At 31.4% G+C, this 72089-nt stretch overlaps 6 protein-coding genes across 8 annotated transcripts in view; 3 read left to right on the top strand and 3 right to left on the bottom strand.

The window, feature by feature from the left end:
* Positions 1-12694: 12694 nt before the first annotated feature.
* Positions 12695-13851, bottom strand: LOC129899648 (putative phytosulfokines 6). The gene is made up of 3 exons (XM_055974660.1): positions 13653-13851; positions 13403-13485; positions 12695-13054 (listed from the first exon to the last, which is right to left on the bottom strand). Exons 1-3 carry the CDS (start codon positions 13759-13761, stop codon positions 12944-12946), a joined length of 303 nt encoding a protein of 100 aa, XP_055830635.1. The 5' UTR covers positions 13762-13851; the 3' UTR covers positions 12695-12943.
* Positions 13852-24307: 10456 nt separating this feature from the next.
* Positions 24308-25846, bottom strand: LOC129900367 (arogenate dehydratase 1). Its single transcript, XM_055975324.1, has one exon. It carries the CDS (start codon positions 25741-25743, stop codon positions 24439-24441), a length of 1305 nt encoding a protein of 434 aa, XP_055831299.1. The 5' UTR covers positions 25744-25846; the 3' UTR covers positions 24308-24438.
* Positions 25847-34721: 8875 nt separating this feature from the next.
* On the top strand, positions 34722-47280 carry LOC129898605 (probable 2-carboxy-D-arabinitol-1-phosphatase). Of its 2 annotated transcripts, none has more exons than XM_055973200.1 (9): positions 34722-35175; positions 43311-43416; positions 43607-43823; positions 43911-44029; positions 44610-44708; positions 45902-45955; positions 46042-46140; positions 46231-46338; positions 46635-47280. In XM_055973200.1, the coding sequence occupies exons 1-9, from the start codon at positions 34784-34786 to the stop codon at positions 47007-47009; spliced, it is 1569 nt and encodes a 522-aa protein (XP_055829175.1). In that variant the 5' UTR covers positions 34722-34783; the 3' UTR covers positions 47010-47280. The 2 variants fall into 2 exon arrangements, with proteins under 2 accessions (XP_055829175.1, XP_055829173.1); XM_055973198.1 differs by having other exon boundaries at positions 43293-43416.
* A 10746-nt stretch (positions 47281-58026) lies between these two features.
* LOC129899651 (uncharacterized) lies at positions 58027-59652 on the top strand. Its single transcript, XM_055974664.1, has one exon. It carries the CDS (start codon positions 58141-58143, stop codon positions 59044-59046), a length of 906 nt encoding a protein of 301 aa, XP_055830639.1. The 5' UTR covers positions 58027-58140; the 3' UTR covers positions 59047-59652.
* A 3428-nt stretch (positions 59653-63080) lies between these two features.
* LOC129901311 (uncharacterized) lies at positions 63081-65692 on the top strand. The gene is made up of 3 exons (XM_055976454.1): positions 63081-63236; positions 65174-65333; positions 65413-65692. The coding sequence occupies exons 2-3, from the start codon at positions 65175-65177 to the stop codon at positions 65458-65460; spliced, it is 207 nt and encodes a 68-aa protein (XP_055832429.1). The 5' UTR covers positions 63081-63236; position 65174; the 3' UTR covers positions 65461-65692.
* Positions 65693-66671: 979 nt separating this feature from the next.
* LOC129900379 (serine/threonine-protein kinase D6PKL1-like) overlaps positions 66672-72089 on the bottom strand; it is an 8321-nt gene continuing 2903 nt past the window's right edge. For both annotated transcript variants that reach the window (XM_055975338.1, XM_055975337.1), the window contains exons 2-3: positions 69232-71138; positions 66672-67671 (exon numbers count right to left, since the gene is read on the bottom strand). In XM_055975338.1, the coding sequence (XP_055831313.1) occupies positions 66813-67671; positions 69232-70934 (2562 nt within the window). In that variant the 5' untranslated portion in view covers positions 70935-71138 and the 3' untranslated portion in view covers positions 66672-66812. The remainder of the gene's footprint in view (positions 67672-69231; positions 71139-72089) is intronic.

Raw genomic sequence — 72089 nt, 5'->3', positions numbered from 1 at the left:
TGGAGTTATCAAGTTTGAAGGTTCTCGTCTGGATCTCTAATTCGGATTTCGGAATTTCGTCTTTAAACTCTCCAAATATCAATGTTGCTGCTTCAATGAGCAAACCCATGAATCCTTGTTCCTCTTTCACTTCCCCCTTTGATTCGCTCCTCTCAGAAACCGCAACCTGCAAAATTTCTACACTTTTACGCGATTTCTCTTCACCCTCATCGTCAGAGCATTTCCCAAAATCAACGCCGCCGCACTCCGCCGCAACGGGACTCTTTTCATCAACCGCCGGTAAATTAAAACCAATGTTCAAGTCAACAGCAAATCCGTTGAGTTTTTGGGAAGGTGGAGTATTATTATTGTGTGGTGGTGGGACAGTGGAGATAATTTTGAGAATCTTTAAGAGACAATTCTGCGCTTTTGAACAATTAATACGTTGCGTTTCGCTACATAAAGAGGAACAATTTTGATCGGAATCCATTGTTTTACCGATCGAAATCAAAAGTTTTAGAGGTACCTTTTCGACCTCTCTAACGAAAAGTCGCAAAAAAATAAAAACAGAGAGAAGTGAGAGTTATAGAAACTGCCGACCCGATTCTTCTGCCTTTTCTTCTTACTCCTATCTTAACCTTTTACTATAATATTGTTCTAAAAATTTATATGGACGCTCACTTTGATTTGTCACTTTCTCTAAAGTTATTTAGTCAATATTTCAGATCTGTTTAATCAAATTAATATAATAAAATGATAATTTACAGTCTTATTTATTTAGTTTTTGATTATTTAAATTTTAAAATATTAATTAATTTAATTTAATATTTTGAAAAACGGAACATGACAAGTAAAAATAAGTGACAGGGAAGGAAATATTGATTTGGGTTAATTAAAAAGAAATGAATGTTAACACAAAAATGAGAAGAAATTAATGTGTGATTGGAAAAACAATATTAACATTAAAATTAAAACTTAAATAAAAATAATTTAATCAAATTATCTTTTTAATTAGTATTTCTTTAATAAGTGAGTTAAAAAAAACATAGAATTGACCGGAGGGATCGTACTTTAAACTTTGAAGAATGTCATGAGATTCTTTATCATAAACTTGTTATTTCCGCAAGTGCATTTCAGAATACTTGTGTTGGATTAAAACTACCTTGCTTATCAAATACTCTCTTTATTTCATTTTGTTGGATGTACTTGTCATTTAGAAGGTCGAGATAATTTTTATTTCCTTAACATATAATATTAATCGATGATTTCTAAGAAAAAATTATGCAATATGTTACAGTAGATAACTTTATAATTTAAAAATAGTTTATTGATTGTTATAATATCGAATAAACATTAATTTATTGTCGTCATTAGTCCAATCGCGTTGGGCGGCTTGGCTCTTTCGAAGAAGAGAATATGTCATGCTAGCTAATTATCATATAGTTATGTGAGTAAATTTTATAGCGTTTGTAGTAAATTTTAAAGTAATAAAACATAAATTTTAATTATATTTAAAATATGAAAAAATATAATTTTATTGATAAATAATATAGATATAATTTTATTTATTCTCTTGATTCTTCTCTTTTGATTATCTTTGTGATTCAAGGGGTGAAATAATGTGTTCATCGATAATAGAACAGTGAACTTTTTTGGGATAAGAATTTTGTGGATCTTCTTAAAATATTTAATTGGGAAGAATTAGAGTCTGATTACATATTCTTGATCTAACTATAAGTATTCCAGAGAGTTATGAGACATTTGAAATAACTCTTCAAGAAAATATGTGTTTCGTTTTTTTTAAGCCTGGAGAAAAATAATATTTAATATCATATTCTTTTTGTAAATATTCAAAAATTTATGAAATATTCAAGATGAAATAACTTGAATTAATGGGATATTCGATATCTTAATCTTGTTATGAATAATCAAAAATTGAACTAGTACAGTAGAATCCACAAAATTTGAATGTAGTGCATACAACTTGACTTTATCAATTTAATTTAAATATTATAGGTTAGGTTCCTTTTTAAAGTTACCATTTCAAGCCTATTATAAATAAAAAGAAAAAAGGAGGTCATTATAAAAGTAAAGTGGGGTGGCATACATTTGCCATGTCATATTAAAATGGACAAATGTGATTGGAACATTCGTGATGTCTCAACACGTAGGCAAAGTTATCGGTGGATAGATACAAAGACTTGGACATGTTAGAATTGTGCGTAAAAGGTTGTGCTTTTCAGTTCAACTCGCTGTATTTTTTTTTGTTCTTCACTTGAAACGACAATTCGGTACATTACAGCTTTTGTTATACATAGAGTTCGAAAAAGATCCCAATCATAAAAACTTATTGTACTCTATTTTATCTATCATTTTTATAAGAGATTATTTTTTAAATTTAAATTAGTGACCTCTTAATTACATTAAATTACCGTATGTCTCAAACCTTTTTCCATTTTCAAATTTTAGGTTTTTGCAATTAAATTTGACCCAAAATTTATTTTTAATCTGATATAAAAATTAAATTCATCACAATTTTTAATTTATTTAATAGTGAATTCTCATATTATAATATTGTTCATGTGTCAGATGTCTCATAAACATATAAAAATGTGTTGAAATCGCAAATGAATGATAGAATGGATAATTGATCTATTTATAAGGTTTTGAATAGTCATCACTTTTCAACTTAATTTTAATCTGGGTTACGTCCAAATTTCATTTATTAGTATCACAATTTTTTTGATAAAACCTACCGTTAAGACACTTGTAGCTAGTCTTATAAGCTAGTCATCCACTTAGCATCATTCTGGTTCACCTTCATTAAGAAACTGTAGAAATAATATATTTTTGATACTGAGCGATGAATATTTAACATTAAAATCACTCTGCAGCTAGTTGTGATACACTACTATTTTTCTGTTTGGTTCAGTGACCATTTTTATATATATTTTAATTGAATTAATGAGACAAAAATAATAATATTTTTTCACGAAAAAATTGGTATGCTTCTCAATATTTTAGCGAAATTTTATCTTTTATCATACATTTTTTAATGAGTTGGTTCAGTAAAAAATGGGTGAAAAATTATATTTTATAATATAAATTTTCATTTATTCGTAATGAAAAAAAATCTCTATTTCTTCTAATGATAAATGTTTGTTACAAATTCCACTTTATTACTTCTTCCATTCATTTTTAGCTGTCATAGTTTTTTTTTCGAGAGTTAAACAATATAAACTTTGACTATCATTTTAAGATATATATTTTCATCATATTGATATGAAATAATTGCAATTTATAATACTTTTCATATAGTTTTTTATTATCTTAATTTTATTTTAAAATATCAAATAATAGAATTTGATTTAACTTTAAAAATTAGTAAAATTGACTTTTGAAAAACGTAACATGACAACGAAAAAGAAATGGAGAGAGTAACTAAGAATGTGATATTAAATGCTTGAAATAGTTCCTCCTAACATGATAATATCGTTAATTACTAATATATCGATATCTTATGCTAATGTTTTCGCTATCAGCACATGATTAATTGCTAGATTACACGTCCAAACTTTAAAGAATAAATTTGTAGCTGATAATTCTTTGTTTCTTAATAAAATATTTAACTTATACATTTTTATTAATTTAAAAAATAGTACCAATCAATTGCCTACAAAAATTAGTACATATAAATCAAATCATTTACTACTAATTAATTATTGACCAAAAAAAAGTTTTAGAGTGTTAGACAGCATTACTGAATGCCACGTGAAGATGGTGGAAAAGTGAGATTTAGGTAGTGGAACAAGGAAGCAAATTAGTGGACAGAGAATTTTTTTGAGCTGTTTTGACCTAAACTGTGCTTCTTATAATTTTATTCTATCATTAAAAAAAAACCAATAATTTTATTAATTATCGAATAAATTTAGCAGTATTTAAGTTGTTGTAGTTACTTTAGAATAAAAGGCAAAGGGCGTCAAAGTTCTTCACCTAGAAGGCTAGAAACTTAATATAATGATCTTGAATTCCGAAGCTGAGTTAGACTTGAAATTTATGAATTTGGTATTATAATTTTTTAAAGTTATTAAATTTTGAATTAATAATTTATATATATTTAATAAATTTTTAAAATACAATTTTGAACAAAGCTAGTGGATTAAGCCATAACTGAAAGGCTAGCTATGCCCTTGATCTTGACCCTCTACCAAAATTGTGTTCTTTTTCAATTTAATTATTTTCTGTTATTATTATATTCACAATTTTTTTAATCTTATGATTTTATTCAAATGTAGTATTATTTTAATATTGATAAGGTCGAAAGTTACTGCCACATTATTAGCCTGATTGGATTGACTTATTTTTAAACAGCTTATAAGTTGAAAACTGCTTATAAGTTAAAAAAAAGAAAGTAGATGCAGGTCAATTTTTTTTTTTTTATTTATAAGCTGTTTTCAACTTATAAACTGCTTAAAATAAGTTCATCCAAATAAACTCAACTATTTATTGAAGCTTATTTTAAGCACAAAATGACTTTAAATTGATCAGTCAAACACTCAAAACAAGTTAAAAACAACTTATAAGTCAATTCAAACTGTCCCTATAACTGTTTACTGTTCAGTAACAATTAAGTGAGCAATCAAGAAGACTCTGTTAAATGTAATCCATAAACAGAAAGAAAAAAGAAAGTAAAGTAAGTAGAGCATTAGCTGGCAAATTATAAGGCATTGTGCATCACGTATATATAAACTATATAACAGTATATAATATACAATTGAAAAATGACAAGGGGTGGGGGACAGTACCTCTCATGCTCACACACGTGGACAAATATATATATATACAGAAACTAAAGTGGGGTTAGTCCATGAAAATGACGGCGCTACATAGAAATGGTCAGTTAAATAACTTTTATCATTGAAAAATTATACTTTGTGCAGAGAAAATTATAAGTCAAAAACTAGTTTCTCTATGTATATATATATATATATTAAATTATAGACACTTTTAACAAAATATTTGATTTTGCCACTCATTAATGAAACAATCTAGACTAGTCCATAAACAAAGAAGAAGAACAAAATTCCAAGAATATTACTATGTGAATAGACTGAATTTGTAATTTTGTTTGCTTACAGCAAATAAGATTTGATGAGACGTTCTTTTCAACTTATGATGATTAAGTTGCCTGAAATGGTAAAATGAAAAATAAAATAGCAACACCTTATGTTAGATTAAATTATATTAATAACGTGTAAGAATTCTTTATATCGATAATATATATAACTTGAATGGTTCATAAATTGCATCAGGCATTGCGCATTATGCTACACCTAGTGGATTTTGAAACTTTGGTTTTTGATTTTCCTTCACTTAAATGAATTAAAATTTCTAAAATAAGAAATTAAATATGTGTACATTTATTTATTTTCAAATATTATTAATGAAATCATACTGAATATATCAGTATCAATTATAGGTAATAATAGGAAATATGATCTATACCATACTTTAGCAGTTGAAAGTAGGGTTGTTCATAATTTTGGTTAAAAAATCAAATTGAACCGCAATTCGAACCAATTCGATTAAAAAAATCGATATTTGGTTTGATTTGATTAGATCTGGTTTTAAATTTTGAAAACTGATATTATTTGATTTGGTTTTGGTTTTACTAAAAGTGAATTGTAAAAATAATCAAATCGAATAGAGAAATTATATATATATAAATTTATAATTATTTATATATTGTTCATAAATAAAATATAAATATTTTGTTAAATTTTAATTAACTTAAATCTTTAACTTTACCATTTTCTCAAGTTTAACACTTAAATTTTGGTAAATAATTTTCTTGTACCCCTCCCCCTGTTAGTTCCTTAATTGTTGAGTTTGAGGTTATTTTTTTGCTATAAAAATTTGATCTTTTGATCTTTGGTGTATAATGAGTTTAGTATTGTTTAACTAAATTATTTTTTTCGCGTAATAATAACTCTAGTATTGTTTAATTGCTTAATTGAATCCACGGTAGCTTCCATATGGATTGTACATGTACTAAGTGTTTGTGTCTATCGAAATGCATATGCCTTTAATAAATTTATTATTTTCAAACCGAAAAAATTAAAAAATTCGAACCAAACTGACGGTTATTTTTTTTATTTGATTTTAAAAATTTAAAAATCGATTAAATTATTTAATTCTGGTTTTAATCAATAATCGTATCCAAACCAAATCACGAACACCCCTAGTTGAAAGGCAATCCAAGTCCATTTTTTGTCCTCATGATGGGTATTATTTAAATTGCCAATATCCACATTAATTTGGTGGCAGATATATATTTTTACAATTTTGTTGGCATTTATAGTTGCTAATTGTTTCCTCCCTTCCTATTTTCTTGCCAGGAAAGTTGTGGGCATCTTGGGTTGGGAATATAATAAATTATGCAAATTCTCTCATTGAATAATTTAAATCCATGATCTAAAACATTATGTCTCCATTGCAATTATATGTCTAATAAAAATAGAGATTAGTTTATTAACGGAAAAAGGATCAAAAATGTCCTTAAATTATTTGAAATAAACAAAAATGTCCTTCATTTATAGTTTGGTTCAAAAATGCTCTTACCATCAATACTTTGGTCCAGAAATGCGCTTGTTGTTGATAGGTTGGTCCAAAAATACCCCTTATTGTTACAAAATGAGTCAAAAATGTCCTTTTCCGAATATATATATATATAAAATCAAACCTTGTTCCTTATAAAAATATTAATTTTAAGGAATTCTATTCTTGTTTTTTTTTAAAACCACTTTTAGTAATAAAAATGTAGAAATTATTTTATTCTAATCTTATTTTATCAATTAAAATAAAATAATTTTATTTACTCTAAGTTTTAACGGATAATATATGTCATATATATAAGATCATAGTAAATTTATTATTAATTTTTATTCAAATAACGATAAAAAATAATTATAATAAAATAAAAAATAATTTTTAATTTTTTTCTAATTGAACTAGAATAAACATTTGCTAATAAAATATATTCAAAATAAAATAAAATAATATATATTTAAAAAAATATATTTTTAATCCATTAAATAATAATAAAAGCGTTTTTGAACTAAAATATTAACAGCAAAAATATTTTTACATCAAACTATATTTTGTTGATATAGCAGGTTGCTTTCATGTTATTTAACATTACAACTCTTAAGGTATTATTCATAGATATCTTTTGAATTGACATGATATCTTTTATCCATTTTTATATGTATTAAAAATTGTATAAATAAAACAATATAGTTTTTGGCAAAGTGGGGACCGTTGCAGGTCTGAAATCTGATCTCTGAATGCACTCATATTTCGCCATCGAGTTAACAGCAAAGACATAAAAATTTCACATGAGATTCTTTTGCGCCTCAAATTTTGTAAGTTGGATTCTTTCCCCCCTCTGCGTATGGTTATATCGGAATCAATTCAAGGTCTCTTCATAAGAAATTAATATATTATTATCTTTATGAAATTTATTGTATAAATAGGTTAAAGGATGTTCTTAATTGGATGTTGAGTTATTTACCTAAATGATTAAGGATTAATTTTTACTTCATGTTTTTATTTTCCTTACACCCATGTTCATGGCGTAGTTAGTAAGGGCTAAGGATTCATGCGAACTCCATTCGGCAAAAAATTATATTATTTATATATGATTAAAATTATTTTTTATGCATATATAGTAGATGTTGAACCCTTTCGATTTTTTACTTTTTCATATTTTGAACTTTCTTAATGAAAAAATTCTGGTTGTGCAGATTCTAGATTCGCCTCTAATAAATAAATAATATAGGAGTATTGTATGTACTCTATCCGTCAATTTTTATTTGTCTAGTACTGTCTTGACACACCTCTTAAGGAGCAATAATTGAATATAATAAATTCAATGTTTTGATAAATGTATTGGAAAATAACTATAACTAATAATAAAGGTAATCTCTCTTGATTTTTCCAATTGAACAATAAAAAATAAATATATTTTTTTAGTATATTGATCAAATAAAAATGAATCTGGGAGAGTATATCAACAAGACAAATATTGGAGTGTTTTTTTTTTTACTTTTTAGAACTAGTCAAAAGTTAATATCAACAAGACGAATTATTTATATATTTTTTAATCTTTTAGTCTCGTGCAAATTAAACAAGTGAAATAAGTTGGTCTTTTAAGGACGATACGACGATATACGAAAGGAATAGAGAAAAACTCGTGATTGATGTGGAGGGATCATTTTTTTTCTTGTAAATGCAATTTTTTCTATTTAGAGTGAGGGGGCTTCAAGTTCTTAGGAAAAACCGAGAATAATGAAACTAAGCATACTTGCTAAGACTTCAACTAACACCATTATTATAAATTATTATTATTATTATAATATGATCAGATTGTGATATGCAAACGTCAAAGTTGGAAAAACATTGATTCTGAAATTAATTAAAGCATTGCTAAAGCTACCCACTGTAAGAGAAATTAAACTACATTAGAGTGCAGATATCAGGAGTTGTTATGATTAACAGTTTCTCTAATCCTTTTTGTTGGTATTTAATTAATGATTGTATGTCTTGATAATTAATTCGAACAAGTGTCACAAAATTTGAATAACAACTTACAAAATTGAAGAAGAGGCTATAGTGAATTCATTGATGTTCAAAGTCTAGTTAAGTGTGGGCCATTCGGGTCGAAGCTTTCACCACGTAAAATCCCAAGGGAAAATTACTTGGGCTCACTACTATTAGGCCAATATTACTAGCCTGTTAATCAGATTCTTTGATTTGAATTTAAAAATTATCGTCCAAAATAATTAAAATTAGATTTTTTCTATTTATGGATTTTATCTTTTGATTTCGAAAGCGTGTAGACAGAAGGCCCTTTTTTTAAGTTAAGTTATATATAAACTCATTAAAAAGAAAAAACATTTATGTTGGCCGAGTTGGTCTAAGGCGCCAGATTAAGGCCCTGGTCCGAAAGGGCGTGGGTTCAAATCCCACTCTCAACAAATGTTTTTTTAATCCAATTTTTGTCGTTATGCAAAAAAAAAACACAACTCCGTATTTATTATCAAACATAACCAACTTTTAAATATCATTTTTCATAATTAAAATAAAAAATATTTTTTTGCAAACTTCACGATGAAACATAGCAATCATCGAGGTGGTGCTTGGTAAACTCACATTGATATGTGGTTGCCAATTAATTTATATACGCTCATTGGTGTCTTATCACAATTTCTATGCATAGTCATGAATGGAAAAGTAAATGTGTGTTTAGATTTAGCCTTGTAAAGGTTCTCTTTACTTATTCATATGAGATTTCACGTATCTCATGTTATTCGAACTAGAGTGTAAGATACTAGTGACCGTATTCATATTACTTCACTTTCATGGTGTAGGCTATTATGAAGACACTCTAATGGGATCTTTATGGACATTGTTTACCAGAAAAATGATACAGTTGAATTTGTAATGAGGTTAAAAACATGATCAGTTTTAATTTAACTTGATAGATTTTTGCATATTAGCAATTAATTATGCTTGTTAGAGGAATAAACAAAAGTAAATGAGCAAGTAAATAAAATCGTATGGAATAATAGATCTTTGTTGATGAGTGTTTGCACTAGATCCGATGATGCTAGAGTGATATTGATCTTAGATTCGAGATCATTTTCCTAAATAGATACCATGAAGTAAAGACTTAGTGAAACATGAAATGTTTGAAACATGAAATGTTTGAAACATGAGAATAATAGTATGTTGCTTTTGTATTGTTTTTTATCCAATGCCTTACAAATGTGTCCAAACTAGTATTTATAAATTACAAAGGCAATATATCAGCTAATAGAAAAGCTACAATCGAGCCTTAAAGTACTATGACCAATAACTGTCAATCAAATTGAAACAACGTTAGCAGTGTCAGTTAATATTTCTTTGTTGCAAACAGAATATTGTATGATCATATCTGATGTATTTGTCCTTTTATCATTTTTTTCACATCATTGGGACACGGGTCTTTCCCTATCTTCGAGCCATGAGTTTTTGCCTTTTTTCGATGACGATTATTATGTGATTTTAGAGGTTAATCAACGTCGATTTTTGTCCGATACAAACATAAGTATATATTGCAATCAGTCTGATAACAACGAATGATGTTTCCTTTTCATCCTGAATAGAAGGAATTCCTTGTATTAAGATATATTAATAATGCAAATGCTAGTAATATTATTTTATTGAAGAATTTATAATTACCCACTAACTCTCATTTTTTCATCGTTCACCTTTTTATTTATTTTTGAGTAGATAAGTGTTGTTGCAATCATGAAATAAAATTCTGTTAATCTCAAAATTTAAAGACATAATTGCTGCCTCTTTTTTTCAGTTAATTAAACAGCAAGTTTAATTTATTGAAGTTAATTAATGCACTTTGCCTACAAAGTGAAAAACAGCATCTGATTCATGTTCCCAGGAGAAAGGATTACAAGATGAATAAAAGTACCCTTATATTCCCCTCTTTGCTTTATTGCACTGACAACAAAAGCATTGGATACTAAGCAGACGTTTGGACGTGATTTAAAATTATGATTTAAACTTAAGTTGAGTTTTAATTTGAAGAGATTGTCTGTATCATTTCAAATCATTATGTTTCTTTAGTATGCTATGTAGTTCTTTTTAATGATCGAGAAGTTCCTGAAAGAACCTCTTAATGGACTATAGTTTTATTGATACTAATATATATGTTTATACTACTTGTACAAAATTCTGATAATACATCGACATTGCTTACATAAAATTCTGCATTAATTCTTTCAAAGTTCTATTACGAACTCAAGAGTGTTGAGCATTTTGTGTCCAGAAATTCAATCATCTGATCTCTTGCTGATGCAAAATAGCTGTACCTAATTTATGGCTTCTACATAAATATGTGATCATCAAATCAAATTCTATGTCACTTCCCAACTGCCTTGAGTAAATTCATATAATAAAGTCATGCATTCTCTATATTAGCTGCTAGCCTCACATAAATTTGGAGCTATAAATGGTTAGGAAGCTTCTCTGTATACTTCCCCATACTTTTATATCTCATCATCATACTAGCTACTTCCTCAAATTATTTATCGTAATTTCTAAAAAAAAAAATAGTTAACCACTTTGTCCTAATTTATATAATATAGTTTTCTTTCTTATTCTGTAAAAAAATCGACATATTTCTATATTTAATAATAATTTAATTTTAAAATATTCATTATCCTTAATGGAGTGATTAATAGTCATGTAAATATTTATAACTTTTTTTAGATCACATATTTTAAAAAATTGTCTATAATTTTTAAATTAAATTTCGTATTAAGTCAAACAACATCACATAAATTGATAGGACATGAGTACTATATAAACAAACGCGGTCAAGTTTAGGTATTCTGCCGAAATTATATGTAAAAATGGTTTCTGAAAATTATAAATATCAAAAAATGACACATGAATAAAATAAATATTCAATAAAAAAATATAATATTTTAAAATAAAAATATTGATTAAATATATTTTAAGAAAAATATAAAAAAATACGATAAATAATTTGAGACCATGGAATACTTATTTTGCATCTCCCCCACACCCAACTTCCCGTTTGTCGACTCTTTCAAGCTACTTACAAACAACCATACCCCATTAATGTTCTTAAACCACCTTCTCATTCTTTCTACTGTCCTCGATTTTAATCTGGTTGCAAGTATTTGTCAGTTTAAGAGATTAAGAAGAGATATTTAATATTTTTGTCTAATTTCAACCTTACTGCTATTCACATATCGTCTTTATTAAAAATAGATATTGGTTAATGTTTATCATTTTATAAAAGTCAATGCAAACTGATACTTTCTCTGTTCATCTTTACTTGTCCGCTATACTAAAAATAAATGTCCAATAATACTTATCTAATTTATGAAATTATAAGATAATTTTAACTTAGTTCCTAATTTACTCTTATCATTACTATTAGTAGTCATTGCCCTATTATATTTTTCAAGACATTGAATTTATTATATTCAAAAGCTGATATGATAAAATTACCCTTCTATTTATAGTTTCTCAAGAATTGTGAAAAGTAAATAATGGACAAGTATTGTTATATGTAGAGAGTATTATTCTTCCTATTTTATGCTTTATCCTTGAGAGTTATTAATATGCATTTGATCAGCATAGAAAAATTAAGTAATTAATTTATTTTTATTAGTCAAATTAAATTAATTCATGTTTATTTATTAAAAAATTAACTTCAAGAGAACACTAAATAAAGGTACAATTATAAATTTATAATTATAATATGTAAATAGAAACGGAGAGAGTATTCAAGGAAGAAATTAATGAGGGTAATTTAATCAACTACCTTGTAATATCAAATAATATTATAAATATTTGTGCAAAACATTAAATGACATGTGAAAAGGACTAAAGCTAGTAAATCTTATTCGTTCACTTTTATTTTTCCTACTGCATTAAAAAATAAATTTTATTCCTCTGTTTTACTTTTAGCATTAACTTTTTAATCTAAGATATTTTTGAAGTCCACTATTAAAGACTAAACACTAATCAACATGAATATTACCATAAAATATGTCCTTCATATATTTGGAAGTGTCTTCCAAAGTTCAAAGTTCAAAGTCCATTATAAACAAGTAAAAGGTAAAAGTGAAGGAGGGAGTAGCTTAGAACACACAAGTTACAAGTTAAGATTTTTTGGGATGAAACAAATAAAAACCACATTTGTATGCCAAACATAGAAGTTAGAAATGAAATGACACCAAAAAGGAAAATGTAGGTAGGACTAAGAGGATTACTTAATGTTGAAAAGAAAAGGTGTTAAAAGCTATCTAGCTAGTCCCTTTAATTTATTGACAACACCAGCTATATATCTTAGAGGATTAATTATACATCAAGGATGATTATGGTCCTGAGTGTAGATGTAATCAAGATGAGCTTCTGCAACTACCCTTCTCTTCATGCATTCTCCATCTTCTTCTTTACATTCCTCCAACCCCATTAGCTTCAACAAATTAAGAAGAAAAAAAAACATAGAGTCAAAGAATTAAAGATTTTATTAATATAATGGAGTACCCTACTAAGTAAAGCCCAATTCTCAACTTTTCCTTACAAGAAACAAGTCCAATTCACTTTAAAAGTTGGTTCGGGTGAGAATTGTCCAATTCCGTAAAAAAAAAATTGATTCAAAATGAATAATATCATATCGTAGTATGATATCAATATATCGTGAATAAAAAATGAATCTTCAACTTAACACAAAGTTGAAAATCATGTAGTAATCAAATAACGTGTTGTGAATCTTTGTTAAGGAACACAAGAAGTCAAAGACAGAATTAATTAGGAAGTTTACATTTAGGCTATCGTTGGTTTCCATGTGGTCAACTGATGAATATAACGAAAGGTTGACTTCTTCATGCTTTACATCCTCTTTCACTGCAAGCAAATCAAAGCTATAGCATATCATCATATACTTAGAAAAAAGAGAGTATTTACTATAAGATTACATATTCATTTCAAACAAGAGGGATTGTTAAAATGTTAAGCAGTCGCTACCTCCAGTCCTAAAGTTATGAATTTCAATCAGCATAAGAATTAATTACCTTCACTTGTAGTTGATAAGAAATAGCGGGAAGATGATGCTGGTGAAAGGAAAACAAAGAGGAAGATGATGAGAAATAAAAGAAAACATGATATGCTTAATTGCTTCATGAGTATGAGTTTGAGTAGTACTACTATAATTTTAGGTTTGACAATTTGAGAGATAGGAAGATATATAGTAGAAGTTGAGGGGTTGTGGAAAGGAAACGTATCTTGTATATATAACATGCAAAATGGTGCACTATTATTTCTTTGTGAGTTTCATGGAATATATTGCAATCACAGAATATATACTTACTTTATACTCCATAAGATAATTAATCTTTGGTCCCACCCACCCATCATCTACCTTTTTTTACATGCCATGCATACCCACCCATCATCTACCTTTTTTACATGCCATGCATTCTCATGTGACCAACACAACTTTAATTTAGTGGTCCAAGTAGTAGAGTAACATTTAAAGACTCAAAATTCAATGTGGTAATAGCAGTTGACAGCATCAAAAGTCAACCTTTTGGACATGGCTCAACACACAATTCACAATTCACAGACAGTGGTACTCTTGTCGTTCCTTTTTTTGTTGTCATAATTATCTTGTTTGTCAATAATTTTTTTTTAAAATCAAACTGTATAAGTTTAATTAATATTTTAAAATGTATTTTTTTAAAATTGTATTGGTATAAAAAGAATTGTAATTTATATTATTTTTTGTATTATTTATTAATATTAAAATTTTTATTTTAAAATATTAAATTAATGTAAACTTATTTTAGTTTAAAAAATAATTAAATTAACTCTCAAAAAATGTAATATGACAACTAAAAATAAACGGATCCAATGTCTTGGGAATAGCTATTTCTTCTTTATTCGAGCTGCGATTTGCAGTTCTCTTAAATATATTTTGTTGACGTAAAGCTGAGACTTTTTTTGTAGGTAAGAAAGTTGTAGAATAAAAAAAATCTTTAGATAAATTAAAAGGTAAAAAGTTATAGGAAATTGCTTCCCTCTAGCCCTTGTCTTGCAAATATACACATTAAAAGTGATGTTTTTTTTTCCTTCTTGGAGTTTTGAGAAATTCACATCCACTATCCTTTGAATCATATGAATTCTTATTCAATAAATTCGCAAATTACATAATAAAATATGTAAATAGCATCAGACAAGACTGATAAGATAAGCTCGACTGAAAAAACATTAGCATAAAATTAATTACTAGCCTTTCATATAGAATATTATCTTGTACACGAACTCAACCACTTTATGATCATAAAAAGTGATATCAAATGCATATATTCGTTACATGATCTTGCGAATATAATGTGATTTGATAAGGTTTTATCTTCTTCCTTTGGGGAATATGTAACATCTTTATCTCAATTCTCATAATTTCATAGGACAAAACTAATTCAATTTTTAAATGTAGGACTTTTCCCTATAATGACGGGACGGATCTAGAGATTTATATATGCGTTTAATGTAATTCAGTTTATAGTTTTTGTTCGTACTTTATATATAGATTAATTAAGAAATTTACGAAATATCGATAAATATTTAATTATGAAATCAATTATATATTCTTATAGTATTAATTTGATGTTGATATTAAAACCAACAAACTTCAAATTCTATATTAAATCCGCATATACGTACATACGTACTGAATATAAAAAATAATTGTAAATACGTACTGAATATAAAAAATAATTGTAACAAACATTCATGTTAGGCTGTTAGTTAGAAGGTAATTATCATTTATTCTCTATAATATAAAATAACAACAATCTCAATGTAATCTCACAAGTGAGATTTGTAAAGATATTATGTACATATACAATATCACTATTTTTAGAGGTAAGAGAGATTGTTTCTGATTAATCTTGAAGAAAAAATTTTGCAAAGCAATTTGTTAAATAGTGTAAGAAAATGAATACTGCAATGCATATAATCTATATAGTTATGTGTTTAGGTAACATATATATTTTACTTGTCTCAATTTATATGACATGCTTTTCTTTTTAATCAGTCCAAAAAAAATAATATATTTTTATATTTAGTAGCAATAATATTAAAATGCTCCTTTTATCTTTAATGAAATGGTTTATAAATATACAAATATTTGTGATATATTTTAGATCACAAATTTTAATAAAAAAAATTACTTAATTTTGTGCCCTACATAATATAAATTAGGATGGAGAAAGTAACTCATAATATAAATTGGGACGGAGTGTGTAACTTTTTCCTCAAATCTCAATATGCTTCTGCTTTTCCTTGCTTTATGCAGTTTCAATAAGACCACCAAATAGAAGAGGAAACATTCTTGACTCCCAAGGAGGAAGCTTCATTATAAAAATGGAAAGGACTTAAAATGTCCTCGAATTATTAGAAATAGTATAAAAATGTTCCTCATGTTCTTTTTCGTTCAAGAAAAAGTTGTTTTTGGACTTAAAGATAGATGTCAAGAGCATTTTATGCCCAATAGATGGATGAAGAACATTTTTATACTATTTCGAATAGTCCGAGAACATTTTAGGCCCTTTTCCGTTATAAAAATACTTTGCCCCTCCAAACAAATCTATCTCCCAAATTATTTTAATGCTTTTATCTTGTCTCTTTTTTTCTTTTTATTATATGGATTAATTAAAGGTGTCTTTGTTTCTTCATATTGTGACTTGTGAGTGCCTTCTAGACATAGTTCCACTAAGGTTTATGTTTCTTAAAGACTAGACATAACAAATTTAAGTCACTTCTATATTTGGAATTTACAACAGAATCCCTCCTTTAGCACTAACTGTATTTTGCTTGTACAAGTGTTATGGATTTGACATCTTTAGCATCAAAGTTAAATCTTCTAAAGATTTCAAATGTTTTGTAAACCCAAGCATCTAGCATCTAATCTATCATATTATTTTTATAACCAATAGATCAAGGTTTATTCTTGCAGATCACACATATCTTGCAATTTTTGTGGCTTTAATTCAGATAATTAGATTAGATGGTATGAAGTTAAATCTGTCATAACTTGCATGCCACCGTTTTGGATTTATTTTCCCCCTCTTCTTAGTTTGTAATTTTGATATTATGAAAATATGATATGATTTGTGAATAATCCAACAAGAGAAGTAGATTAATTATAGCATAAAGTCGTATCGATCTGTCATATGCCACAATTATGAAATATAACTTCTTCTTTTTTCCTATTCACTGTTTGTACCTTTGAAATTATGACGATCTAGTATAATTTGTGAATAATTCAACAAGACAATTAGGTTGTATGTTGTATGAAATCATATCGATTTGTCATCACAGTTTAGTGTGAATTCGTTTGCAATACAAGTTGTTTCCTCAGGCCCATTCCACTATTAATGGACTAGAACTGATTGTACCTAGGGGTGTACATGGACCGGGTTGGTTCGAATTTTTTACAAACCAAACCAAACTATTTGTGTCGGGTTATTAAATCTATAAACCAAACCAAACCAATAAAAGTCGGGTTTTTCGATATCAATTTTTCTCGGGTTTTTTCGGATTTTTCGGGTTTCTCGGGTTTTTTGGGTTTTTTTGGATTTTTTCGGGTTTCTCATAGTATCTAATAAAAAGCACAGAGCAGTGCTTCTTAAAAAGAGTTCTAGTACAAAATATCAACATATAAGATGGAGGCACAACACTGTTTGAAGTTTTAACTTTATAATATAACTTTATAAGATAAGTTTTTTTTGTATATTATTTAGATGGACTACTCAAGTCCAAATCTAAATGTAAGAAAGAAAACAAAAATTATGAAAAAATTTTAAAAAATATTTATAAATTACATTTTAATAAATATTTTTATGTATAACATAATTTAAAAGTTGTATATCTATAATCGGGTCGGTTTGAGTTCGGTTTGACTTTTTTTAGTTAAAACCAAACCAACCCTATAATGGTCGGGTTTTTTTTTCAAACACCAAACCAAGTCAAACCAAACCACTAGTTGGGTTTTTTTTTCCGGTTTGGTTCGGTTTGTCGATTTGGTGCGGTTTATCGATTTGTCCTGTACAGCCCTAATTGTACCTAATGCTACCAACACGTCATGTGGGCTAAAGCCCAATTAAATATTGATCTGATTACTCTGAGGGAGGACTCTTGGGCCTTGAAGGAAAACCACTGTGAATTTTGGCCCAAACAACAGTGTCTTTGATGGTTGGACAGTAGAAAAGACCATAATCTCTATGAGTGCCATTTGTGAAATGTTTTCCCATATTTGGTTGCATAGTAGAAAATAATAATAATAATAATAATAATAATAATAATAATAATAATAATAATAATAATAATAATAATAATATCAATGTAATAATAATCATTAATTTTTTATATTTCATCAATAGTTATTATAATTTTTTTATATTTTACTATTCTGTCTGTTTACTTTTGCTTGTCATGTTTCTTTTCTCGAGAGTCAAATTGAATGAACTCTAACCAATATTTTAAGATTTTTTTTTGAAAAAATAATCATAATAATATAAAAAAGATTGCAATTTATGCTATTTTCTCTTTACTTTTTGGCAGTTTAAAGTATTAAATTAATTTAATTTAATTAAGCTTCAAAGATTAATCAAATTGATTCTCGTGAAGTGAAACATGATAAGTAAAAGTGAATGGAGTAAGTAATAATTATCATTAAAGCTGTTTATTTTTCATAGGCATATAAATTTTATATACTTTGACAAATATCTAAGAGTCTATTTTATAATAGACTCTTAGATATTATAACGCCTTAAGTAAACGTATTAACACGAGTAAGAAATAGTTTCAGCTAATAGATATGGTCTATATAGATCTTTTTCTTTTATTTTGATATACATTTGATGATCAATTTTTACATAATTCAACAACTAAAGAATAAGACACCAACAAGCATGGATTTATTTATCCTAATTAATACTTAACACTATTATTTGGGTTCAATAATAGGTTGACAATTTTTTCAGTATGATTTTATTATTTATATGATTAAAATAAGGTAGACTAATTCAGTATATTACTTAGTTATTTCCTTAAATAATTACTTAGTTTATGGAACTCCATCTCGATTTAAATAAATGATGTAAACCCCCACTAATTAATTAAGTTTTCTAATAAATTTAAGACAAGATGTCTTCTCTCTAACAAAATCCACTATAGGAATTTCTTGTAAAAAACCCAACTAGACTTGGGCAGTTCCTTCCACCAACTTTTTGAACAACAACCAATTTAAGTGACATAGTGAAGATTTATTTTATAATCAACTTAACTCATCATGACTTCCAATTAAAGAATTATATATTATCATTTCAACAAACTTCTCATGGAGGTGACAATTTTTGCAATTACCATTCATATTGCACACTAAACAGGGAAGATGTTAGGTGATGCAATGAAAGATAATATCTCTATCTTCTACTTATAATTTCCTTAAATTGCATAACAAAATATACAACTTTTTAAAAATAATAAAATAAAAAAGTAAAATTGCCTCAAAGGTAATCTTAATATATATATATATATATATATATATATATATATTATTCACCTTTGTAACCAATATTACGAAGAGTTTCTCTAGATCTTTTTAAATTATTATTTATATTTATGAAGGACACGAATTAGTAGGGCTGTACAGGGCAAACCGATAAACCGTACCAAACCGACAAACCGAACCAAACCGGAAAAAAATCCGACTAGTGATTTGGTTTGACTTGGTTTGGTGTTTGAAAAAAAACCCGACCATTATAGGGTTGGTTTGGTTTTAACTAAACAAAGTCAAACCGAACCCAAACCGACCCGATTATAGATATACTATTTTTAAATTATGTTATAAATAAAAATATTTATTAAAATATAATTTATAAATATTTTTTTAAAAGTTTTCATAATTTTTGTTTTCTTTCTTATATTTAGATTCAGACTTGAGAAGTCCATCTAAATAATATACAAAAAAAGTCCATCTTATAAAGTTATATTATAAAGTTAAAACTTCAAACAATGTTCTGCCTCCATCTTATATGTTGATATTTTGTACGAGAACTCTTTTTAATATTAAATACTATGAAAAACCCGAGAAACCCAAAAAAATCCGAAAACCCCAAAAAAATTCAAGAAAAATTGATATCGAAAAATCCGACTTTTATTGGTTTGGTTTGGTTTATAGATTTAATAATCCGACACAAATGATTTGGTTTGATTTGTAAAAAATCTGAACCAACCCGGTCCATGTACACCCATACGAATTAGAGTAGAATATTAGTAGGTAGTTGAGAGTTACCTCTTTTTTGTTCTCTTGGTTTTCAGTATACTGATAGTAGTAACAGTATTCTCCTAGTTTCTTGTTTTTCATCTTCTACTACTATATATTGTTCATTGTACTTCTACAGGCATATTCTTTTATTGTTGTCAGGGGCGGAACCAGAATATTTGATAAGGGGGTTCAAGAAAATTAAAAAATAAGGGACTGAATGAAAAAAGTAAAAATATGTGTCATTATCGAGAATTGAACCCACGACCACAGGCTCAATCACAAACACCTTACCCACTAATCCACAATCTCCATTTGTTAAGGGGATGCAAAAATAATATTTGTACATGAATAAAAAAAATCGCAATATATATAGTGCAATTTTTCGACGAAGGGGGTTCGGTTGCCACCCCTCGCACCCCTGTAGTTCCGCCCCTGATTGTTGTTAGTGTTCTTTATACCTATGTATATACTATTCTTTTCAGACTTCACTTATGGAATCGCACTTGATATATTGATGTTGTTGTTGTTTTCCCTCCAAATACCCTGGAGTGCAAGAAAGGGTAGGTTTAGTATATGAGCCTAGGAAATGGTAGGTAAGGCTAACTTCGAATTAAAATAATTATTAAGGGGTTTTAATGGAAGTTTTCAACAAGATATTTTAAAGGTATCAAGTCTAATTGTGGCATCATATTTGAGTTCACCAACTATTTTTAAAGAACTATATATGCATCACGAAAACTCAGGAATCTAAACCTATTCACACTTTGAGTGGAAATTGACAATATACACACATAGCCGTCCATAAATCTTATAGAAGGTTTTATTTTTATATCTTAATGTATATTTTTCAAAATATTAAATTATTTTGTACTGGTTACAAGTAATTGTCCATCATAAGTATGAACTTATATTTGAAAAATATGATTAACAACATGTTTGGTTGAAACAATTCAAAGATATTTTTAAAATAGTAAGATAATATCCGCTTTGAGTCAAACCAATGTTAATTTTCATTTTGGTTTGATCTATCAACGTAGGACTTTATTTAGACAATCAACAAATTAACTGCACTAGAAGTATACATTTTTACACTTACCAAAGTTAATAATTTACTTTTTAAGAAAAGCATCAAATAGACAAGAATATTTTTTTCTCATTTGAAGTGAAGATTTGGCGCGAATATAAAGGGTTAGTTACATGTTCATGTTATGAATTTAGTAACTTATGTCAATTTATTAAATATTTTATCATAAATTCAATTATTATTATTATTGTAATATTAATTTGAATTGTTATAGAAATCTATGAATTTTAAATTTTGAATTTACCACGTGAAAGGCTCATTTGATGGCCATCAAATTTAAGACTTGGCCATGGTGTCAACCATCATCAACAACTTTTGATTAGAACTATTACCATCTTTTTGGTAGCTTGCTATGTTACTTTTCTTTTTTAATGTTTGTTTTGTTATGATCCAAACCTAACTCATGAGTAGCCACAGCTGAAAATTGAAAATGAAATGAAACTTCTTAGCTTCTTAATATATATATATATATATATATATATATATATTTCTCACAAAGGTGGTTGTGATTATTCAATAAGCAGAAAATAAGCGGCCGACTTAATTTGTGGTTGGAAATTAGCAAATCACTTGAAGACTAATTAGCTATAATCATGGATAAAATCCTGTCATTTTTGTTTAATACTCCTCCACTGATTATTGTCTTTTTAAAGATATTTTTCCCCCATATATTATTTCCATGAATAATTTATCTTCTTTTTTTAATCAAAAGCTAAGAAGATAAACTCTTCTTGCAATTGTTATATATAATACTTATAAAAACAGTTGATCGATTAAGAATTCTTCATCAGATTGAATGTTGTATAAATGTTTGATTAAATTCCACCACGCCCGCATACTTTTTTTTGGATTTGAGAAACAATAAGGGGATAATATAAGGGAAAATTATGCGGATAAATAAATATATACTAGTTAATTAGATAACATATCTACAGTTTAATTAAATTATCATTCGTCACTAACTTACAATCATAATTACGTGGCCCACATGCATAATTTGTATAATTCGACTCCCAATTATATAAATCTAGAATTTGTATAATTCGACTCCCAATTATATAAATCTAGAATTTGTATAATTCAGAATTTTTTTAATTGTATAAATCCAGAATTTGTATATGCTTACCCTAGATTGTATATAATTATCATTTTGATACAAGTTCTGAAAAATTCCTAAATATATAAATACAGAATTTGTATATATATTTATTCTATTTGTATATTGCCAGCGAATTATACAAATAGAAATACCCATAGCAAATGAAACTATAACTATGGAGTATAATTAGACAAATTATAGCTAAGGAGGATAATTAAAATACTTATAATAGCTCTTTGTGAAATTTTCTCATAATATAAATTTTATTGGGAGTGTCATTTCTGAATGAGTCTATAATGCGCGATTTTAATTTAGTCAAAATTCTAATACGAACTTCGGACGCTTGCGGGAAATCAAAACAAATAAACAAATTTGGGACTCTCATTAATTATAAGCAACAAGACTTTTGATAATAATTTTGATAAAGTAGAGTGATGTTAACGTAGTCAACATTTTAAAAGTAAAATAAGGCATGATGTGTGGCGTCATAATGTATTTATTACTATGGGGTTCTTAATAGGCATATATATCTCCACCTACCACACAAATTTGAGGAAAATGATTTACTATCAATTCCCCTTACCAACCCGATAGTGAAATAAGACCAAAATTAAACCAAGTAATTAAAAAGATTTAGATTTATCTTTGTATTTTGCAATAGAGTTTAATTTTGTTCTTGGTATAAATTTATTTTTTTTTATGGTAGAAATTTGGTTTATTCATCGATTGAATTATGGTATAGTAGTGAGATTGTTTTATCCTTAATTAACCAGAAGTCTCGGATTTGAGCTCTGAGAATGAAGAAAATTTTGTTGGGACTTGGGAACGCCACCTCCGAATGAATTCTGTATTGTGTGATCCGTATTTAATTGGGATCTCAATACAAGCTCCAGACATCGGGTGGAAAAACAAAAGAAATTTGATTTATTCATGTCCTAACCATCATTATTTTGATTCAAAAGTGCCCTTAATTACTAATGGATCAGTATAATAAACTCTAACTTTATCCTTTGACAAAATTGATTATACAAAATCATGCATTTTCACCGTACGTATCACCAACTATATTCCATCATCAACCATGGAATTGGGAAAAATTCAATGAAATCGATAATTTCAAACATGTGTATTCCAAAACTATAGCACTGTGAAAACTTAGGATGTACGTACTAGTATATATGAATGAGCATCTACTCCTACTTGCCATTTGGGATATGTCATTTTTCTATTTTTAAAGAAGAAACGGCACGTTTTTCTCAATAAAAAAAGTAGAAAAATGCCTTGTATGACGCAGCCAGCATGAAAGCTGAACAAGTCAAGAAAAGGTAGTTGAGACTTAAAAGAAAGAAGGGAAGGCAGATAGCACAAGCTCATAGCTCAAAGCTAAATCACATTTATCACTCCCACCTAACTTTTCCAAGGCATTTGGCTATGAAATTTTTTCAAAGTTTCACTTAGGAGGGAAATATGTTTAGCCAATAAAAAGATGTTTAATTTTTTAGGTAATGACACCCTAGCTTTTTCCTTGACTTTAAACCTTAATTGGGTGACTTCTCAATCCAGAAATCTGTTAATTCCAAAACAACCACGTATAAAGCAACAATATTGTTCTTAAGGATGAGAAGTGTACAGAGAAAGAGAAGAAGAAGACGGAGGGAGACACAAAATTTTTGGAAGCAAGATTTGAGAGGGAGATATAAAATTTTTGAAATTTGAAATCTATGCTGAAGTGAATCAAAGAGAAAAATTAGTAAAAATATTATGAAGAGAGCGAAAGTTTACTTTATAACCAAAAATATGGTAATATCTTTTGGATATACAAAACCAGAAGTAGCCCCACGTAATATTTTCTAATTATAACTATGTTAAATAATTAAATAATATATATTTGCTCAGTCGCGTCCTTTTTCTTATAAAAAAAATACAAGTTTAATTTTCAAAATCATTTAAACATGTTTTTTAAAAAAAAAAAAAAAAAAAAAAATCACAACGTGACCAACTCTTTTTTTTTTCTAAAGAAGAAAACACTAGACATTCAAAATTCACCAAACATCAAATATATTAGGGACAGAATAAGGCATCAAAGGGACAGAAACATCACTTTTTCGCGTAATTATATTTACAAGGATTAAAAATAGTGAACGTCCATCCCTACATTCACTTATTCGAGAGTGAAATGAAATAATACGTCCCAAAAATTAAATCAATAATATAGAGAGAGAAAATTTGAATGGAATTAAACTTAAATTGCTTGACATTTTTCCTAATTCGGAAAATATAATTACAAATTAAAGAAAATAATTATTTGTTCACATGTCATTTTTTGAGTAGGAAAAAGAATTGTTACTCTTCCCTAGAAGGACACCATGGGGTCATGTCCATAGGATAGCTACCCAATACCCTCAAGAAAGATGTGAACTCCTGAACTTCAGCCAACGCATTCTGTGCCCTCACGTCCGCCATTGACGCTTCAAAATCTACATAGAACATGTATTCAAAATGCTTTGCCGTTCCCACATTCGCATCATCCACCAACCGAATCGGCCTGTTACGATGTGGCCGAGACTCAATCTTCGTCAAGCTGATATTACGAAAAGCGAAAGCTGATAGCACCTTGAACAGCACGCTCGTTCCCTTGTCGTGTGCGAAAACTATGCTCGTCTTGAATGGACGATCAGTTCGTGGAATTATTGGTTCTCTCGCTAACATCACGAATCGAGTTACGTTGCTTGAATCGTCCTGAATACCTTCCGATAGGATCTGTAGACCGTATAATTCTGCAGCGCGTGCGGACGCTATGGCGGCTGTGTCACGGAGGTTGTTGGCGGCGATGTACTCAGCAGCTCCGGCGGTATCGTCGACGGCTTCACGCACTACGTTTAAACCGAGTTTTGTGAGAGTCAGCTCACACTGGGCTAAGGCTTGTGGATGGCTGATGACTCTGGATAGGTATTCTTTACGAACGCCTGGAAGAGCTAAGAGGCAGTGATGAACGGGAAGTTGGACTTCGCCGACTATGTGGAGACGGTGACGGAGGAGGAGATCGTAGTTTCGGTGAATTGAACCTCCAAGAGAATTCTCTACAGGGAGTACTGCACGATCTGCGATCCAGAGTTCCACGGCCTGAAATGCAACCTCAAATTGATCGCAAGGTATGGCTTCACATTTAGGATAAGCCTTTCCGGCAGCAGCTTCACTATACGCGCCAGGTACTCCTTGGTAGGCCACGCGAAGCTGCGAGCCGTGCATCGGCGCAGGAGAGAGGTCAGTAATTGTGAGCGGCTTGGGGAGGTTGCTGTCAATAGGAACGAGATCCAGAGATTTGTGGCCGTTCACGACAGTGATCTCACCGGCTCCGCCTATTTTCTCAGTATCCTGCTGCTGCGAAACAACCTTGCTAGCCAGAATGGCGCAAGAACTCTGCCAGTCAGCTCGAGACGCTCCGACATGGCCGGCGAAGTTATTGCTCGCCGGAGCACCGTTGGTATTCACAATACTAGCATTCGTGTTGGACGAGTCAAATCGGTAACCGCACTGGACAACGAGTCGAACCGGAACGAACCGGTTGATCTGACCCGGCGGCGGCGACGTTTGCCGGACTAAGGATTTGAGACTTACGCCGGATGACGGAGTAGTAATGGTATGCATTTTGATTTTATGTCGTTAAATTGAGAGTGAATCTATAAATTTGATGAACGAAATGAAAGGAAGAGAGTAATTAAATTGAAGCTTGTAGTTCTCTTTTAGGAAGGGAACGTGCAAGCTGAGAAATAAAAGAAGGGAAAGGGGGTTTATATATTAGTGTGGGGACTTGTAGGTAATCATGCTTACAGAAGACTTGAGAAAATAGTGGTGTGCGATGGTCTTGGGTCAATCTTACACCTACCTCCGACCCTTTTCTCTTCTCCTACTAGTATTTCTCTACATGTAATAAATACATTAGTATATAATTTATTCATTTTTTATGTTTTATGTGTACTTTTAACTTTGTTTTACAAAAATAATGTCCATTAATTTTGGACGTGCACAAATAGCTATGCACTTATGATTGTATGAAGTTAAACAAATAAATGTTATACATGATGGTTCACGCGAGTTACACTCGAACTTATTTAAATTTTGTCATGTAGGACGCAGGGGCGGAACCAGAATATTTGATAAGGGGGTTCAAGAAAATTAAAAAATAAGAAACTGGATGAAAAAAGTAAAAATATGTGTCATTGTTGAGAATTGAACCCACGATCGCAAGTTCAATCACAAACACCTTATCCACTAATCCACAATCTCCATTTGTTAAGGGGATGCAAAAATTATATTTGTACATGAATAAACAAATTTGCAATATATATATAGTGCAATTTTCCGACGAAGGGGGTTCGGTCGCCACCCCTCGCACCCCTCTAGTTCCGCCCCTGGTAGGACGCATATTATTTCATGTAGAATGTATGTGTCTATTTGTTCAATTTTATACAAGTTTAAGTGTCTACTTGTGTATACTCAAGATGACACTTGAAGCCAAGTTAAAAGGCATGTGTATGTATTATGTTTACATGTTATTTCACTAGTGTTTAATCATAAATTTTGGATCGGATTTTGAAGATATATTTTCAAATATATGTTTGATAAGGTTTTAAAACTGAATTCAAGTAAAATGTATGTCCGAATACAACTTTAAATTTCAAAAATCATAAATTTTTAAGTTTCAATTTCACAATCTATGATCAAATGAGTGCTTTGTAAAATACATGTCTAAACATAATTTTAAATTTTTGATACTGTAAAATGCATGTACAAACACAATATTAAAAATTGAATTTTTCAAATTTCAACATTGAAATATATGTATAGATGACAATATTGTTATGTTCTTTTTTGTATGGTAACAACGGATTTTTGAATTTAGGTACTCAGAATCACAATTGGATTTTCAATCCTAAAATTTCGGCATCGATGGTTAATTGTTTTGTCTTTTAACTACAATAATAACTATTCAAGTTCCAAACATATTGTTTTACTGATCATATATTTTATTTAAATTCAGACCTTGTCATCTAAAAGTAAACTTAGCTTGAGTAAGGAAGAACAATGACAAAAAGTTTTAGAAGCTCATGGAGTACATATTAGTGCACCCAATTATGTAGCCAAATACCAATAACTAATATAGTAGTTAAAGGTGATTTAGGTTGTTGAGATTATTAATTAATGGAAAGTGATTCAAGCACATAGTGGTGGTTAGAAAATAAAAGGCTTGCAAGAGAGAGGTAAATGTGAAGGGACTCAAAAAGAAAATGAATATATTGTGATTAAAGGAGCAAAGGGCATGCGAAAACTATATTTAAATTATTACTTGGTTATAATAAAAGAGTCTAATATGAGCAGTATCTTTTTTCCTTTTTTAAACCTAAAATAAACATGCTAGCTCAACAAAATAGTACAAAGAGGAATTTATCACCATTCACTAAAATTATTACTTTAAAGACTTTAATTTTATGACTTCAGCTTTTAAAATATGTAATAGTGATTTTGTTGTGTACTTTTAAAATTATTGATTTAGAATTTTATATTTATTCAAATTTTAATATCTCAACATATAGTTTTAAATTTAGTTAACTCATGTTTTGTCTCTTTTAATCCACCAATAACACGATAAAAAAAAATATATAATTACATTATTATAATAAAGCATTGCTTCAATATCTGGATATGACAAACGTCAACAAAACAAATATGAGAGGTAGTTAATTGCACTAAACCTCACACTTAGAAAGAAGTTAAATGCACTACATCACAAGCTTAAGGAAAAAGTTAATGCCTTGTACACCACAAGATTGGAGGAAAACTTAAGGAGGTAAATACACTACATCACAAACTTAAGGGAAAAGTAAAAAGTCGGCCTTTATTTTTCAAAAATACATTGTTAGGGACGAGGGGAAGAATTGGGTGAAAGACAGCTGTCAATATTTGAGTGGGTGAAATCTTACTCCAAAAGAAAGGTTTTCATTATAATTTGGGAAAAAGCTCAAATATGATATTTCTTGTTGTATTTGTATTTGGTATATTTCTTAAAAATAATGACTTACATGATTATTTTACTATACTATTTTTATTAAATAATATTTAATAGATTTTAAAAATAATTAGAGGAATTAGTAATTAATATTAAAGATAAAATATAAAAAATAAATAAATATTTTTTTGATATGTTAAAAGTGACAAATAAAAATAAAATTTTATTTTTAAAATAGTAAATAAGTAAAAATAAATATAAAATGTTGAATTATGAAAAATAGTTTATTAATTTCATTCGTTAACAATTAAACATAAAAATATATTTACCGTTACATATCTCTCACACCTAATTTTTATAAGCCAATTTCTTGATTTTAAAATACCAGATATGCCATGAGATTTGTTGACTTCTTGCCATTTTTGCAAGTGAAGATCAAGCTACTTGTGTAAAAGAATTTTCATAATGTCATTTTTAATTATAAATAATCACCAATAAGAATTTGATTAAATATATATCAATAATCTGTAAATTTAGAAATTCATTTAGACCAACTGATATTCTTGAAATGTTTCTTTTTTAAAGAAAGAATTTAAAAATTTGTGTCAAAATAACAATGTCGAGAAGAACAAAAGTATTAGACATATAACGAATCTTGAAGTACTATTTTTGTGACGAGAGGAGGTTGTTCACGTGGCACATACTTTTTATTTCCAAGTTTAAGATTGTGGGTTCGAGTTATCAAGAGAGCAAAATGGTGAAAGTTCCTAGGAAGGATTAAAAAAAAAGAAGTATCATTTTCTGCATATCCAATTCTTTATCAAATCCGCCTATATTAGGATTACTCATCCTTAATCACATTCGCCTACATTAGGATTACTCATTAATTAAATAATCGAGTTTGGTGATCATAAATACGAGGCTAAGACGATTCAAATGCAATTAACGAATTGTGATTCGAATCGCTCAACATTTATTGTTATCAAAATAGGTTAGATCAAATTTAAATTATGCAAGGACGTACAACTTGCTAATCTGCCTAACACAACTCTTTTAAGTGTTAAAAAACAAAAAATCTATTTTAATTTATCAATTACGGGTAAGCCTAGTGATGTAAATTCTAATTTCTAGTGGTGAAGCATATCACGAAAGGGGAATATTAATATTCAAGCCTTTTTGGGACATTAAGTTGTTTAAATATGTTTTATTTGCACACTTAATAAATTGAACATATAATATTTTTGCCTAATTATATTCACACAGAAAATAAGTATTTTCGCACATATCTATTAGTAAATCTCAAACTATTGCTATATTATATAATATTTTTAAACTATCGCTATTTCGAATAAATATAGTGCCTCAATTTCCCTAGATATTCTTACCTACAACCAAAATGTCACACCTAGCTAGCTAGGCCCAATCTCCTCCATCCTTAATACTATTTAATTAGTGACTGTAATTATGAAAAGTTATGATTAATTTAGGACTCTTAAATTCACTAGCTATTTTGAAGTCTTGATCTATATTATATATGATGATTTTACACCATAATATTTGTTGTCCCACCTAACCGAACTGGCCAGATAGTGATAACAATGATATCTTGTATATTAGGTTTTCATGTGTGTTTGTGAATTGTGTGTCTTTGTATTACATTTCATGTACGTGTATGTTTGTCTATACACAAAATTTAATTGGTGCATCAAAATGACACCTCGTATTTATTAGGAATGCCAAATTAAACTAACGATCTTTAATAGGATATCGCATAACGATCTTTAATAGGATATCGCATAATGAGTGAACTTGAAAAAACTGATTATAAAATTTATAGTAACAATAGACAGAAAATTAGACCCAAAAAGCTCTTCATTACTTTACTGCTTTGAGGAGAAGAATAGGCTTAAAGATATCTATAAGAAGGTAAAGACGGAAGCGAAGTCGGTAGTCACCAGTGTTAAGATGACAGCTTTTGAACGCATGTATGTCGAGTTAGGGGGAAAATGTGGGGATAAGAGATTGTATATGCTCGCCAAAGCGAGAGAGAGAAAAGCAAGCGATCTGGATCTAGTAAAGTGCATCAAAGACTAGGAAGGTGAAGTGTTAGTGGATGAGACCCCTATCAAGCAAATGTGGCAAACTTACTTCCACAGACTCCTAAATGAAAAAAGAGACAGAGACATTGTACTGAGAGATTTGGCATACTCTCATAGTCTTTGAGACTTTAGGTACTGCAGGTGTTTTAAGGTTGATGAGGTTAGATGTGTTGTTAGCAGATGAGGAGGGAGAGAGCGATAGGGATCGATGAGATTCTAGTGGACTTTTGGAAGAGCACTGATAAGGCAGGTTTGGAGTGCTTGACTAAGTTGTTTAATGTTATTTTAAAGATTGCTAAGATGTTTGATGAATTGAGGTGGAGTACTATGGTTCCATTGTACAAGAATTAGGGTGATATCCAAAACTGTAATAAATATAGGGTATCAAACTACTAAGCCACATTATGAAGATTAGGGAGAGAATGACGGAGATGAGGGTGAGGAGAGGAGTGTCAATCTTAGAGAACCAGTTTGGATTCATGCAAGGACAGTCGACTGCTGAAGCAATCCATCTTATGCGGATATTGATGGAGAAATTTAGAGAAAGAAAAAGGGATCTCTATATGGTGTTCATTGACCTTGAAAAGGCTTATGACAAAGTTCCTAAGGATGTTCTCTAGAGGTGTCTTGATACTAAAGGTGTCCCGATGGTGTATATTAGGGCGATAAAGGACATGTATGTTGGAGCCAAAACTCGGATTAGGACGGTGAGATGTGACTCAGAGCATTTTCCTGTTGAGGTAGGACTACACTAGGGATTGGTGTTGAGCCTTTTTCTTTTTGCCTTGGTGATGGATGAGCTGACATAGTCTATTCAAGAGGAGGTTCCATGGTGTATGCTATCTGCGGACGATATAGTTTTGATTGATGAGACTCGGGACAGAGTTAATGATAGATTGGAGGTTTGAAGACAAACGCTGGAGTCTAAAGGGTTCAAATTGAGCTGGACCAAAACAGAATACTTGGAGTACAAATTTAGTGTTGCGATGGATGAAGAGGGTAGGGAAGTGAGGCCTGCCACCCAACCTATCCAAGACAGAAAACTTTAAATATCTTGGATCCATCATCTAGAGTAGTGGGGACATCGATGATGATGTCACGCATCGCACTGGGGCAGTATAGTTGAAATGGAGGCTAGCCTCTAGAGTCCTGTATGATAAGAAGGTACCGCCTAAACTTAAAGGTAAGTTCTACAGAATGGTTGTTAGACCAGCGTTGTTATATGGAGTGGAGTGCTGGCCAATAAAGAACTCTTATGTTCAGAAGATACATATTGCGGAGATGAGGATGCTGAGATGAATGTGTGGACCACTAGGAGTGATAAGATCAGGAATGAGATTATTCGGGAAAAGGTGAGAGTGACATCCGTGGTCGAAAAGATGAGAGAAGCGAGATTGAGATGGTTTGGGCATGTGCAAAGGAGGGGTGTCAACGCCCCAGTTAGGAGGTACGGCCGGTTGGATTTGGGGCTATGCGGAGGGGTAGGGGTAGATCGAAAAAGTATTGGAGAGAGGTGATTAGACAAGATACGACGATACTCCATATCATCGAGGACATAACCTTAGATAGAAAAGAGTGGAGGTCTTAAATTAGGGTAGAAGGCTAGTAGGGGTAGAATGGTGTCTTACCGTGTGTCGGTTTAGGGTGGTCATAGGTCTAAGCGTGCCTTTATAGTTGTGTTGCTATAGCCTTTGATTATTGCAATACTTTGCTATAGTTATTGTTCTTGTCTTATAAATTTTGCATTACATTTTATTTTTATTTTTATTTTTATTTATATTTATATTTTTACTTTATTTTTTTTCTTTTTTCTTTATGCTATATATATTGTTTTTTTTCTCTCGTACTTGGAACTGTGACTTTCGAGTCGAGGGTCTTTCAGAAACAGCCTCTCTATCTTTATAAGGTAGTGGTAAGGTCTGCGTACATCCTACCCTCTCTAGACCTCACTTGTGAGATTCCACTTGATAATCGGGGCATAGATAAATATTATTTTATAAATAGAATTATAATGTAAATTAAGGCATATAAATTCTAGAAAATACATTGAGCAAGGCCCAAGGGTACTAGATTCAGTGTGTTAATGTGAACTTAATTATTATTATTATTATTATTATTATTATTATTATTATTATGTGTTAATAATATATTATTTTCCCAAGTCTTAGATTAATCAATATTTATTAGGTTCGGTATTATATTAATTTTTCACGGTACATGTATTTTTGTCAGATTATTAAAAAAAACAGAAGGTGGTTAAGAGTTGTTAATTGTTGTTGAAATTTCCTTAGCAGACACAAGTATTGTTTGGTTACTTTGCAGTTTCCTTTCCTTTTCTTGGATCATTCTTTTAATGTAGAGGCTCTTTAACATACTATTATAAAAATGTTTTGAAACGTGTCCAATGGGTCAAAAATAACATAAAATTTCAACTACGCTTTGGATCAAATTGACTTGGACACAACTTCTAGGAGGCTATGAGCTTGCTTAGTTTTTTAATTGACAATTGTTTTTTTCTCAAAAATCTAAGCAGTTTCCTTTTTCTTAGTATAAGTTAACACTTAAAAGTTTAGGGAGCACGTGGAAATTGCCTCTTTAAGTTTCAAGAAGTCATAAGAATTTTCTTATAATCTTGTCACTTATTTCCACCGTCTTAAAATAAGTGTCAATTTTTAGCAATATATATATATATATATATATACAACAACAATAATTCAGTAAAATCCCACAACATGGGGTTAATATATATATATATATATATATATTTCAAAATAAGTATCACATTAGAATTTGAAGACAAAAATAGAAATTGTTTCAACTATATTCTTATATTAAAGAACCACTTCTTCTATATAGTGCTCAATTTTAAAAAGAAAAAAAAACATGGAACAAATAAGGATAATTTAGGGTGTGTTTCGATTGACTTATTTTAAGTTGCTTATGAGCTAAAAGTTCTCATTTTTGTTCTTTTTGGCATGAAAGTTGGTACTCAAAACACCTTTTGTCCTTCTTAAATACCTCCAAAAATAAAATAAAAAATAAAAAATCAAAAGCTAGTTAAAACAAGACAATCCAAACACCTTCTAATGGAATATATTTTCTCCTAAACTTTATACTTTTCTTAATGGACATGAAATGAGCTAAGGGTGTACGTGCTTGGTACCAATGATAATATTTTTCATAAAATATATTTTCTTAGTTGATTTCTTACTTATTTTTCAGTGTTTAGTAAGTAAGTAAAAAAATATTATCTCAAGAGCACGTATATATAATCTAATAAAACACTATAAAAGTGAAAGGGGATGGGAAATGGGGCCTCGGTGTGGTTGGAGTGGAATAGTCGAGGGAAAGGGGTAGAAGGGATTAGGTAAGTGGAAAGATAGGTATTGTTTAAATAATTTATTTTTTTTGCTTCCATTAAGAAAAATCATTTTCCCATTTATTAAGAAGCTTGAGAAAATTTTATTCAATCAAACAAAACATATTTCAAAACATAAATGATAGGTACGCAAGTTGCCCATTATCATGTCACATAGTTTTAGCTGTAAAATTAAATTAGATTTTGAAGTGTGTGCATGCAGGTGGAATTTAGAGATAAGATAGGCAGTCTGATCCTTAAAAGAGAGCATTTAATTAAATTAAATATGGGAGTGTGTATGTGAGAGGTGGGGTTTGGGTTGGGGTACAACATTATTTCATACAAAATGGTCTGAACGCGATTGTAATTAGAAAATGTTACTGTTCATAACTATAATTATGCTTAATAGAATTATTTTACCTTGTAAAAGGGGTAGGTGAAATCACGATTTAATAACAATGATAACATAGAATGGTACTACTAGAAAGTATCATTTACTCAATTCAGAATATTCTACATCAATTACTAATAGTAGTTGGAAATCTTCACATGATAGCTAATAGCGGCGGAGCTAGGCACGCTCGAGGGTTCATGAAAAATTATATTATTTATATATGATTAAAAATATTTTTATATATATATATAATAAATATTGAACTTCATTTAATTTTTTTCGGATATTTACTTTTTTATATTTTAAATTTCTTTAACGTAAATTTTGATTTCACCACTAATAATTAATTTTAAAAACAGAAAAAGGTGAAATATATTCCCACACCACAAAAATTATTGGGTGTTTATTGTTTATGAAGGTGGATGTATATGGACATCCCCTCCACAATAGACACATTTGAAGTATAGATTTGTAAAAAGCTATCCCAAATTTTTGCAGGTAAATAAGAACATAGATGATTTGTAGCAACACCGATTCATTTGATTCTAACTATTAACGAAAAATAAAATTAGAAATTTGATGGCACATTTGAAATTTCTTTTTTAAAATAAAAAATAAACAGTCCATTATGAAAATAAAACTAAAATAAAAAATAGAGGAATAAAATTAACACGTGTCGGGCTAACATCCTTTGTTGCTATAGTTGATTTTATCGAATCAAACCAAACGGTAACCACATAAATAAATACTAAAAATTCCACTGTCTTTTAGCGCCAAAAATATAACCATTTTCAGAAAAAAGAAGAAAAAAAATCGAAGAAATTTTCAGTATGTACTCCATAGCTGCAAGCTCTTTCTTCAACCAAACCCACCATTTATTCACCCAAAAACCACCCAAGAATTTGCCTTTACACAATCCAAACAGACCCTTATTTGCAATGGTACGGTCTTCTTCAAGTGTTGCTCAAGAAATCGATAAATCATCATCGGAAGAGGAGAAAGAGGGGCGGAAGGAATTACTGGGTTTAAAGGGTTTGGAATTTCCGGCGATAAAGGTGGCGAAAAGGGTTGTGCTGGTGAGGCACGGGCAAAGCACGTGGAATGCAGAGGGTCGGATCCAGGGAAGCTCCGATTTCTCAGTTCTTACCTCTAAAGGAGAATCTCAAGCTGAAACTTCTCGACAAATGCTTATTGATGACTCCTTCGATATCTGTTTTTCAAGGTTTTATTCCTAATTTTTCTTTTATTTTCCCTCTTAAATTGATTCGTGAGAGATTTATGTTTATTTTGCGAAATTTACAATTGAAGTACTTTAGGGGTTGGGATAGGATTACAACTTCCATAACGCAGCCTTAATGGGATAGAAATGTTGTTTCCGATTGACCCTCGACAATCCTCCTCCTTTATCTGGGCTTGGGACCGGCATTCCGGCAATGTGACCGAGCTCACACAAGCGAGTTATGGTTCCAGTCGCGTCAAGTCCCTGAAATGATCATGAAGAGATGAAAATAAGTTCTTTCTTCACTTAGTAATTTTAGTGTTTCAAAGTTTCAATATTTTCTGAGCACTCAAATGGAAATCCTGATAGGCATTAGGATATTTAATGAATAATACAGCATTGGTTTTTCTTTAAGTTGCAAGAACATCTTCTGTCTTCGAACAGTAATTTGCTAGTGTAAAAGGTTTTCTTGACTTGGGAAAGAATCAGTAGCCCCTTCATTTGTTAGGAACCTTGGTTTTCTTTGACACTGAGAGAACTTTTTCTGATTTTGAGTAGCTCAAAATCAATTTGTTGATTTTTGGTTGCAACTTAAGGTAATTGAATATGTCGCAACTACAAAGGCGAAGTATGTTGATTCTGAAGCATGGACATTTCTAGAAGGACAATTTGGTGGTTGTCCATGTCTAGTAAAACGATAGTTGTTTAGAAATTGAAAAAAAATTGAGACTTGAATGTAATGATACATAGTATGTGTGGTTTTGGGATTCTTATAGTTTCTATTAAATAACAATTGAAACTTTTTGGGTTGCTTGACCAGTGTTAACTTTTGGTACGTCATGTCTGAAGACATGTATCTTGACTTTTTAGTTTTGTGAAGGTGTCTACTTGATGTGATGATTAATAACCTTGGAAAATGGGACATAATAGATAAAAGGTATCCAGAACCGAATCAGCAGCTTTGCTTTGTTAAAGGTACATTTCGTTGTCTTTATTGACTTAGAGCACAATCCTTACCATCCAACCTGACATCACATTCGAACTCTCTTCTCGTAATCTCCGTTCGATTTTTCTAGGGTTATTCCAGCTCTTCTCTTACACAACGTTACCGGTTTGATTGGTTTCCTGGTCTTATTCTTGCTTTCTTAGTTACAAAGTCTTGTCTAATGGATAGATAGAGTTGCTTACTTCAAAGTGCGTGTATATCAAATACATTTCCTTGAAACTATAGATGCTGAAATTTTAATTACAACAGCCAAATATAGTCCTCCGCAGCCATTTCTAATGAAGATGAGGCATAGACAGGGTTCAAAAGGAACAAGGGAGGAAGTTGATACTCAATTAAGTATGAAATTGCACCTCTATCACAATAGACTGATCATACTTATTTAGTATCATGCAAACATATAGTTTTACGTAGGGCTTTTGGTACGTGCAGATATGCTTTTTAAGTGGACCTAACTCATACGTAAGACGGCACTAGTGCAAATGTACTTTTTGGTGTATTTCCTTTGTCGTGCTACACCTTCAGGAGATTGTTTTGTTTGTTCTACATTTATGGGTTGGGTGGGGGTCTTAACTGCAAACATTTACTTTATTTCAGGGATCCATCTTCTCCATTTTTCTCCTTTTGAGGTGAAGTGGAGTGATAGAAACAAGAAATTCCTTTTAGAGGAGAAAGTGTGAAGCTTCATATTGAGTCCCAATACCAGAGTGCACAAACAAAGCTATTCACGAAAATAATTTTCTATCTTTCATCTCAAAGAAAAAACAAAAGAGAAAGAAAGAAAGGAAGTAAACAAAAAAACAAAAATATAATTTCTTGTCATACTAATCGGGCTTTTATTTCAGGCTCACTTATAAAACTAGACAAGGACGATAAGCTCGAGCACTCCAGTATTCAAAACTCAGCTTGAGTCTTGACTTGGCTTCTTTACGACTCACCTCTCAGCAAGGGTGATTCTTTTCAGTATGTGACAGTGACCCAGAACTGAATTTGGGTAATGCATGTTTAGGAAACAGAAATGTTAAAATTCAATGCTATACATTCATTCATAGATGAATTATGGAAGAACACATGAATTCTCCATTGAACACAGAAAACTTTACAGAGGAATTGAGAGAAACTGATGCATTACATTGAGAAGACTAACTACTCTATTCAGCTAGTAGCTATCTATTTATATACAACTCAATTCTGTACATACACCACTATTCAGTCCAGGTTCATAGTGGGAATTATCTAACTGAATTATAACAAACCTCTAACTAACTACTTAATCTAATCAGCTGACTTGGCATGACTCTCAACACTAACTGGCAGTAGCCTAACTGACTCCAAGTCAGCTATTGGCAATCTCTTTATTATACTCTCTAATAGCCCCCCTCAAGCTAGGAGGTATGAAGATATTCTTCAGTCCTAGCTTGGAAATAAGATAGGAATGCTGATGTCTCCCCAATCCTTTAGTGAATATATCAGCGGGTAGTTCAGAAGAACACAAGTAATGTATGATCACAAGACCTTTCAACACCTTTTCTCTAATGAAATGACAATCAATGTCAATATGCTTTGTCCTTTCATGGAACACTGGATTATCAGCGATCTGGATAGCGGCTTTGCTGTCACCGTGCAAAGGGATAGGTAGAAGTTAAAGACAGCTCCAATGATTTGAACAAACCAATGACCCAAATAACTTCTGCAACAGTTGAGGCAAGACTTCTATACTCTGCCTCAGCTGAACTCCTGGAAATGGTTGATTGTTTCTTAGATTTCCAGGATATTGGTGAATTTCCATACATAACCAAGTAACCAGTAATGGACCTCCTAGTGTTGATACAGGAACCCCAATCTGCATCACAATAAGCTTGCAAAGAACCACTGTTTTGTGCTGCCATCAACACTCCAAGTCCTGGTGATTGTTTAACATATTTTACTATCCTAATAGCAGCATTCATGTGGGAAGTTTTAGGAGCCTGCATGAATTGACTTAGACTCTGAGCTGCATAGGATATGTCTGGCCTTATAATGGTCAGATATAATAGTCTTCCAATCAGTCTTTGATATTCACCAGGATCAGGTAAAAGAGAATCAGAATCATCTCCAGTCAGCCTGTCAAACTCAGTTGTAGTAAGCTTTTGATGCATCGTTTCTTTGATGCATCAAAATCCCTTCTGAACTTCTAGCAAACTCAATGCCTAAGAAGTATCTGAGACTTCCCAAATCTTTTATCTTAAAATTATCTTTCAGGACTTGTTTTGCCTCATCTATCAGCTGTTTACTACTGCCTGTTACAAGAAGATCATCCACATATATCAGTATCACTACCATGTCACTTCCAGTTTTCTTGATCTTGAGGGAATAGTCAAGATGACTTTGTTGAAATCCTGCTGCAAGCAAGGCATTAGTCAACTTAACATTCCATTGTCTAGAAGCCTGCTTAAGTCCATAGAGTGACTTAATCAGCTTGCAAACTTTGGTGTCACTTCTCCTGTCTGCTTGAAATCCTTGTGGCAACTCCATGTACACTTCTTCTGTCAAATCACCTTGCAGAAAAGCATTATAGACATCCATTTGTTGAATGTCCCAACCTCTTGTTGCTGCAATGGACAACACTGTCCTTACTGTGACCATCTTGACAATTGGAGAAAATGTCTCTTGATAGTCCAAACCCTCCTGATTGTACCCTTTTGCTACTAATCGAGCTTTAAACCTTTCAACCTGTCCATCAGCTTTGTATTTGATCTTGTATACCCACTTGCATCCAATAGCCTTCTTCCCATGAGGCAATGTAACAAGTTCCCAAGTTTTATTATCCTCTGGTGCTTGTATCTCTTCCTTCATAGCCTGAACCCACCTATCATCTCTCATAGCTTGATGTTATGTATTTGGTTCTACTTCTACTGAAGAATTAGCAATATAACACTGGTATGCCTTTGAAAGACAGTTATAATCAACACTGTCAGAAATGGAGTATAAACAACTGGATTGCTTGGTTCTTCCTGTGATAACAAAATCCTTTTGCCAAATAGGGGCTTTAGTTGATCTCCTCTGTATATTATGTGGCATTTCATTAGAAGGATTCATCAAATCTTCTTCCACTCCTGGTACAATCAGTAATGAGTCGACCTCTGCTACATTTGGTACTTCCTTATGTGTTTCATCAGTGTTCCCATTCATTGTAGGCTGAGTTGTTGGCATATCCTCCATTGACCAAGTATCAGCTTCTATGTTTGATAAGTTAGGAGCTGGAATCATGATTCCAGTCCTATCATCCTGCAAAGTGCCTGTAGATGGAATCTGAAATGGAAAAATAGTTTCAGTAAAAACTACATGCTTACTGATGAACATGCTATGATGTTCAAGATCATGTAGCTTGTAGCCCTTCTGTGTAGTTCCATATCCCATTAAAACTGATCTAGTTTCCCTTGGACCAAATTTATCAGTCTTGTGTATTATTGTGGCATGACACAAACAACATATAATTCTCATATAGGATAGGTCAGGCTTTCGGAAACAACCGTCCTACCTTGGTAGGAGTCAGGTCTGCGTACACTATACCCTCCCCAGACCCCACGGTGTGGGATTTCACTGGGTCGTTGTTGTTGTTGTTGTTGTTGTAGGATAGGTCAGGCTGTCTTCCAAATATCACTTCAAAAGGAGTAGCATTCTGCAGAACAGATAGAGGTACTCTATTGATGATATACACAGCTGCAAGTATACATTCTCCCCAGAACCTGATTGGCAAATGTCCTTGAAATCTGATTGCTCTAGCTGTCTCTAGAATGTGTCTATGTTTTCTTTCAACCACACCATTTTGTTGAGGTGTGTGTGGACAAGTTCATGCACTATCCCATGATTCTTAAACAATTCATCACATTGAAAAACTCTCTTCCATTATCTGACCTGAAAATCTTGATGTGTGACCCAAACTGTGTTGTAATCATCAAAATAAATTGCTTCAATATTGTAGAAACATCAGATTTAAGATGCAACAAAAACACCCAAGTCCATCTAGAGTGATCATCAGCTAGTGTAAGAAAATACCTCATGTTATTATATGTTGCAGCTGTATAGGGTCCCCATACATCCAAATGAACTAAATCAAAACACTTAGCACTCCTATTGCTACTAGTTTTAAAAGGAACTCTGATTCTTATTATTTCTAAACAACCCTATCTTCCTAATCACATTCATAGGTACATGCTCCAACCTCTGATACCAAGTTTGTCACGACCCAAAATGGGCCATGAGTGGCACTCACACTTAACCTTCTAGGTGGGAGAACCAATGATACAAACCCCAACTAATAAATATGACAATAACGCGGAAGCTCAAATAAATACGTTTTTCCCAAAATCTGAAAGTCATCACATGAAGGACATCTAAATTCTAAAACTAAGTCTCGAATTATCAAACACCAAATAAATAAATAACATAATGTATCCGAAAACTAAGGACACCATGTCATGACAAGAGATTCCATCGCCAGCTAGAAGGATAGCTCACCCTGAAATCTTATGAACTGGAGACTGACTAGAGCTGAGGTCGAGTCAAAGTCGGTGGAACACTCGCTGCACCCCATAAAATAAAACAAGAAAAGATACAAATAGGGGTCAGTACAGGACAACATGTACTGAGTAGGTATCATCGGCCGACTCAAAATAGAAATCAATATGCAATAAGTAATAGCGGGAAATCAACCGTAACACTTAACAGGTGGCAACCAACAAGATCAAGATCAAGTGACAACACAATGAACAATTTCATAACCAATCAACAATATTAAGATCACACATGAGGACTCAAGCCTTCATATCACACTCTTTTGGAAAATGAGTTATTGAAGATTGGGTAGTATTAAGTCATTTTAATTTGTTTTCCTTTAATATTACTGTGCCGGAATGTGACACCCGATCCAAATATACCGTGTCGGAACGTTACACCCGATCCAAATATATCATGTCGGAACGTGACACCCGATCCAAATATATCGTGTCGGAACGTGACACCTGATCCAAATATACCGTATCGGAACGTGACACCCAATCCAAATATAATTAATTTATCATTCTTCATGATTACATTCCACTTCATTAACAATATTTCATCAAGCCTTCTGTATTCAAGGCACCATTTTTGATAGGGCAAGTTCAAGATTATGGATTTCATGGCCTCTAGATTTCAGATCAATCACAACAACATATCAATCATCCAAACCACGACAATTAAATGTGTAGTAAACTTCACACATTACTCAATGAATATCAATCACTATTAAGAGTCTACCTATGATATAGAATAAAAACATAACCTACCTCAACCGAAGAACCGAAGTAAAGCAAGCTAATTCACCAATGTCTTTCCCCTTCTTCAATGCCTCAGACCAATCTCAATCTATCAAATATATAATATTTATAAGTAAACTAATCCGTAAACACCAATATTATATATATGTTTAACCTAGCCCCAATAACTCACTCAATTCTATAAACACGTTCCTAATCTTGATGCCACTTAACTCCCATATTTTATGAATTTTAAAAATAGAGTTAAACCTCAATTAAATTAAATAATCACTTTAAAACTTGAGCCTCTTGTAACGCTTCCGAATGATCAAAATATGTTCAAATACATAATCTTCATAAGAATACGAATCCAATGACACTCATATAGCTATATTTATTTTCGAATAAAAAAATTGGGTCAAAAAGTCATCCCGAGTCATTGAAGTCAAATCTGAAATTTTCTTTCTGATTATGTTCACTCATGATAAAATAAATTCACATGTCAAATTTCAGCTAAAACGGATCGTTATTCGACCCCCAAATCAAGATTTTATGTAAAGAACCCTAGGGTCATATTTCCTTATTTTAACATTATTTCTCCACCAATATACCCTAAAAATATGTTCATAATCGCATAAAAATTTAATGAAAAGGATGAGAATAATTATCTTGACGCTTTGGAATGAAAATCCTTATTTTTCTCTTCTCCTTTATTTTTCTTTTCCCCTTTTTTTTCTTTCTTCCTCCGTATTTTTTTCCCCAGTTTCTGCGTTTGTTTTCGTCGTTATGCCGCCGTTACATCTGATGGCTTAATGCCGTCAGATTTTATATTTATATATATATATATATATATTTTTTCTTTTATTATTATTTATTTTCTACTCAATTATGTATCAAAATTAATAAATTCTATCCTTTTTTTTTAATAATTGGTATAGAGTGTTAAATAAATTATCAACTTAGCCCACTAATTAAATTAGTTATTTAAATTTATCCCTCAACTAAATAACTATGGTTATCGAATAGTCCAAAGTACTCATAAAAAAATACGGAATGAGTCTTTTATGAAATAAAAAGCTCTATTTCTCAAAACGACATAATGGGTCATTACACAAATACTACCATCATTACATCCTTTTGTTGCTATCAGTGATCTTGTTTCTTGTACTTGATGCTGCTGTAATGTCTTTAGCCAATATAAGCCCTCCTTTTTACCAATCTCCTCCACTTTTCCAGTGAAGAGATCCTGAAGGAGGAAAAAATCAGGAAAAAACAAAGCACAACATTTCAATTCCCTTGTCAATTTAGATATTGACAAAAGATTGTATTTGAAAGTTGGTATACACAATACATCCTTAACTACATCACCTCCTGGTAGTTGAGAGTACTCTAGACTGTCATGTCTTCGAAGAGCAGGAAACATGTCAGCCCCTTGTGAGATTTTAGGCGTCCTGCATAATGTTTTCATTCATAGCAGTGAAAACATAATCTGCTCTTTTAGTGTCGGTATTCTTCACTTTTCTACTGGCAACCTTTTATTCAGAGGAGCGTTCTTGTATCTGTTTGTGCAGGTAAACTCCCTGCAAAGGAACAAGGAAAGACCAATTTCTTAAAGAAATAGATAAGGGAAAAGTAAATTCCAGATTAACTGCAGCATCTGCATTTTGAAGCTTATCCTTTATCTTAAATGCTGGAGAGAAGTTAAAGGGTTTCCAGTAGTCTGTTCTTAATAATCCGTGACCGTAAACTGCATGATAATTTCAGTTTTAGCTGATGCATGTAGAGAAAAAGAGTCTCTTGCTATTTATTTTATGTTTCCAAAATGATTGACAGAGGTGGCCTGCATGTTCCAGTCCACTGCGTCGCTCGAAGAGGACAGCTGAGATAATATGGGGTGTTCGTGAAGAGGAGATCATTACTGATTCTGACATGAGGGAAATTGACCTATACTCATTCCAAGTCAGTTGTTGTTTACACCTCTTCTCTGTTTTTTCCTCTTGGACTTGAAATCTATGAATATGGCAACAAGATGGCAAAATTTTTCTTGTTGTCTGTTTGCATGTGGACCACTCATGCTTCAATGTGACTGACAGGACTATGCGTCCGAATCTAATGGTATTCCTGTTGTGGAAACATATGTCTGCTCTAGGGCCTCCTGAAATATGAAGGAAAAGCTAAATATGGTGAAGCTTTTCGTCAATGGCAAATAGATGCACCAAATTTCATTATTGACGGTCATTATCCAGTGAGAGAGTTGTGGGCTCGTGCTAAAAGCTGCTGGGATAAAATCTTGGTCCATGAAAGCAAGTCTGTTCTAGTAGTTGCTCATAATGCAGTTAATCAGGCTCTCGTTGCAACAGCCCTTGGTATACTTAAATCATAGTTTAATTTAAGGTTTCTAACATCTGCTAGCACTCTGATCCTATCTTTTATATTTGTTTCACTATCATCAGGATTAGGAACCGAGTACTTCAGGATTCTACTTCAGAGCAATTGTGGGGTTAGTGTGCTGGACTTCACTCCACAACCTGAGGGCGGAACCCCAAATATCTGCCTTAATCGTTTAAATCAGGTATCCAGTCTGGTAACGCTTTGACTTAATCTTAGGTATTAAATGATTATTTATAAAGATATCTAGAAAAAGGAAAATTTTCTGCTAGTTATCTTCGTTGTAACATGAAGATTGATGATCTGAAAAACTGCTGGCTTAGACAAGGAAATTCAGCCTAAAATATCTTACTTTCAGAAAGTTTCTAATGCTGTAATAACATTCATTTATATACAATGATTGGTCCCGCCTTCTCTTTGGATGTAAGAATGTACAACAACAACAACGATCATGCCTCGAATCATAAGCTAGTTTGCGCTGCTAAATATTAATCCTCACTACCCATATTGCTCCATTAGACTCGTCCTAATCCCATATTCTAATTAGGCTCTCAACTCTAGTGGCTGTCAGATTTCATTTGATTGTTAGATAATCATTGTCAACACAGGACTTGTGGGTTCAATTATCTTTTCATTCGTTTTGTTTTTCAACTACTTGATGCATTTTTGTTCTTTATGGCTTTATCTGGAGTTTGGACTTCAAGACTCTGGTTTGTCGTATATCTGATTATCTCTGTGCTGTGACTTAATTTTGGATAATGCAGACCCCAGGATCGCCAGTAGCTGGGGGAAGTTCTGCAGGCAGAAAAACGAGTAAGCGGATCGTACTTGTTTGCCATGGAGTGTCAGGGACTGACCTGGAGGTATGCAGTAGGCAATGAACAAATCATTCTATATTGTCAATAAACAGACATATTAGACTCCTTGATTTCATAGCTGTGGCATAAAAAGGTAGTCAATGAGACTAGGACCCAGAAATAGCAGCTAATGCTCGGGAATTTTTTTTCTTATGTGAGAACAGAGCAAAGTTGAAACCATGGATATTCCTTTTGATCCCTATTGAAGTATGAATGTGCAAATCTCTCGTATAATTTCTGGTCAAAGACTAGTTTGAGTTCTACACATTCATTCGGTTCTAGGATTTTGGCCTTCAGCTGATAGAAGAACCTTATCTATCCATTCTATCGTACTCTCATGAGATCATTCTTGAAGATACCACCTTTATACACAATTGATGAATGAATAAATTTATATGTAGGCTATATTCTAACCATTCCAATGACCTTTACTTGAGATCACATAAATTTCTAGACACGGAGATGTGCTTGTCGGGCTGTGAAAATACTAGAGATTCTTTCGTTCACCTTTGCAATGTCTTGAGGAACTCCTACTCGCAATGGACTGCAGTTTCCTCCCTAATCAATAAAAAATTATGGTTTCCCCTTTTAACTTCATGAAATTTAGTTATCTTAGAAGTACTTCCAGAATTACAAATAACTGTACTTTTTAGCTTATGGTGAGAGATATGGATGACCCAAGGATTTTATGTCTGCAGATCATATTTCTGCCTGAGGATTTCAACATCTGTTTAAATGAAATCCTATCTTGGACGATAAAGCAGTCATTTATCAACCTGAGCATAAACAAAGAGAAGGATGATATAGGATGTCAGAGGTCACTTTCACACTGAATAAGTAAAACAAAAAAAAATGTGTTGGTTGGCTGATCTTGGATGTGTCACTGATGCTTCTAAATGGTTATCCTCAGAGACATAGGAAATTGAGATTGGGGCTTATGCACCTTATGAATGTTTCCCTGCCTGGTAAACTTGACTTTCCATTCGTAGATTAGGCATGGAGGTAAAGGAGTACTCAGGCATGTTGTCATCTACTGTATAAATTCTGATTTGTCCTCTCCTTAGTTTTCAGGTTTTTAGCCCCAATTCCGTTTAGCCATATTGGCAAGCTGTTCAAATTGCTCATCGTCTTTTGAGTATTCTTATCTGTTGCTTTGACCATTATCTTCTCTTTTCTCATGGAAGTTGAAACTTGTACAGAGTAGTATGCCATATACTGGAAATGGCCCCTTGAACATGCTTGGAAATATTCAGGTAAGATGGTTCTCCTTTCTATAGTAGCATTCAGCTTCATATCGGGGGTGTGACTACCCTACAGGATTTATTAAAATGGATGATAGGCTCAGAAGATAGCAGAGTTGCTTCTTGATCTGAAAGTGAATACCATAGTCAGTGGAACAAAAATGGCATCTGTAGAGACAGCTGACACAATCACCAAAGTATGACCACTCAGATAGTATGTTGATTGACATTCTTTTATACAAAGAGCATTAGTTTCTTAACACAAAAATTTATACTGAATTTTATAGGTTCAAGAAGCTGCTGACTGCCTTGGAGCTGACTGTATCCCACGCTGTGTGGAAACGATGCAGATACCAGATCTAGATGTTGAAAGTATTCTTACACAATCAAAGAAGGCAAGAACATGTTACTGATTTCTTAAACTGAAACAAGTTGATGAATTTACTTAGAGGTTGCATGCAAAACATTCTTAAGATGATCATTTTCCAAAAAAAAAAAAAACATTCTTAAGATGAAAATATAAGGATGCGTGGAGATTGGAAAATTTAAATTTCTGAAGCCAAAGTCAGTAAAATATTCTTCTTGATTTGCTCTGACTAAATCCTGCATAAGATGGTGTTTCAACTTGTATTATTTCTCGCATTCTAGTTTGAAATATTTTCTGATTTTCATACTTTAATTTACTCTGCAGGATGCATCTGGATTGCAAAATGTTTCATCTGGTTGGTTAAATAGATTGGAAGACGACGTCACAACATCTTTATGGGACCAATCTGGGAAAGCATGGAAACATCTATTGTATGAACTATCAAAAGGATCTGACCAAGACAATGTAGTCATTGCTGTTGGCCATCCTGCACTTCATATCGCGATGATGGGACACTGTCTAAATCTGACAAAGGAATGGTTGGGATCGTTTCATCTCAATGCAGGAAGCATTAGTGTTATTGATTTTCCTGATGGACCCTCGGGGAGAGGAGTTATCCGTTGCATAAACTACACAGCGCATCTAGGAAGATGGTCAATTCCTATTACTAGATCAACGCAAGCGGATGAAGAATATTGAAATGTGAATGTACATACATAGTTATGGAACTAAGACAATGTTAATTAACATTACAGTTCAGAAATATGTCAGCTGAATATATATTGCTGATAAATGGAAATGAGATTTCCAGTTTCTTCAAGTCCAAAGCCATGTAATAGCTTGATTTTTATGCCAATTTTACAAGCATTGAGCTATTGATCTATTACTGCTTGAACCAAAAACAAGAAAGCGAATGAAAGATACAAAGGTAAGAGTTAAAAGAAGAGCCTACTTTGGCATTTATTTTCCAGTGTTCTTTTCTGAAGTGATGTATAGGCATATTTGAGATATAAATAGCATATCTTTATATTTGAATATTTAAATGAAGTTGAAGTGTTTAAATTTGTGAAAGACAAAATTCCAGTAGAAGTGTGTCAAATACTGAGTCATTCTGAAGTTAGAAATAGTATATTATGTTCATATCCATTTACATTTGTATAGTTGTTGACATTACAATTAAATTCATTAATTATCTATCAACATGTGAATGTTATAGAAATTTTGCCAATATCATTAGTAAATAAAAAAAGACTCCCTACAAAAAAGAACCAAGAGGAATTTTCACTTACTTGAATCCAAGTAGCAATTTTTCCAAAAAAAAATAATAACTTCTCTATCAATTGAGCAACAATTTTTTTATTATATACTTCAATTGACCTAACACAAAAACAAAGAAAAAAAGAAGGTACTTACTTCCAAGCAAGGATTACATTAATTAGAATTCTATTTGTTGGAGCTCTTATCTAACGTGCAATGATCTCAACTCAAAAGTCATACAAGTTAAAAACTAAAAGAATCAGCTTAAGATATTGTTAACTTATTTATTTTAGAAAGTCAAATATACTCCCTTTGTTTTAATTTTATTTCTTTGATTTTGACTTGACACAAAATTTAAAAAAATAAAAAATACTTTTGAATCTTATAATCTTAAGCTAAAGTAGGTAGATTGTATCAAAATGTCCTTGTGTATTTGCCAAAAAAAAGAGTGATTCTTTTTTAAATCGATTAAAAAAAAATAAGACAATAAATTGAAACGAGAGGATTAACATAACCTAGTTAACTTTTTTAACTAGATGATACGAACAATTGAGCCTGCAAAGTAAGGATCAAGGAATTTAAAGGTGTTATTTGTTTTCCTTTAAATAAGTATCAATTCGACGACTTCTAAGAAACTTATAGATTGTTTTTTTTTAACTCAACTTTCTTCCATAATATTATAATTTCTGACTTTGGAGAAACATTAATGGTGATGCAGAAAGTGTGTATTTTATTATTTGACTTTTTTGTAATTTTTTTCTTCTTTCTTTTATTTTGTAAGAGAAGGAAAAATAATAATAAAAAGTATGGCACAAGAGTAGGACTTCACATGTTGCCAGTAGATGAGATGTCCGTTTAGTAATTTTCTCTGTGTATCTTTAAATTAAATTTCATTTTTTACAAGTTCATATAAGTAGAAAAAATTATAAAATAAAAAGACAAGTCTATGTACATGCACGAAGACTTATTTTTTTTATTAGTCAATTTAATAAAACCTTTCGTACATGAAAAAGAAAGAACACCTCTTGAGAATTAAACTTTTCGAAATATATTAATTATAATGAAGTCAGTAGAGCAACTAGAACATAAAAATACCAAACAAATTATTATTTTGTTTCTCCTTAAATAGTTGTTAAGTCATGTCAAATGTTGAGTTAGCAAATTGAAAATTGCGGGTCTTCTGTTTTTTTGTTACTCCACCACAAAACATGTTTCATCTAAGATGGCTTAATTTGCTCACAAGAAAATATAACAACTAATTAAATATAATTAAGCAAATTCTTGTTAACTGAACAATTAAGCTACTTGCTGGATTAATTCTTCAATTCCTACTTCCTCCCTAACTAGTTCTTCTATAAAATAAAAAAAATCGGAATTTAGTATGTGAAATTTATGTCGATTATTCATTTTTGAGATATTTGTTTAGTAAATGACTCTCTTTATTTCTCTTGCAATTTATGGACTTTTTAGACCATGTATGATCTAAAATCTTGTAAGTAACATCAAATGTCTAATATATTTTGTCTATAGGGTTGAATTAAATAGTATATTAGCAAACTTATTAGTGAATTTAAGAAATAATAACGAAATTTAAACATAATTATCTAGAAGGTTCATTATCAAGGATTATATTTGCATAAATTTAAAAAATAATAACGAAATTTACATTGTTAACGTAGGTAAGTTAAATTAAACCTTGAAAGGAATGGGTTTTTAAGCATGCCACTGACTACTTAGTGATAAATACCTATCCAATTGATTAATTAAATACTAGTAATATTTTTCTTGGGGTCTGAGAGAATATCTCGATATGCTGTAAGGTAAAAGTGAAGGAATTTCCTTTAGTGTATGATCTTCATTATTCTATTAATTAATTTTTCATTGAATTGCTTCCACGTTCTAGAGTAGTTTAATTTCTACCTTACACAAATGGAGTGCTCTTGTAGGACACACAACCTTTTTTGTCTCTCTTTATTATTATTATTATTATTATTATAAAAAAGTATTATGGAAGTTAGATTTAGGAATGGAGCTAAAAGGTTATGTATGGATTCTATATTTTATTAAAATTTCACTTTAACACGCATAAAGATTAAATTTAAAATTTAATTGCTAATACCTAGTAACGTCTTCTTTGAATTTGTAATTCATAGAATTTAAATTTCGATTCTGCCTCATCTCAAAATCCATCATTTTGATAGCAATCCACTATGAAAAGAAAGTCTATAAGTAGCAGGTTGATAGGGTTGATCAAGCCCTACATTTGCAGCGTTTTAACCACGAAGAAAATAAGTTAATTAGACTAATTAAATATTTAAGTTGGGATTTCACAAAAGTAAAACATGTGCACTCAACAAATACTTTAATTTTCAAACACATGGAGTTTATTGATAGCGACAAATGTTTTTAGTGTTTGGCTGCCTAACAAAATGGGATTGTAATTGGAAATAAAAGCACAAGTTAATTAAATAATATTAGTATAGTCCTTTTATTTTCTCACCAAAACTTTGAGGACTATCTTCTTGAAACAAAAAAAAAATAGTTGTTAGTGGAAGATCCAAGGAATACTAGACTATATACAATGGATAGCTACAAATTTGTGGACCACGTGACAAGTGATTTAATAACTGAAATTTGACTTTGATCATGAATTGATTTTTTCTTCTTCTTGTTCCACTTTCAAACTAATTCCTGAGACACATTTTCTTTTGTTTGAGTCGATTTCTTATGTTATTTTGAATTACGATATGATTTTGTATTGATGGATTTATTGAAGAATGCCATGAAAAAGAAATGAATGATTTCCTTAATATGATTTGGGTGATATTTTTTTGTGAGATTACAGATCCAAAATTCATCTTTTTACGAGAATTCACTTTTCAATTAGACGAAACTTTATCACTATTTTTTTTCCTCTCTTTTTGGAGGGGGGAAGAGGGTGGGGCCACATTACTCATTAGTGTAACTAAGTTCTTTGAAGAAGTATTCCCAGTTTGGGTTTTGTTAGAATCAAAGCATTTTATTCTTTCTTTTGTCCTTTCCAAATATACAAAAATCATGTCGTTTTGGACCTTCAGTTTGAGTATCTGTTCAACTACATATTCCTAACGTTAAATTTTTTTTCTAATTTTGACAAAAAAATACGTGACAAATTCAGAATTAAATAACTCAATTCTAATTTTAAATAACCAATTTTCTTTTTTAAAAAAACATCTGTTAATATAACTCATGTAATAGGGGTATATATATTTGGCCCTTTTCCGTTTAACATATTTAAAATTTGTTAAAGCTTTCGTTTTGGCGAAGAATTTCTTTTCTTTTTCCAACCGCTTGTGTTAATTCACTCCCTTTCAGATAATTTATATATATATAAATTAAATAGATTCATGGGGGTTACAAAAAGAAGAATTTAATGTTCCTTCTCCCACCTGCAACTGCATGAATTATGAATTTATGCGTGCCAATACATAAGAAAGACTACTTATTCCGCTCCATATCACAATAAAGATTAACATAAAAATAACAAAAACAGTTACAGTAAATGTAAATGAAAAAAAGAGAGAGAACAAAAAGGGATAAAGAAGATGAAAATAACTCAAGCCGATTCCTTTATTTAGTTTCTAAATTATCAGTCTCAAATTAATTGTCGTGTTTTTTACATACCCTTTCAAAAAACATTAATTATAAGGATTTTTTGATATTCATCCTCATTTTTGTCTTAAGATATAATCAATGTTCATGAAATATTTACTCTACTACTTAAAGTTTTATAGTTTTCAGGAACAATTGCTACTAAGGATAAAATGAGAAAACAACAACAACAACAAACACATTATAATCCCACAATGTAGGGTCTGGGGAGGGTAGAGTGTACGCAGACCTAACCCCCACCTTGAAAGGTAGGACGGCTGTTTCCGAAAGACCCTCGGCCTTAAGGATAAAATGAGAAAAATATTAATTAATATTGTTAAGTACTTCTAAAATAATAAATAATTTAAAATAATTATATTACTTTGTCCGTCTATTTTTACTTGTTTAATTTTAACTTGGCAAATCTCTTAAAGAGCAATAAATAAAATGTCAATTTTACTATATCATTTTTTGAATATAATAAATTCAATGTTTTAGCAAATGACTAAAGTTAAAAATAAGGATAAACTAGGAACCACGTAATTAAGTATTTCTTGATTTTCTAAACAGAACAAGTAAAAATACATATTTATTTTTTAATATAAAGAACAACTAAAAATGAATAAAGCAAAGAGTATAATTTAGATAAATATGTTCTTATTATTAAGGCTATGAAATTATCTTACGTAAAAGCCCTATAAAAACTTTAAAAGACAAGTAATAACGATGAATATTTTGTCTACATCAGCGCGATTGAGTAGATGTTTTTTCCACATTAGCTAGCTTGACAATGTCTCGTATTTAAACTACTTGTTTTAATCGAATAGAGTTATTTGAGCGCAACTTTGTAAAGTATGTGGTGTCCAATTTATATTAGAAAATCATTTATAACAAAAAAAAAATTGTAGAACAAAATCTTTTGCAGAAATAATAAACAACAAAGTTTCTAGCAAGTTTCCAAAATTAGAAATTAAAACAAATAATGAAAACATAATCTGTCAGAAAAATAGAAACAATATTAAAAAAAAGAAGAAAATTGAATCCATTAAATACATAGTTGTGTCCTTAAGAAAATTATTCTCCTCAAATATCCAAGGTCAATGGAATATATTTTTTCAAATAGAACAATCATACTCACCAATGTATAGATACCTAAACCACTATGTCAACGAACCACTCAACATCACTAAAATATATTAGAATTTATTTATGTAGAATAAGAAATAGTTCAAAAAAATTATTATTTAAAAATAAAAGAAAAATCTTCTATTTATAGACAATAAAAAATAATGTGAACCAGTACGTGCCTAATAAAAAAGTTAAAAGTGACAATTTTAACAAAAGTCACAACTAGTCGCTACCCTTTGTGGAAAATGCCGCTCATCTATATTGGTTGATCTTTGTATTCTATTCCTTTAGTTTACTTGACTTTCACCGTTGAAATTTTCCCTACAAAGACCTAATCACGAACTTTGTTGTGTACAAGAAATTTACACTTCATGATTAAAATTATTATTAAACTATTCGAAATAGCTTATATATATTTTTTAAAATTATTTTTAAAATTAAATATACTTATATTGTTATCAAAAGGGATCACAAATACTTTTTAATTTAATAGTTCGCTGTTTAAGCTGATATGATAGTGCCATATGAAAAAAAATATCTACATGAACGATCACGTCAGCCTCTCTCCCTCTTCCTCTTTAACCCATTTTTTATAATTATATTTTTTTTTTCTAAATTTTCTACACCACCACATTATACCCTCCATCCACAACCCCACCCACTTTTTTTAATTATTAATTATTATTTTTTAAAATTTTTCACAACACCACATACCCCAACACACACACCCCCGAATTTTTTTTAAAAAAAATAATTTTTTTCAGGAAGTGGGTATAGAGAATCAAAAATGAAAACTATTCAATATTTTTTTTTGGAGGGGTAGTGGGGTATCAATTGTGGAGGAAGGGGCCGTGAGGTAAAAAATAAAATAAAAATTCAATCTACTTCATATTTAATTTACCTTTTATAAAAAAAAATAAAAAATTTGAGTGATTAAAAATTTAAAATTTTGGAGGGAATGGTGGGATGTGTGAGGGGTGTCATGGGGATGCGTGGTGTAAATATCCATAAAAATAACTTTTAAAATTTTTTTTAAGATTTTTTTTTTGGGGTGAGGACGTGGGGCTGAGTATGTGGTGGTGTAGAAAATTCAAAAAAAAAATTAAACTTTTAAAAAATTCGGGTGGGGGAGGGGGGGCGTTGTTGGGGTATGTGGTGTTGTGTAGAAAAATAAAAATTAATAATTAAAAAAAGCAGGTGGGATTGTGGAGGAAGGGGGTAATGTGGTGGTGTAGAAAATTTAGAAAAAATTAAAATTATAAAAAATGGGTCAAAATACCCCTAAACTAAAGAGGAAGAGGGAGAAAGGCTAACGTGACCGTTTATGTGGATATTTTTTTTCATGTCGCACTGTCACATCAGTTTAAATGACCAACAGTTAAGTGAAGGGGTATTTGTGATCTCCTTTAATAACGACAAGGATATATTTAATTCTAAAAATAATTAAAAAATATACATGAACTATTTTGAATAGTTCAAAAGTAATTTTGATCATTTTCCGTTCTCTATCCAATTTTCCGTTCTGTATCCAATGGTACAACTTTTCTTTTTCTTTTGAGATGCAATTTTCTTTTCTTCATATATACGCACAAGTCAAAATTAAAAAAAAAAAAAAAAAAAGTGAACAGTCTTATCATATTATTGTATCCTAAGAATCATTCAATGATCGTCCAAATTCTTAGTAAGCAAACTGTTGATATTCCAGAAACTGACAATTTATTGCTTTTGAATCTAATCGTGTTTGTCTATATTTCTATATTTATTGGCTTGATATAAATATAAGATGTGAATATATTTAAGAATGATTAAAATTTAATATATATTGTATAAAAAGAAAGTTTTGATCTATTACAAAATATAATTTTTCATATATTTGTTGGAATCGAATAGTAGTGGCGTATGGATGCTAACGATCAGAAATTTTGAACGATGATAAATCAAACAATAAAAATAAAAATACTAAAAGAAAGATATATTCTCTGTCTATTTTTACTTGTCCACTATACGAAAAATTAGTGTTCAACAATACTTGTCCAATTTATGAAATCAATAGATGATTTTAACTTAACTTCTAATTTACCATTATCATTAATTAGTAGTCATTTCTCTATTATATTTTTCAAAACATTGTATTCATTATATTCAACGAGTGATATGATAAAATTATCCTTCTATTTATAGTTTCTTAAGAATTGTACAAAGTAAATAGTAAGCAAATATTATTGGACGGAGGGAGTAATATTTAACATGATTTGATACCTACCTATGAGAAAATCAATATAAAAGAACGCATAAAAATTAATGAGAGAAAAATTTCCTCTTTTATAAGACTCTTTTAACGATTACATCATCAATTCTATTGTGTTATTGTACGAGGGAGAAAATAAATTTAATTCATATGTCCAAAACTTTCCTTAAAAAAAGGGTTAATCAAAATGAAAATTTTATATTTTCCTTTAGGGAAGTAAAAAAAATCAACATGGTAGCTTTTTTTTGAACGTCCTTTAAGAAAAGATAAAATTCAAATATGGTAAAACAAATCAGGCCAAATCTTAACAATATTCTTTATAATTTTTTGATGAGATGTATTTTACTGAATATATTAGTCAATCATTATTCCTAAAATTAAAATACAAGAGAGTTGACCACTAATATGCAACTTCTCCCACATTTCCACTTTCATCCATCTTAATTACTCCACTACTAATCTATGGTCCTTAAATTAATTAATTTTTACGTTATTTTCTTAGTGTATCTCAGATGAACTGGCAAAAGAGAATACATAAATTAATATGGTCCTTAAATTAATTAATTTATCTTAGAGTTTCTTGCTTTCTTCAGTTCCCTCTCTCCCTTCTCCTAACACTTTGTTGGATGGTTGTTACCCATTCCATTGTATTATGTTATATTATTAGCTTAAATATAATATTTATTTTGATTGTTACTTAAATTTTATTATATCGTATGATTTAAATTTACTATAAGAAAAGTCTCATTTTGCATAACAATTCATTTAGTGTGATCGGGTTGTTATCTTAATTTTTTTTCTCATTTTATTTTTACATAATATTTAATAATCATATTTTATCTTTTACCTTATATTTTTATAATAGCTCTACCGCATATCCTTTTTTTCTTATAAATGTATCATTCAAATTATAAATATATGGTATTATATAATGATGAAGAATAATACAATATATTCAAACATTATATTCATTAAAATAAGGTGAAATCCATCGGTGGCCCCTTAAAATTGGCACCAACTTTCACTTAAACACCTAAATCAGCAGATGTTTATTTTAGACACCTTATGTAAGGGCCGAATGTGTCATCTTGACACTTTTTACACAGTTGGCACCTCACGTGTTTTCCATCCATCTTAGGCGCGTAGAAGCTGTTTTTTAATCTGATGTGGCATCATACTTGGCCTATAACAGTAATATCTCTCCCATCTATGTATTTATACCTTTTCTTTTTCAATTTTGCCCTAATTCTTAGCTTCTTTCTCTGATTTGAAAACAAAATTCAGTTTTCTCTCTTCTTCTTTGTTTTTCTCTCTTTCATGTCAAGCTTCTCCTACACTTCCATATCGAGCTTCTCCTACTCTTTCAGGACCTCTTTGGATGAATGTCGATATTGTAAATATGGTAATGAAGCACTATTAAAGACTTCTTGGACCCAACTAAATCCAGGTCGTAGATTTTTTACTTGTAAACTTTCATAGGTAAACTAATTCTTTATTTTTCTTAAAGTTAATTATATAGTTAATTGTGGGTTTCTAAATTTTTTTTTCTGATTGATTTCGTAGAAAATGGGTGGCTGTGATTTTTTTTACTAGTATGAAGATCAACACCCTCCTCAAACAAATAAGGTAATTTGGGATTTGTTGGAGAAAGTCAAGGCTTTTGATGAAAAAATAAATCGAGCAAGAAATATATTTATTGTTGGTGTCAGCGCTACTGGGTTGGTAATGTTTGGAATATGGAGATTGAAGCCTAATTGTTAAAAGAAGAAATTATCAAGCTACACATCTTTTATTATCAATACAATATGTTATGTATCAACCACAATTCAGTTGAAAACTAATACAACAATCTTCAATGTATCAACCCTTAATCTGTCGAATGGTTATGTATCAGCTATTCTTATGTATCAGATTCGAATTTAAGAGGAAAGTTTATGTATCAGATTCTCATGGATCAAGATTTATTGCTTCTGATACATCTACAACCTATATCAATACAAGGTTACAATCCTCAAAAGTGTTTATTACGTTACATAGCAAAAGTATTCAAAGCTAGTTCTACTTCTTCTTTTCGTTTGCCATTTGTTGCAACTGGGAAGTAGTGACAACATCTCTATTTTTCCATCTCGAGCCTCTAGGCTTAAAACCAAGGTCTATGCCTATTGAACTTGCATCCTTAAAATTTGAACCTGTTGGTAGAATTCTTTGATTTGAAGTTCCTGGCTATTTTTACAGAAAAAGAGAAACCAAAATTAGTAAGTAAGCTACACTTGTGAAGATTAGTATGTAACCAAAGGAGAAAATAACATACATTGAGTATTTGAGTTCTACTTGCACTTGTGAATATGCCAAATCCAACATTACTTGATCCATATAAACATAAAAGTCATCACCATCTATTAAGTCTTTCACATAGTCTAACAATTGAATATCAAAAATAACTTGGATAAATTCATTGTTAATTTATTTTGATAGTAAAAACCCTTCACATTTGTGTACCCAAGGTCTTTAATGTATGAAAGAAACTCGACAAGGCTAAAATGATCTTTATCAATGGCAACGACAAATACATTTATTTCTCCTCTGTAAGTAGGGTTAGGGTCTGCAATAGCATCACCCCCATGATGAAAACATGTCAATATATAGTCGTCCATATCTCAAAAAAAAGACCCCAACACAAGGAAATACCCAAAAGCCCCTTACTTTATCAGTGCAATTTTCAAAAAAAAATCTAGTTACAAAATGCTAAAAGAGAGTGGAAACAACCAAAACATACACCTCCTTCTTCAACAAATGAAGCATCCAAACACAAGAAGTAGTTGATAGAAATGTCAAAAAGCCTGGATTGAAGTTCATCCTTGCAATCTCCAGCACTTGATTTCAACCTTTAAACCTGGAAATTGGCAACATAAATTAACATAACAGATAGTACTAACTATGAATTGAATGAAAATCAAGAAAAATTGAACTTTCATATTCTTACCTAGGGTTTTGATCGGTGAACTGAAGAAGATGGGTTTTTGAACTGAAGAGAAAATGGAGTTGAAGATCAACTTTTGAGCATTTAAATTTAAAGCTAATATGACGTGCAAAGAAGACAGAGTTGGCATGATATAATTGGTCAACTAATCCATATGGACGAAATTGTAATACACGCGCTTGAATCCAACAACAGATTATTTAAAAATTGTCAAGATGACACATTCGACCCTTACATAAGGTGTCTAAAATGAACATCTCCTAATTTAGGCGTTTAAGTGAAAGTTGGTGCCAACTTTAAGGAGCAATCAATGAATTTCGTCTTAAAATAATAATATAATATATAAGTTGCAAATTTTAAGGTGAGAGAGAGAAACAGAGAATCATATTTAATATTCCTACCTTACATGGGTTGTCAGTAAAGAGGATTTATAGTTCCTTCTTCCTTTTAAATTTCCCAATTTGAATAAAATTCCAAAAACAAGTCCTTCCAAATCTCTCTTTTATTTCTTTCTATTAAATAAAAAGCCATAACTCCTCATTTCCCTTCAGATCCCTTTTCTTCTTCTTTTTTTTTTCCCCAGAAAAATGAGAGACTTTGCTTCATGCTTCAATGAATATGCTGTACAAGTTTCTGATACTTCTTGTTCTAGTTACTCAAACTCTGTTTGTATCCCTCCTTCTTTGATTCCTTCAGTACAAAACACAGTCAATTGTTTGTACAAAGTCAATTTGTCCAATAAAAAACAAGTGTTGATCACAATTTCATGGTGCAAAACAAATGTAACACAAGGCCTAAGTGTGCACTTTGGTGATGATCCTTCAAATGTCTTCAAACTCAACACAAATTCACGTCTTTTTAGAAAGAAAAAGGGAAGCAAATCAATGGATTTGGATGATTTTAAGGTTGAAATATTTTGGGATTTATGTGGAGCTAGGTATTTAAGTGGTCCTGAACCAATTGATGGATATTATGTACTAGTCATAGTTGATTCACAACTAGGCCTAATTCTTGGTGACATGGCTGAAGAAGCTTCATTAAGGAAGTTGAAAAATGGAACTCCAATGGCTAAATTCTCATTGGTTTCAAGACAAGAACACTTTTCTGGAAACACCCTTTATTCAACGAAGGCTCAATTTTGTGATAGTGGTAACATTCATGATGTTTTAATTCGTTGTAACGGTGAAAATGAAGGTCTAAAGCATCCTGTTTTGTCAGTTTATATTGATAAGAAGATGGTGATTAGAGTTAAAAGGTTGCAATGGAACTTCAGGGGAAATCAGAGTATTTTTTTGGATGGATTGCTTGTTGATCTAATGTGGGATGTTCATGATTGGTTCTTTAATCCAGCTTCTGCTATTGCACTATTTATGTTTAGGACAAGAAGTGGAATGGATAGTAGATTGTGGCTAGATGATAAAGACAAATTGCTACTCAAAGATCAAGATAAAGTTGAATTCTCATTGTTGATCTATGCATCTAAGAGCACATAAATGAAAGGTTCTTTTTTTTTTTTTGTGTGTGTGTGTTCAATTTTTCTTTATTGGAACCCCATTTTTTTTAATGTTTAATTTCTTCTTTTAAAACTTCATCCCTCATGAAAGGAATTAGAGGAAAAAGTTTGATCTAGATAGAATGGAAATAACTTGAAGAAATTTTCTTTCAGATTTGTCATTGTATATTGAACTTTTGTGGCTCTTGACATTTTATTGTACTTGTAGATTACTAGATTTGGAAGATTGTACTTGTGTTTTCTGAGTTACTTGTTCGATTAATTTGGATTCGAGGTAGCTGGAGTAGACAAAAGAGTTGAGAGTCTCCTAACAATGATCTTCATATTCATTTAATTTCAATTTTTTTCTTTGTCCAATTAGCCTACAAAGATTATTATTTTTTTCCAAGAAAAAAGGAAGTGCAATTTTGAGAGCCATGTTAAGGGAATCATACACACATGTGTTGAGTTTGGTGAGTTTCTTCCCTTGCCATAAGGCAATCAAAGTGAGATTGCCAGTTAGGTTCAAACAGATTGGATGTTATCTTTACTTGGATCCTTTAATGATAACCACATTCGTGTAGGCCCTTTTACCTCTTCTTTTTAATTGGATCTCTCATTAGTCATTGTTGTACTTTTACTTTTAGTCTATTGCTAAGAATTATGGCATGATATTGCCCAAGAAAGGCAGCAAGAAACATGCCATATTTAACCATAGACTTAACTATGACAATATTGTTCCAACCAAGTTCATAGGGTATATATATATTGGTTTACCTAAGTACTTCTTGGTGTTTATGCATTTTGAATATATTTTTGTTCATTTTATCTTTCAAGTGTAATTTATGGTATATTCACCAATAGTACTAGTTAAATTCATTTGTCTTTCTCGCTATCAGTGTTGAGCATAAGTAATTTCAAATTCATTAAGTTTAAATTTTGGATCACATTTGCTCTCCATCGATCCTCGATGAAGGGCATGGAGAGGAGGATGTTGGATCTAAGGAACTCACCTTATTGGAAAAATGCTACTAGTAGTGAAGGCAATGAACCATAAAAGATGAAAACCGAGTCAATACTCAACAATGTAGCTTAGTGATCAATTAAGTCAATGCTCAAATTCTAGTAGAGATAAAATAGATGATTTCTTTTTATCTAAGTTAACTCGATATTTGTATTGTCAAAAGATAACAAGCACCTAAAGAAATAATCGAGATACACTCAATTGATATGAACATGACTGTTATCAACTTCAAGTTGAGAGAACAATGAGGAAAGTGGACCAAATCAAAAATGGGACAGCAATAGTTAAACCACAACTTGTAATCAATCTTATGTTGATCATAACTCATAAGAAAGGTACAACACTAAAACACTCTATTCATCATGAACCCACCTCCAAATTGTACAAAAAAAAAAAAAAACTTGCACCTATCAAATTTGATCCTATTAAATGAATAAAAAGGATATTTAATTTTCAAAATTAGTACCTAAAAGGAATTAAATATAGGGTGGGTGAGAGTTGCTTAACTGTTTTTAGGTATAAGAATTTCACAATTTCATTTCATGAATTGTGATGATTAATGTTGTTGTCCTATTTTCTTTCTATTTTTCCTGCAGTGGGATTTGTTTTCTAGAATGATAGTGTATACTAACACTTTGTTTGGATGGTTGGTACGTATTGTTTCATAATGTAATATATTGTATTGTATTGTATTATATCGTATTGTATTATTTTAATGAATATAGTGTTTGGATAGATTGTATTATTTTTCGTCGTTACATAATGTCACACATCCATAATTCGAATGATAAAATTTACAAGAAAAGTAGGGTACGGGGTAGAGTTATTATAAAAAGGTAGGGTAAAAGATGAAACATAATTATTAAATAATAAATAAAAATAAAATGAGAAGAAAATATTAAGGTAACGACGTGAACACACCAAATCGGTCGTTACATAAAATAAGTTTTTTCGTCGTTATCTAATAATGAATTTAAACGATATAATAAAATTTAAATAATAATCCTAACAAATATTGTATTTCAACTAACAATGCAATTCGACCGGTACCAACCATCCAAACAAGATGTAAGAATTCAGCTGTGCCATACATCAACATTTGGATAAGACACTGGAGATATTTTATTAATTATAAGCCAATAAGGAAATGCCAAAAGAGGAGAAAATAAATATGCATGGTCTTAAATGTGACATGATTTTAATTCTTAAAATTCATATATATATATATATATATATATATATATGGGAATTAAAATCACTGACTAGTGATTGCCTACCAGACATGCTGTCTTTTCATTACTTAGCAAAGTACAAGTTGTCTTTGATTATTGGCAGTATTTATATATCGTTTTACGTATTAAGTTTATAAGTTCGTAAAGAAGCCAAGAAAACCTTTTAATTATTACTCATTTTATTTTATATTAGTTGTTTACTTTTTTCTTTACACGCTTTTTAAGAAATCATAAAAAAGAAAGATAATTTTACTAATTTATCCCTTAAGAATTTTTTGGAACTTTATAAATTTGTTTACGTTTTCAAAAAGAATTAATTAATTATAATGATAAAATAAAAAAATTATAATTAATTTTATCTTGAATTTATAAATTGATAAATAATTTGAGGAAACTATATTTAGTAACATGAACAACTAATAGAAGACGAAGGAATTATTACTTATAAGGGGAAAAAATAACATATCGTATCAATAGTATAGTGGAGTAAAATTATGTCAAAAACTTGAAAGTTTGAAGAACATTTAGACTCTGTAAATTCAAGTACTTGACTTGGGAATTTTAACCAAGAATGACTTTTACTATTTTAAGGATTATTTTACCTTCTTAAACTTGAAGATCACTAAACTTTGTAAATGCATGGTGTAATCTTGGAAAATTTAATCAAGAAAATCTGTCAAATGTTACTTGTTTGAAGATATAAAACAAAGAGGGGAAATTTTGTTTAAGATTTGGGTAGGGGCTGCACAGATGCAAGCTTCTCACAAATTATGATTTAGGCTCGATCACTTAAGCTAATCCTAGGCGAGCACCCCTTTAAAATGCAACGGAGTTCACTAACTTAGGTCATGAATCTAGTCACCCATTGACTTCGTCCAAGTAAAATACTAATATTAAGTTTTATATTATATTTTCATTTTTGTTTTACCAATTTTATTTTTTTTTAAAAAAAGAAGAGTCAAAATCCCAAAGAAAGGAATTACTATTTTTTATTAATTAATAGCTGATTTTGATTTCATTTAAATAAATTTTGTAAAAATGTCTTGTGGCTTATGGGTTAGTAGTTAACCTCAAGTTCGGGCGAATCATCAAAATTTCTTGATAGATCAACAAACTTACTTTGCATACACAAGTTTTGACAGATTATTGAAATTTATTATAAATTACATATCATAATTTTGAAACAAAAATACAAGTTCTAATGAATAATCAAAAAGTACTTATAGATGAGGAAATTGCTCTGCATGCATAAGACTTGACAAATTGCCATGACTTTATTTTAAATTATGTCAGAATTTTAGAACAAATAATTCACAAGTTTTGAAAATACGTCAATAGTTTTGATATATAGAAAGACAAACTTTCTTTGGATGCATAATAAGTCCCGATAGATTGTCAAAATTTTAGTATAAATTATATTATAATTTTAGAATCAATTATACATAAATCATGATGGATCGTCAAAATTTACTTGTATAAACATTTCACCAACATGATTTTGCTTTTAAATTGATTCAAATCAATCCAGCAATGCTATTTTTTAATATATTTTTTTCAACCAAATCAATTCAAATTTATAAGCATTATAAAACATTATTCACTCAATGATAACAAATAAGCAACAACAATCAAAATATATTCAATATAATATCATAAATAGCAAGCGTGAAAAAAATAGTGTACATGCTGACATTCAGCAATTTATTTATTTATTTATTTATTTATTTATTTTTAAAAGCATATGGAGGAGAGGTAGAGTTGAAAATTGTGAGAGTTTATATTTGCAAACTTTTAAAGTTGTGGTCAAAAGTTAAATAGTTGAAAATTCAATTGGACCGGAATCCTCTAGGGTTTAGCCTGGATTCAAGTAATTGATTTTCTTCATCGACGCTTCCCCTGCTCATCGCCTTCAGCTTTCTCTTCGTCGCTTTCCAAGTGAGTCCATCTTCAAACCATAGTTTCTCTGTTTCCTTAATCTCTTTAGGGTTTCCTTCTGACCCGTTGATTCATAATCAGTTTCCTGTTTATTTGTTGTGAGCAATTAATCTGTAGTCTGATTTGGCAGTTAATGATCTACTATCATTTACTGTTGAGTAGATGTATTGAATTTTGGATCCGTTTTTCAATTTGTTTATATGTGTTTAAAAGTCGATCTGTTTTTGTGATGGATTGATTTGATTGTTGTACAGGCTCTTTCGCATAGAATAATAGTTTCTTTTTATTTTTACTTGGAATGGATTCATGTTTGCTTAGTTTTGAGGCTCACCTAGTTTGTTAGGTCAGCTCCAAAAGGGTAGGTTGACTAGGTGAAGATAAGAATTACACGAGCTGACTCAGTTAGCAAGATGACTCAATTCTACAGTTCGAGTCACGTTGGGTGTAATTAAGAACCACGGTTGATCCATAGTGTGTGTTAGAAAAATGATTATTAGGTTTCTCTTTTGGTTTCTGGTTTCTCATGTTATTATCTATAGGAGGCACTTTGTCCAAGTCTTTCAGACTATTAGCAAGCTGTTGGACCAACTCAATTCCTTGTTAACGTTAGGATGACGGATAAGGTTGCTCAGGTATAACGTTCTTGAGGAACAAGTGAAAAAGAAATGTCTTTGTTTGCTTAAGTTAAGCTACAAAAAACGAGAGACTAAGTGACCAATAATACAGTCTGGTGGAAGGTTATGTCTTTGCTGTTAAGTCAAGCCATGCTTATTACACATTTGGTGCAAAAATCACTTAAATCACGGAGCTAATTGGCTTATTCATTAAAACAAGGTTGTGGTTGGACTTTACATATCTGTAATCATATAATCTTTGATGTGAACATGAGTGACAACACCATCCTTTTTTTTTTACCCGATTTAACTATTCCACCAACATATGTGATCAGAGCATTTATGTATTTTTCCAATCTTAGTTCACTTAATCAGACAAAGTGATATTATACATGTTAAATTGGAATTTGAAGGTGCATGCAATGGCTATCATATGATCAGTGTGGTGTTGTTTTCTTTTCGAATAGTCACTAGATCCATTGAACTGGATTCTACTAAAAACCATATCACATCTTACCCTTACAGCTTGACATAGCATCTATATTTTCTTTTCATTCTTCTTCTTCTTCAAGAGTTACAGTCACCATTGGAACTTACCAAGATTCATTTGAGAAAACAGAGATAACTCCCACCCACAACGAAGATCTCACAGGGTATTCCATCACTTGGTTCTTGGGGTGGGTGGGGGGCGTATGCTGTCTTTTTCACTTATGCTATCTTATTAGTTTTCAACTTTTCATGCTACTTTTGAGAGATGAATATATCACCACACGTTATGTTCTTAAGGAAAAAATCTCATTTACTTTCTATAGATAGAGTCATCAATTCCACGCGTGTAACACCCAGAGCAATCTGGCTCTGCTTCTTTATTGTGCTGGAGACCTTTATTTGGTGGATACCTTTATGCACTTTATTCAAACGACTGGATGTTCTACCAGTGCCTTCGCCTATATGCATTTCATGCACTTTTAAATATTATGTTATGCTGATGGACTCCTCTTCTTATCTATGTGGTTTCTCAACTACAAGTTTAATTGACACCTCCTTTCTAGAGTAAATATCTTGTTTTAGTTATTTAAGCATCCATGAAAGATTCACTTATCTCGTAGTGTGCCACAAATATGTTCAAACATCAAAAAAATTCTGTTGCGATAGTAAAATAAGTAAAGGAAATCATACAATTATGCTTATAAGAAAAAGGAAGGAATGTTGCGGACCACTCAATTGGATATTAACTATCCTAACTGGTGCAGGTTAAACTGATTGATTATATTCATTTTGTTATGAGATTGTAAATTTACAAGTTATTGAATAATAACACAGGATGTCAGAAGAAGCACCTTTCTATCCCAGAGAAAAGCTTGTTGAAAAGCAAAAGTTTTACCAAAGCATCCACAAGCACACATACTTGAAAGGTCGTTATGACAAGATCACCTCAGTGGCCATTCCAGCTGCTTTGGCAGCTTCTGCTTTGTTTATGATTGTGAGTTTCTTCGAAATTTATAGATTGCTTTATCTGCTGTCTTGAATGAACTCTAATGGTATCTTGGATGATGTTTCAGGGGAGAGGGATCTACAACATGTCTCATGGCAAAGGGAAGATGGAATAAATGGTGGCTTCTGCTCGACCATTGTTCCTATGGCGGCTGAAGTTTGAAAAGAGATAATTTCAGACCTGTTTGTTCTTTTGTGGATTTCTAATCATCATTAGCTAATACTACTAGTCACTTGGACTCAGACAATAGAACATGCCTATGTTATAACACATTTGCTCCTCTGTTTTGGGGTTCTGCATATTTGTATTAAACGGTGTGTGTGGAAATAAGCATGTCAATTAGTGAACATCTCATTTGTCGTGTTTTAAATGTTAAAAAAAAAATGTCAAAATTAAAACTTCCTGCCCCTGCTTAACCTAACCCCCTGTATTGGCTGTTTCGAACCAAATTAAATTTTTAACAGAATGTATTGTGCCCTTAGCTTTAATCATAACTGTTTAAAGATCCTACATGTTCTCACTTGTACAGTTTGTTATTGTTGTATATTTTAGGCTAACTGTTTAGATTGGCTTAAAAAAAAGTAGTTTTTAAGTCAAACTTAAATGACTTTTAAGTCAAAAAATAAAAAGCAGAGGGAGGTCTACTTTTGGTTTTTAAGTTATTTTATATTTGTCAAACACTTCTAGTAGTCAAAAACTGACTTAAAAGTATATTTGACCAACTTAAAAGTCAATTCAAACGGATTCTAAAACCCCAGTTATCCAAGCGTGCTAGTTCTTTTTTATTTATTTTTAGTCGATTTTCATTATGTACTAAACATTAGTAAGACATATTTTTGTAGATTATTTAATCAAAATCTGCTTTACAGTATTATCTACCTTCTTTTTTTTGTCAAAATTCTTAGATCTCTCATTGTACTTTCTTTAGTCCGACTTCAGAAAGGAGACGGATGTTGAGTATGATATCTTTGATATGTGCACTTCTAAGTAACATGAATCTATGGGCTGCTCCCCTCTACAGCATCAACATTTCATTCAGTCGTAGAATATTTGGCCCCATGGACATGGCAAGAGGCCCAGGAAAGACCATTTCATGCCACAAACCTCCCAATTTGGTCAGCTATTGAGCTTACAAAATCTTGTTTCTTTTATAGTCTCAAGAGGAATTAAATTCTACACTAAGACACAAACTCCACACTTTACTGAGGTGTCTACAAGGATCAAAGAAACAGCATGTTAGCAAAATCTGAAACTTTGATCCAGAACCTCTTTACATGCAATTTTCACCCTGGCTGCTTCATGTCACGGGCAAAACATCATTATAGAAACATGGTATTTGTGCTCTTCAATTGATGCCAAGTTTTGGATTCTACACTATGCTATATATACTACTTACATGGATCACAGATATCGGGTTAAAAAAGAGGAAAAGAAAAACAAACCTATCCATTCTCAGGTCTAGTATAACTAAAACATCTCAAATTCAATATCCTCTCCTATACTTTTGAACTCTTTTTGAGACTTGGAAATCTCCTTGTTCTGTTGGTTGGTATCAGGGATTACATTTCCCAAGTCACAGATTCTAGGCAGTTCTGGAGGTGTTTCACATCGTATTAGCGCCCAGTTTAGTCCCTCGAAGAAAGGGTGCTGTTTTATCTCTGCAGCCCCTTTCTCAGCTCCCAACCTATTCTCCGGTTCCTTTTGCAATAACCGTCTGATCAAATCTCTCGCACTAGAGCTAACCACAGGATATGCAGGGAACTTGAGACACTGAGATACCACATTTGCTAATGTATCCTCATTTCCTGGTCCTTTGAAAGGTGTCCTTCCGTATAACAGTTCATACAGAAAGATACCAAAGGTCCACCAATCTACTGCGCTGCCATGACCTTCTCCTTTGATAATCTCTGGAGCCAGGTACTCATGGGTGCCAACAAACGAGTTGGATCGGGCATCAGTTGGCTCCACTATGAGCTGTGGCAAAGGTGTGACTTGTGCGACTATGTCAGCCTTTAGCTTACGTGTCTTTGCTGCTGCAGATAAAAATCTAGGGGTGAAGCAGGATACTTGCCAGGATGGATGTAAGCAAAAGGGGTCTATGCAGCTAGATTCCGAGCATGGACTAGACGTCTTTGGAGGCTTAATCACAGGAGAACACGATTTCACCAACATAGGATTCACAACACACCTAAGAGACAAATCAAAATCAGACAGCATGATGTGACCATCTTCTCGAACCAAGACATTCTCTGGTTTCAAGTCTCGGTAGATGACTCCAAGCATGTGAAGGTATTCCAAAGCAAGAAGAACTTCAGCTACATAAAATCTGTGTAAAGAATAAGAACAACAGAATAATGTCAAGATCACATAGAAAACCACTGAAACTGCCTATCGCGAGATTAAAATGACAAACTGCACTCCCATCACCAGATTGCTGAAAAACATTAGGAAGACTTGTCCAGCAAAGTTACTTATAAAGCACAAGATATTTACTTAAACACGAGTGTTGGAAAGTTATTCAGTAAAATTTGAAAGAAAAGGCTCGACATGTTAGCTGTCACCTGAGATACTAAACTTTAAGTAAAAGAATGACTGGAAAGACAGGTCGCATATCTCAACTAATCACCAGAAATTAACTCGATAAAGTGTCTCCATACAAAGTGGGAATTCACTTCCGGATGCGATATGAAGCATGGGGATGACATGGAGAAGAGATGCAAGTTCAGTGACAAGTCACTTTCATTGTTCGCATATTTTTACTAAATTTTCTTCTTCGCCACTTCTTTTCTTTGATTCACCCCTTCCACCCACTTCCCATTTTCCGTTGAAGCGACTTCTATCTCTGTTCATATCACTAGTTGCTAATGATTTTGACTTCAGCAGCTTTCAATATTTTGCATCCACTGGAATATGGGACACTCTTCAATCAAGAGAAACATATATAATAAAGATTCAAGGAGTTCTAACCCATTGAGACATGCTCAAGAACAATCCTTCGTGAGGGTTGGAAAATGGAATGACCAAAAAGAAGAAATTAAAGGAAATTGGAAGATTATTTGACATAAATAGACCCCTGAGCTTTCCGAAAATTACAGGGAAACCCCTCAAGCTTTACAGAGTAAGAGATTTCCCTATAAGTTTGATTGACCTCTCCGGATTAAGTCTAATTTTGTATTAAGGTCCGAATTCTGGAAAAAACAAACTTTTCTCTCAACTTTGCTCTTTGTCCAACCAAGAAATGGTTTTCGTCCAATAGAACAGAAAACAAAGCAAATAGTTGAATGCAAACTGGTTTTTTGATAACAGAAATATTTGCTCAAGGTATTCAAGTCATTTTTACAGGTTATCACTGATGGAGTGAGCATTAAGTGAATACATGCAAACCAATCATAAGCCTCAGATATCTAAACCATAATTTCTTTTTCCCTGATTCACATAGAGACATACGAGGAAATTGGAAGAAGAGATATTTTTTAACTCTCACATGCTAAATCTTCTTGGAATCCAAACCAATTAGAGTAGTTCTTTAACTCTGTTTCTCGTACACAAATTGAGTTCTAACCTTGTTGAATAAAACAACTGATAGCATAAAGCAAGCTATAATCCATCAGCAAATGACAAGTAAAAGCCATTTTGTGGGATGCAAACGAGAGTCTAGTAAACCATTGAAGATAGATATCTCTAAAGTCCTACTGTAAGAACTTCAAGGCATGCGTAGCTTCTTCAACTGGATAGCAATCATGATAAAGAGAGTGACCACAAAATATATATGCCCATCTATATTACCTGTTGTAGGAAAGAATAATTCTATTTGCAGATTTTCTAGATTAAGAATAGACATAACAAGAAATAGTTTCAGGGAAGAAGTAACTATAATAAAAGTAACCTGGCTGCTTGTTCAGAGAAATTCTTGTTGGCTTGCTTTTGTCGGAGCACATGCAGATCACCTCCTGGACAATATTCCATCACTAAACATGAATATTTGTCATTGGTAATATGGGCATAGAGTGTAGGGAGAAAAGGATGATCCAGTATTTGCAGTATTTCTTTTTCAGTCTGCGCTCTTGTCATCTTCCTCCTGCTGGTCAAAAAGTCATTGTCCATAACTTTCACAGCAAACAGACAGTTTGAGCCCATTAGCTCAGATAGATAAACAGTCCCAATGTCACCTCCACCAAGTTTTCTAAGCATCTTAAATTGCTTCAAAGTAATGTTTCCGTGCTGCTTCTGAACACAACGAATGGCTTCCCATCTCAAATCTTTGGACATATGAGGCCGGTATCCACTGCGGCTAGACCCACTGCGATAGCTTTCTTCACTAAGGCTTGTGGTGCTGCTGTAATCCCCAATGCTACTCTTTGAACTTTGAGATATCTCCCCCTTTTCTCTTGATAATGATCTTTCATCACCTTTTTTAACTATACTTCTTGTTCTGTTACAACTGCTTGAGCTGAGACCAGGTTTAGCAACACTTGATTCCAGAATAGATGAGCTAACTTCTACACTATTTTCACCACATGATTCTGAAAATTCCTTATCCTCTTCTTTCTGATCATTCCCCAGTACATATTCAGGTGTCTGACAAGGAATCTCACTTGTACTACAACTCAAATAATTGTCAATTCCACCATTAGATTGCTTGGAACTGCTGGTGAGAGCAGAAATGACATTCTTATTAACAAACATTCTGCTTCTGGAAACTGGTCTCATCAAACTAGGACTGCTAGAAGTAGGTCTGATGACTTTATTTCCAGTAATAGAAGTACATGAGCAAGAGACAATATCAGAATCTGGTGCCTGCTCTTTGTCTGATGGGATTACAGTTGTTGGAGCTTCATCTGAGGCAGACACTGTATGGGCTTCCACTTTATTAGCAGAAGTGGCAGTTGAAAAATGCGGTAGTTCCAAAAATAATTTCCGCTCAGACACTTCTTTCAAGTAACCAGAACCAATATCAGTAGGGTGAGGACAAGCCTCCTTTCCATCTGAAATATCACTAATTTCTGCACCGTGTTCCATTGCATCTTTAGAAAGATGGCAAGAATAAGCAGCATAAGTAGATTTTTCTTTAGTGGGTACAAGTTCATATTCAGCAATATTTTCAGAAGTATTTGGCATACTTCTATCTGAGATGAGGGATATCTCCACTAAATTCTCTACAACTTCATTGACAGAATGTTCAAGACCATTAGACTGAACAACAACAGGCCTGCAAAGGCTTTTGACAGCCCCTGTCTCCGAGACACCTGACAGCCTGGACACTTTTGACGACCGCTTCTTCACAGCAGCAAGTTCTGATGCCTGAGAGATACATAATCCTCTGAAGGCCTGCTTCAAACTTGTGGGCTCAGAATTATCAAAAGCTGATGCTCGAGAGGGGCTAGATCGCATTGGTCTCTTCATCACGCTTTTGTTGAATGCATCTTTGACACCCCGTTCTGACGTACTCAGACCTCTATGGGAAGTCCTAATTTCTATAGCTTCAAACAGTTTGTTAATATCATCCTTCATACAATACTGTTTATCAGTTGCAGGATTTATGTCCTCTATTGACTCGGTAATCTCATTAGTACCAGGCAACCCGCCCATTGCTTCTAAAAGTATATCTAAGAAGATGGACAAAAGCAAGTCCGTTGTGGCCACCAAAAGTCTATCTAACCCGTCTCAGACAAAGCAGTATGGAGAGAAAGAAGCACGCAAATGGAACAGTTCATCAAAAGACCTCCAAAATGATTATTGATCATATTGACAATGGCCTCTTTACTGCATTCAGTATGCAGCATCATTCCTTATCTGCTACAAACCAAGAAGTTCAGCAAATTACAGATGAATAATTAATTCATAAGAAAAATTGAGTCATTTGAATCCAAAAGAAGGATTTATACCACCCACAGGTTATGTCTTTTCTACTTTAATTACTGCAGTTGGGAATTGAAGATAAAGGACTAAGCAGGCCTCTAAATTATGAACCTGCCGCTAAAATTCACGCCATTGTACACCTATCTATAGCATTTACAGCCAGTTGTTCATATGTTCTTCAAAGACAACCAATTTAAAAATAAATCCATGTAAATTTTGATACTACTTTTGACAACCACCATGAAATGACGAGTTTAAGAACAATAAGTTTCCAACACATCTTTAACTTTTGTGTTCACTCATTAATTCTCAAAGTTGTTAACTCGTATCACCACTTCATTTTTCTATTTCATCTTAATTTCTAAATTGTTAGAGTCTATCAGAGACAACCTGCCTACCTCCCAATACTCTCCCTAGACCCCACTTGTGGAATTACCTTGGGTTGTTGTTGTATCATAAGTTCTAAATTACATTAATTGTATATATGCATTGCTCCACCAATTTTGTTTGCACTTGTTTTCATTCAAATTTAGAACCCAACAGTTTCAAATCAAAATCCACCAAATCAAGCTACAATGATCCAAATATTCAGTTGAAAGATCCAATATAATACAGAGAGTTATCAGCTAATCTAAGGGGGGGGGGGATGAAATACAAGAAATAGCATTAGAAGGAAAAAAGTTAAAACCTTTCAATATTTGAAACAATAAATGTTGCAGCTTTATGAAAAAAAAATGAACAAATTGAGCCAACAAAAGCAAATAGGATCTTTAATTCAAGAGCAGAAGAAACAAAACCCAGAAAGGAGAAGCAGCTTTAAGACTGGTGCAAACATTTTAAAAAGGAAGAAAGACAATATAAAAAGTTTCTACCCTTAAACAACAT

The sequence above is a fragment of the Solanum dulcamara genome, chromosome 8 (genome assembly GCF_947179165.1).
Source record: "Solanum dulcamara chromosome 8, daSolDulc1.2, whole genome shotgun sequence".
Classification (NCBI taxonomy): Eukaryota; Viridiplantae; Streptophyta; class Magnoliopsida; order Solanales; family Solanaceae; genus Solanum; species Solanum dulcamara.
This window is presented reverse-complemented; position numbering and strand designations above follow the sequence as displayed.

What these genes read in the sequence shown, in the direction of transcription:
- LOC129899648 (XM_055974660.1), bottom strand. Translation starts at nt 13,761, where the DNA reads ATGAAGCAATTAAGCATATCATGTTTTCTTTTATTTCTCATCATCTTC. An exon ending in CTTATCAACTACAAGTGAAG is followed by an intron (nt 13,486 to 13,652) that starts GTAATTAATTCT and finishes ATTTGCTTGCAG; the next exon opens with TGAAAGAGGATGTAAAGCAT. An exon ending in AAACCAACGATAGCCTAAAT is followed by an intron (nt 13,055 to 13,402) that starts GTAAACTTCCTA and finishes AATTTGTTGAAG; the next exon opens with CTAATGGGGTTGGAGGAATG.
- LOC129900367 (XM_055975324.1), bottom strand. Translation starts at nt 25,743, where the DNA reads ATGCATACCATTACTACTCCGTCATCCGGCGTAAGTCTCAAATCCTTA.
- LOC129898605 (XM_055973198.1), top strand. Translation starts at nt 34,784, where the DNA reads ATGTACTCCATAGCTGCAAGCTCTTTCTTCAACCAAACCCACCATTTA. An exon ending in TGTCAGGGACTGACCTGGAG is followed by an intron (nt 44,709 to 45,901) that starts GTATGCAGTAGG and finishes AAACTTGTACAG; the next exon opens with AGTAGTATGCCATATACTGG. An exon ending in ACATGCTTGGAAATATTCAG is followed by an intron (nt 45,956 to 46,041) that starts GTAAGATGGTTC and finishes AATGGATGATAG; the next exon opens with GCTCAGAAGATAGCAGAGTT.
- LOC129899651 (XM_055974664.1), top strand. Translation starts at nt 58,141, where the DNA reads ATGAGAGACTTTGCTTCATGCTTCAATGAATATGCTGTACAAGTTTCT.
- LOC129901311 (XM_055976454.1), top strand. Translation starts at nt 65,175, where the DNA reads ATGTCAGAAGAAGCACCTTTCTATCCCAGAGAAAAGCTTGTTGAAAAG. An exon ending in CTTCTGCTTTGTTTATGATT is followed by an intron (nt 65,334 to 65,412) that starts GTGAGTTTCTTC and finishes ATGATGTTTCAG; the next exon opens with GGGAGAGGGATCTACAACAT.